The sequence below is a fragment of the Solanum verrucosum genome, unplaced genomic scaffold, assembly GCF_900185275.1.
Source record: "Solanum verrucosum unplaced genomic scaffold, falcon-dt-bn FXZP01000094.1, whole genome shotgun sequence".
In the NCBI taxonomy this organism is placed as follows: domain Eukaryota; kingdom Viridiplantae; phylum Streptophyta; class Magnoliopsida; order Solanales; family Solanaceae; genus Solanum; species Solanum verrucosum.
Genome location: NW_026019970.1, coordinates 3,264,089 through 3,336,177, shown reverse-complemented (window position 1 = coordinate 3,336,177; position 72,089 = coordinate 3,264,089). Strand labels below are relative to the sequence as shown.

The window sequence follows — 72,089 nt, the reverse complement described above, 5'->3', positions numbered from 1 at the left end:
ATTTTTTCACCTCCAAGTGCAGTCTAATGAAGATATTCATGATGTATCTTCTCAAAAAATATGACAATTTTGAATCAAAATTGAAAGGATCTTCGATAAACTGGGAGAAGAATTTTAAATCTCAATTTTTTTTGATAATTTTGAATCAAAACTGAAAGGATCTTCGATGAACTGAGAGAAGAATTTTGAATCTCAATTTTTTTTGACAATTCTGAATAAAAATCGAGAGAATCTTCAAATAATTGTATAGAGATAAAGCAAAACTTGTCTCTGTAATGTTTCAAATTTCCAGATTTTTCTCAACTCATCGATCTCCAAGCTGCAATGGGTGATTCAATTCACCTCACTTTCTCATATTATTGAATGTCTCAACAAAATAGAGATATTCATGATGTATCAACTTAATTTTTCAATGATTTTGAATTGAAATTGAAAAGATTTTTGAAAATTTTGGAGAAGAAATTTGAAATTTTTGATGTTGCTATGCTTAGGGAGAGATTGATTAGCAGTAAAAACAACGTAATTGCATAATTTATGAATTTGATATTTAATTTACGTTTCTATTCCTTTTTAATCGCAATAGAAAAAAAATTGTTCCCTTTTTTAGCGCAACAGAAGGATTCTTCTTGTATCAAATTAATGTATCCGGATGGTGACTTAGGTATACCGAAGGTACAAATTTTAAGAGATTATTGTAATTAGAAAAAGAGTAGGGATATACTGTAATTACTCTTTACACTATGTGATTTATGTAAGTTATACATTTAACCCAAATGCACATGGATTTAATTCAAATTTCTTATAAATTTTACTCCAATAAAATTTAGGTGTCTACATAAATAGGAAAAATAAAAATAGATGGTAATTTGGACTTTACATTTAATCTACTAAAATTACAAATTATGACTTTATTTACCCAAATACTAAAAGATTCCACGTTCGATTTTCATGTTCTGTTGATCTGTTCCCTCTTCCAATCTCCGTGTATTCTTGTTCATGGTAATAATTAACTCGAGGATTGTTTTTTACATTTTAAAATAAATGTAATAATTTAATTTATTTTTAGTAATTGATTTAAGATATAAGGTAGTTTATTGTCTCATTCAAAATATAAAAAGGTTTTTTTTCCAAATCCAAAATGTTAAAGGGGTTAAAATGTGTTTTTTTTTATAATAAATTTAATTGAATGATTTTAAAGAGAAAAATCCTGAGTTGAATAATCTTATACATACAAAACAATAATAAATGATTTTACTACATTGCTTTTATAATTAAATGACTTTTTGAAATATTTACTCCGTATCTTAAGCTACTTTAATCTGAGTGTATTATGAGGGAGAATAGGACGAAATTTTATGACTTGACAGTAATAGAAAGTTTAATTAATCTGGTCCTAAACTAAACACATGATTAGTTCGTGATCCCTAATTCATTGAACCAAATAATTAATGGACCATACTCATAATCAAAAGATATATAGTAATGTACATGTATTAAAAATCCTTTTGAATTGCAATATGCACTTTTCTTATTGCCTTAATAGCAAAGGACCCCTTATTTAGATAAGGACCCCTTCTATCACATATACGACCAGTCCAAATGTCCAATGAATATCAGGATAATCGTCAAAAATATTCTTAAACTATTTAAATATAATTATAATTAATTATTGTATATAACTTTAAGATATTCCAACTTTCAGTTAAGGGTATAATAATTTTGAAAGAAAATAGTAAAATAAATATTTGATTGAAAATTCAATGCTGATAATTATGTTTTATCAAAGAATATTATAAGTTAAAATAGCAAAGATACATAATCTCCGATATAATTTTTTACTCAGAATTTTATAATTAAAAGCACTTATCATGAATTTTAAATGGAGTGCAAACTTGTGGTTTATTATGGCAATAAATAATTAGTGGAATATACAGTACTACCTCCGTCCACTTTTATTTGTCATGTTACATTTTTCGAAAGTCAATTTGACTAATTTTTAAAGTTAAATTAGATTTATTTATTCGATATTTTAAACAAAAAACTTAGATATTCAAAAACTACATAAAATGTACTATAAATTGCATTTTCTTGCATATCAGTATGATGAAAAAATACATGGTAAAATGTTAGTCAAAATTCTTATAGTTTGACTCTGAAAAGGGAAACCATGATAATTAAAAGTGGACGGAAGAAGTATCACCGTAAAGCAAAGTGTAACAACAAGAAACGACTTTTGGTGAAAATAATAAGTGGAAAAGTCGCCACCCCTAAACTTTTCCCGAATTTTAAATATGTTTGGGTATAAAATTTCAAGATTTAACTCGAAGTTAAAGTTTTGAATTTTTATGAATTTGAAATATAACAAAATTTATTCACTGAAAATTACTTACAAAAAAATTTTCTTTTTAAGAATGACAACTTCAATTTGTATTTATGATTAAACATCACTTGAATTTCAGTATCATTTTTCACTTTAAAAATAAAAATATCTGTTTACAAATTTCACAATAGACATGATCAAAGCTCACTTAAAACTTACGTGGAGACACTTAAAAGACACCACGTCACCACCGATCGTATTATGTCCATAGGGAGGGAAAGGCAAATTTTGTACAAATTTGTAGATACCTAAATATAATCGTCACAATAATGTTACACGGATTAACGATTAACTTCATTAATCACGAAATGCTCAACTTTTGTGGAGACCAAAGTCCAAAGTGATTGCCAAAGAAAGCTGCCAAAAAATATCATTCCACATGGTCTGTCCTACCATGAAATTTGAATACAACATCTTTAACCAGCCATTCATAAGTACAATATTTCATTTAACAATGGAATGATTGAATTAGTTGAGCAGAGATCTCCTATCTAAGAATTTAAGGTTCAAAACTTTATATATGTTTTTTTGATCAAGCTTATCGCATGAAATTTGTTTAGGACATACTTGTCTGTTTGGTTAGCTAGTTGGCTATTATATCAGGACTAGATTTTCTTGGTTTGTTGTAAAAAAAAAAAAAAGTACTTCCTCCATCTCGTTTCATGTGGCACCCTTTAATTTCTTTTTTAGTTCGTCCCAAAAAGAATGTCACCTTACAATAATTAGAAACCATTTAACTTTAAAATTTTCCTTTTATTCTTAATGAAATGATTTAAAACCAAATAAATAATAACAATTATTTTAAACCACAATTTTCAAAAGTCTTCCTTCTTTTCTTAAACACCATGCCAAGTCAAACACTCCTACATTAAAATGGGACAATGTTTCATCAAATTGTCCGTTGGATATGTAACCAAACTTTGAACATTAACATTTTTTCACACTTAGGTAAGGAAGAAGGCAAACACTCCTTGCTTTCTTTTCCCTAACGGATTATATATATAGTACTACATGACATGACACATCCGTTCACCACTCTCAAATTGCGAGCATAAGCCCCGGAAGTGAGCGTTTCACGAGGTCTCGAGGGTGGCTCTGCCACAGTGTGGTGGAGCGCAGCCAACCCATAGGCCTCAACTCCGTCACAGTAAGCCAAGTATTGAAATACTCCCTAAATTGAGTAATAACACCATCTTTAAATGTCCAAACGTGTACCCAATAAGCTTTTGCACCTTCCCATCCTTCAACGATAACACGATCATCGATAGCATCTACACTTCTTGGCTCAAACTTGAAAGAATTATTATTATTAGATAGTTCTCCAGTAAGAAGTTTCATCATATAGTGACAATTTTGTGGTCCATGAAACCACCATTCTAAGTCATCAACAATAATACCGGTAACTTTTTTATTAGTGTCACCACATGTACATGCTAATGCCTTATAAAGAGTTTTCACTATGGCCTTATTATTGTTTTCTCTTTCTGAATTCATGTTTGGTTTGGAATCTATGTAAATGGAAGGAGCCAAGGAAATAGGAAGGGAAAAGATATATGTATTCACAAACTTTGGGAACTCAAAAAGTTTAGTGGAGATATACTATAGTTTGGCTAAAGGAAGATCCTTATATAGAAGAATTATTTGAGTATATTTAGTGTCCATAGCAAGGTTGGTGGTCACTCACTTTCAAATTAATGACAATAGGGACATGAACATACCAAATAAATTCATTTAATCATGCAATTGGACTATAGGAAAAGGTTCGGTGGCATTATATGGTTTTGATCTCCAAGTTGTTTATCAACTAATTAAATTATATGTTGAATATTATTACTGATGAATCAAAATTTCCAAATTAATCAGTCGTTTCAAATAGAAAAAGAAAACACATTTTATATACATGTGAAAATGCAAAATTCTAAAACAAGTAGACTACATATTTTGCAAAGTTTAACTTATATACACGTACTAAATTATTTGAAAGATATTTACAAGTAAAACTTCATCAAAGTAAGATTTGTAATTTTAAAAGTAAGACAATTTATCTATTATAACAGGTAAATATAGCTTTTATTATTAAAAAACTTACACCATTGAGCATCGACGAATATTAATTGGTTAATGAGTTGAACTTCCATGCATACATACACTTGCTAGGAAAAATAATACAATAAGATAATATAAAAGAGAACAATAGGTGATTGTAACGATTCGATCAGTCATTACTAAAATGCATCTCCTGCGGAGTTCCGAAGTTATGGAAATACGGTGCAAGAATTTGAATTAAATTTGAGCACCCGATGATTTTGGCTCAATTTGATTTTTCCCATATGGTCAAAAATCAAATTGTATTTACACATTTCTCGCATTTTCAAAAGAAAAAAAATAGACGAAGGTTGCTCCAAAAACCCTCTAAAGACATCTAAGGCAAGGGAGCAATGAGGGTGAAGGATTACAGTGCAAGGAAGGTGAAAACCTAAGAAATTTTGTGCTCATTCATCATGGTATGCTCTCACGCAGTTAGAAGTTCATGGGTAAGGTTCATTAGTTGATGCTTGACGTCCAGGTTGGCTAGCTTTCCTTCAACTAAAAGTCAGATCCATTTTTTCCACATTATATCTTATAGATGTTCGGAGTTTCATGTGTAGGCCTTCGGACACGGAGTCTGTAGGATTATAGGTTGTTATTCATTGTTGTTAAGGTGGGAGATGAGAAAATGACTAGGGGGTGGTGTTCTAGTTCTTGTTTAGCCTTGAGTTTCCTTATTAAGATAGTTTGTGTTGTCCATTAATAGGTATAGGTATGCATGTTATTGCCTGTAGTATTACTTAGCCTGTGTATGCACAATGGGGAAACCGTAGGAAAGGATATGTGTAACGACTGTATTCCATCGTTATAGAAAAGCCATCGGAGAAAAATTTTGGGCCGAAAAACTTTTTCGTAGTAACTTGGAATTTCTCAACCTAGTCCAGATTTGGATGAAGTCGGAGTCAGTGAGGTCTAGATAAATCTGGTAACAATTGGGAGATCTAATTATGAATTCGATCATATGAATAGATAGCTAAGGCATTAAGAAACCCGTACGACTTTACGGAATTTAATACGGGCGAGTAGAACTCCTGAAATTGATCATAGCATGAGAGGGTAGTTTCTGAGTGTCATGGGATGAAGGTATGTTGTTAAATGGGGGTTTAGAAATTCTTTATTTAGCTCTCTGATCAGTGCAAGCTGCTATAGCGAGATTTTGTGCCGCCAGGGCGGGGCTGTTGTAGCGGGGTGAGTAACGTTGTGGCGGGACAGATGCGACTTAAATCAGAAATAAACCCCAAAATCATTTCATTTTGCAATTTTCGACTTTGAGAGATAGGAGACGACCCCATGCGAGTTCTTGACCATTTTTCACCATTCTTAAGACTAAAGGTAAGGTTTTAACTCCCCGAATCCATTTTTCGATTCGTAGAACGTAAACTAATGGGTATTATCGATTGGGGAAGGGTTTTGGAATTGTTTGGATAGTGGGAAAAGCCTTAATTTGGGTAATGAGAATCATGTGGTTGATCTAGGGTTGATAGTGTTGACTTTAACCCGTGTAATTAGACATTGTTTATTGATTTCCGTGTTATTATGATTCTTTGTAGACCAAGAACAAGCGGAAAGAATCCGAAAAGGGAAGAATTATGTTTCTTAGGGAATTCGAGCTTGGTTCGAGGTAGGTGATGGCTGTGATTTCATGCTGTGTGATATATGTTTCATCTTGCTTCATTATGATGCATGTATGTATGCGAATGTTGCATTATTGATCACACAAATCGTAAATGAGGATAGTTGAATGGTTGAATGCCATGAATCATGACTTGCTTGTATGATTATGTGAATATGCTTGTGATTGTGATTGTGGCTTTTTGAATGGATTGAGCGTTGCGTTCCGACACACTAACTGGGATCGGTTGCCACGCACCGACATAAATATTGGAACAGGTGTCACGATCCGACACGCTAACTTGGAACGGGTACCACGTACCGGTACACTAACAATTTGGGTATGGATTCCATGAGAGCACCATTGACTTGACATAACTGTGTAATTTGAGAATTGTAAACTTGATCGTTATTCGTACATGATATTGATATTGTATATGTTCGGTGTATGCATGTTATTATTATGTTGTAATGACTTATATATGTTGTACTTATTGGGATAGCTGTGTGATCCTTCCAATACACTATGGTTGTGTACTGATACTGCACTTGCTATTTCTTTGTTGAGTACAGGGCATCTTCAAGCGGCTATTGACAGACCTCGCTTAGAAGATCAGTAATCGTCATCGAATTCAAGGGTGAGCCAGTTTTTTCGGGTAGCCATGAGTTCTCCTTCGTTTATGCCCCCATTTCGGACTTAGACTAGTGCAATATGATTTCTTATGTTTAATTGGGTTGTACCCATATTCTTAGACTTGTTGAACTTTAGATGTTTTGGTACATTGACTTTCAGGTTTTAGGTGTTATTCCGCATTGTTTTGGTTGTTAGACTTTTTTTGGGAGTTTATGGGAACTCCCTATTTCTTTTCCTTAGCATTTAAACCTTCTCTCGTATCTTTAAATGTCTTAGTTTTTGGTTAAGTTGTTTAGCTTGGGTTGTAGTAATGGTTCTTCTACAGGAGCGTTAGTGTAAGTGCCACTCACGACGGTTTAGGTCGTGACAAAGTTGGTATCAGAGCCTAGGTTCGTTGATCTCGATGTACTAAAACGAGTCTAGTAAAGTCTTTGTGGAACAGTACGGAGACGTCTGTACTTTTCTTCGAGAGGCTATAAGACTTTAGGAAATCTCTCTATTTTCTCTTGTCTCCTTTCGTGCTACAACTTGATTCTAATTGGTATCTAGCTATCCGAATCGATATCTAATCTCTTTCACTCTTCTGTCCGCAGATGGTTAACACTAGGTTCAACGACGTCAGGCCCGTAGTTCCTGTCAACGCTCCAGCTGAGGCATCTACAACAAAAGATCGCGGTTGAGGTAAGGGTAGAGAAAGAGCAAGGGGTAGAGGTCGAGAAAGTGAGACACCTAATAGGGATGGATCACCGGTTGGAGATGCTCCCAGAAATGAGGCCACTACTGCGCACCATGAAGAGGTAGATGAGAATGTAGAGGTTGAGAATGAGGAGAGTGTTGGACAAGAGAAAGAGGTACAGGCTGAGACTACAAGTATTCCTCCCTTAGACCCAGTGTTAGCTCAACAAATCATGTTGTTCTTGAAAGGATTGGTTGGTCCTGGAGTGCTTCCATCTGTTCAAGCAACTCAAGCTCCCGCAATCCCCTATTGCTATCACTGTCCCCAAGGTGGGTGGAACTGTAGGTAATGATGTTTTTTCCGTCCTTTCTTGGGTCATGTTATGACTAATAATGAGCATGAGATGTTGACTAAGTTCATAAAGTTGAAACCGCCTGTGTTTCATGGTTCTGAGAGTGAGGACACATATGAGTTCATTTTAGATTGCTATGAGAGGCTTCATAAGTTGGGAATTGTCCATCAGCATGGAACTGAGTTTGTGACTTTTTAGCTTCAAGGTGAGGCTAAGCAGTGGTGGAAAACTTATGTGGAATGCAAATCTTCAGTTTTACCCCCACTTACTTGGACCCAGTTTCATGCTCTGTTCTTGGAGAAATATGTGCCCCGAACTTTGAGAGATCGTAAGAAGGATGAGTTCATGGCTTTGGAGCAAGGTGGTATGTATGTGGCTGCTTATGAGGCCAAGTTCCATGTTTTGTCTAGATATGCTACACAATTGGTGAGAGAGGATCCACTTATTTGTTAAGGGACTAAATTCTGAGTTGCAGGTATTGTCTGTTCATATGACCTCTGCAGAAAAAAGGTTCAATGAGGTAACAAATTTTGTGAAAAGAGTGGAGGGAGTAAGGCGAGCGGTCAGGCTAAGGCATTGGCTAAGAAAGCCAAGAATTCACGCAACTTTCAGGTTCTTACTCCAGAGGTTCGGGAACGGGGACTCTTGCAGCCCGATCAATTCAGTTCGTTATGCCCGCTTCTATAGGTAATTACTCCGGAACTCCACATCAGAATTTGATTCAGGATAGCCAGGGAGCCGCACCTTCGGTAGGAAGCAGACTATCTTTTGATCGTACTTGTTACAATTGTGGAGAACCTGGGCATATGATGAGAGATTGTCCCCACCCGCGCATATTGGATTTCGTGTAGCAGCAGTCTAGAACAGTGGTACCCATGGGAAATGGTAATAATGGTCGAGGGCATCCACAAGGTGGGCGAGGAGGAAATCAGCGACACCGCGAAGGTAGGGGAAATGGTAACGCAGGCAGAGGTGCAGTGCATCCAGGCAAGGAAGTCGCCCGTCAAGATGACATGGCTCAGTGTTATGCCTTTCTGGGAAAGATTGAGGCGGAGGCGTTTGACGCAGTGATCACATGTACTATTCTTGTCTGTGACCGGATGGCTAATGTTTTATTTAATCCGGGTTGTACTTATTCTTATGTGTCCGTGCAATTTGCCTCAGAATTTGCTATGATTTGTGATATACTTGATGCCTCCATCCATGTTTCTACCCCAGTTGGAGAGTCTGTCATAGTCACCCATGTCTATCGTGCTTGTCCTATTTTGTTTATGAGTTTTCAAACTTGGGCTGATTTGGTGATTTTGGATATGACTGACTTTGATATAATCTTAGGCATGACTTGGTTGTCTCCCTATTATTTTGTGCTTAATTGTAATACTAAGTATGTGACTCTAGAAATTTCGGGAAGCTAAGGGAAAAGTTAAAGTAGGAAGGGGTGTACAAGTCTAAGCAAGCTAAGATCATATCCTCCATTCGAGCTAGGAAACTGGTAGGGCAGGATTGTTTGGCTTATTTGGATCATATTCGGGATGTGGAGGTTGAGTCTCCATCTATTGAGTCTATCCCTGTGGTGTCAGAATTTAGAGAAGTGTTTCCTACTGATTTGCCTGGTATGCCTCCGGATAGAGATATAGATTTCTGCATTGATTCAGAACCTGGTACTCGTCCCATTTCCATCCCTCAGCATAATTAAGAGAGCTTAAGTCTCAAATCCAAGAACTTCTCGATAAATGATTTATTCGTCCTAGCGCTTCCCCATAGGGTGCTCCAGTTTTGTTTGTTAAGAAAAAAAATGGTAGTATGAGGATGTGTATAGATTACCGGCAATTGAATAGTGTCACCATTCAAAACAACCCATTGCCTCGAATATATGATATTTTTGACCAATTGCAAGGTGCATCAATTTTCTCTAAGATTGATCTAAGGTCTGGTTACCATTAGTTAAAGATTAGGCCTGAAGATGTGCCCAAGACGGCATTTAGAACCCACTATGGGCACTATGAATTTCTAGTTATTTCGTTTGGGTTAAAAAATGTGCCTACTACTTTTATGAGTTTGATGAATGGTGTGTTCAAACCATTTCTTGATTCGTTCGTTTGTTATAGTCTTTATTGACGATAGTTTGTTTTATTAGAAAAGTGAGGAAGAGCATATCGACCATCTTCGTATTGTTCTGGGTATTCTTGAGAAACAAAGGTTGTATGCGAAATTTTCTGAGTGTGAATTTTGGTTGACTTCGGTTTCCTTTTTGGTGCATGTGGTTTCAAAAGAAGAGGTAATGGTAGATCCCCAAAAGATTGAGGTGGTTAAGAATTGGGTTTGGCTTAGCTTTGTGACTGAAGTTAGGAGTTTTGTGGGGCTCGCTAGCTACTAACGTCGGTTTGTGAAGAACTTTGCTTATATAGCCATGCACTTGACAAATTTGACCAAAAAGGAGATACCATTTGAGTGGACTAAAAAATGCGAGGAAAGCTTTCAAAAGGTCAAGACTCTCTTGACCACATCGCCTATTCTAGCACTACCGGTGGAAGGTAAAGAATTTATAGTCTATTTTGATGCTTCACCATTCTGGTTTGGGCACTATATTGATGAAGGATAAGAATGTCATAGCTTATGCATCACGACAGTTGAAGGTGCTTGAGAGGAATTATCCAACACATGATTTGAAGTTGACAGCGATAGTGTTTGCTCTTTAGATCGGGTGACATTATCTTTATGGTGTCAAGTGTGAGGTATTTACTTATCATCACAGTCTACAACATGTATTCACTTAAAAGGATTTGAATTTGAGACAGAGAAGGTGAATGGAGTTACTTAAGGATTATGATGTCACCATTCAATACCATCCATGCAAGGCTAATAAAGTGGCAGACGCTTTAAGTCAAAAAGCAGTAAGTATGGATAGTTTAACTTGCTTGAGTGTAACTAAGCGACCTTTGGCTAAGGAAATTCAGACCTTGGAGTGTAAATTCATGCAGTTGGGCATCTCAGAAAAATGTGGGGTGTTAGCTAGGATTGATGTTAGGGCCACGTTCATTGAGGAGATCAAGGCCAAACAATTTGAGAAAGAAAATTTGAATGAGCTTAGAAACAAGACTGTGATTGGTAAGGCACAAGAGACCACTCTTGATACGGAAGTTGTGCTCAGTTTTAAAGGAAGGATTTGTGTTCCTAGAATAGATGACTTGATTAAGAAATTGTTGACAGAATCTCATGGTTCGCGATATTCCATTCATCCGGGTGTGACCAAGATGTACCAAGATTTGAAGTGAATTTATTGGTGGCCAGCATGAAGAAAGACATAGCGGAGTTTGTGGCTAAGTGTCAAAATTACCAACAAGTAAAGTATGAACATCAAAGGCCTGCAGGGTTGCTTAAGAGAATGTCAATTCTGGAATGGAAGTGGAAAAGGATAGCCATGGATTGTGTGGTTGGTCTTCCCAAGACTTTGGGAAAGTTTGATTCTATTTGGGTAGTGGTTGACAGATTGACTAAGTCAGCCCATTTTATTCCGATCAGAATAGATTATAATGTTGAATAGTTGGCTAAGGTTTATGTGAAAGAGATAGTGAGATTGCATGGGGTGCCCCTTTCTATCACCTCAGACTGTGGTACGCAATTCACATCCAAGTTCTAGAGGAAATTACATGAGAAATTGGGCAGACAACTCACTTTTAATACAACTTTCCATCCAAAGACGAACGGGCAGTCAGAGAGGACTATTCAAGTGTTAGAAGACATGTTGAGGCAATATGTGATTGATTTTGGAGGGCATTGGGATAAGTTCCTACCGTTGTGTGAGTTCTCCTATAATAATAGTTATCACTCCAACATATATATGACACCATTTGAGACACTTTATGGGAAGGGATGTAGATCACTCATATGATGGTTCGAGGCTGGAGATGTGAAACCTTTGGGGGTTAATTTAGTGAAGGATGTTCAAGATAGGGTGAGGAGCATCCAACCTAAGCTTTTAGCGGCCCAGAGTAGACAAAAGAGGTATGCAGACCATAAGGTAAGAGACATGGCATTTCAGACTGGTGAGAATGTTCTTCTAAAAGTATCACCAATGAAAGGGGTGATGAGATTTGGCAAGAAGGTCGCTTAGTCTCCGATACATTGGGTCATTTGAGGTTCTTGAATTTGTAGGGCCAGTGGCGTATAGGTTAGTGTTGCCTTTAAACTTATCGGCAGTTCATCCAGTATTTCATGTGTCCATATTGAAGAGATATCATGGTGACGGGGATTACATCATAAAATGGGACTCAGTTGTGTTAGAAAAAGACCTTTAGTATGAGGAAGAAACGATTGCAATTATTGATCGTGATGTCAGAAAGCTGAGGACCAAAGAGATTAAGTCCATGAAATTTCAATGGAAGCATCGTCCAGTTGAGGAAGCTACTTGGGAAACCAAGAAAGACATGCGAGACAACTATCCCCACTTGTTCGTCGACTCAAGTACTACTTCATTCTTCTTTAGCCTATTTTCCAAAGTTCATCACTCGAGGATGAGTGATGGGTAAATTGGTATCTATTGTAACGATCGGCTTTCGTTGTTATAGAAAAGCCATCGGGGAAAATTTTTGGACCGGAAAACTTTTTCGTAGTAACTTGTAATTTCACAACCTAGTCCAGATTTGGACAAAATCGGAGTCATTGAGGTCTAGAGAAATTTGGTAACAATTGGAAGATCTAATAATAAATTTGATCATATGAATATATAGCTAAGACGTTAAGGAACCCATATGACTTTACGAAATTGAATTCGGGCGAGTAGAACTCCCAAAATTGATCTTAGCATGAGAGAGTAGTTTCTAAGTGTAATGAGATGAAGGTGTGTTGTGAAATGGGGGCTTGAAAATTCTTTATTTAGCTCTATGTTCTGTGCATGCCACTACAACGGGATTTTGTGCCACCAGGGTGGGTCGCTATAGCGGGGTGAGTATCGTTGTGGCGGGACAGACGCGACTTAAGTCAAAAATAAACCACAAAATTATTTTATTCTACACCTTTCGACTTTGAGAGCTAGGAGATGACCCCATGCGAGTTCTTGACCGTTTTTCACCATTCTTAAGGCTAAAGGTAAGGTTTTAACTCCCTGAATCCATTTTTCGATCCGTAGAACGTAAACTAATGGGTAATTATCGATTGGGAAAAGGTTTTGGAACTGTTTGGATGGTGGAAAGGCCCTAATTTGGGTAATAGGAATCATGGGGTTTATCTAGGGTTGATAGTGTTGACTTTAATCTGGGTAATTAGACATCGTTTATTGATTTCCATGTTATTATGATTGTTTGTAGACCAAAAACAAGCGGAAAGAATTCGGAAAGGGAAGAATCAAGTTTCTTAGGGAATTCAAGTTTGGTTCGAAGTAGGTGATAGTTGTGATTTCATGTTGTGTGATATATGTTTGTTCTTTCTTCATTATGATGCATGTATGTATGCGAATGTTGCATTATTGATCACACAAATCGTAAATGAGGATAGTTGAATGATTGAATGTCATGAATCATGACTTGCTTGTATGATTATGAGAATATGCTTGTGATTGTGATTATGGATTGTTGAACGGATACGGTGTTGCGTTTCGAGACACTAACTGGGATCGGTTACCACATACCAGCATAAATATTGGAACGGGTGTCACGATCCGACACGCTAACTTGGAACGGGTGCCACATACTGGTACACTAACAATTTGGGTGTAGGTTCCATGAGAGGACCATTGACTTGACATAACTGTGTAATTTGAGAAATGTGAACTTGATCGTTATTCGTACATGATATTGATATTGTATATATTTGGTGTATGCATGTTATTATTATGTTGCAATGGCTTATGTATGTTGCACTTATTGGGATAGCCACGTGATCCTACCAGTACATTGTGGTTGTGTACTAATAATGCACTTGCTCTTTCTTTGTTGAGTATATGACATCTTCAAGCAGCTATTGACAAACCTCGTTTAGAAGATCAGTGATCGTCATCGAATTCAAGGGTGAGCCAATTTTTCCGGGCTGCCATGAGTTCTCTTTCGTTTATGTCCCCATTTCGGACATAGACTAGTGCATTAGGATTTCTTATGTTTAATTGGGTTGTACCTATATTCTTAGACTTGTTGAACTTTAGATGTTTTGGTACATTGACTTTCAGGTTCTAGGTGTTATTCCGCATTGTTTTAGTTATTAGACTTTTGTTTGGAGTTTATGGGAACTCCCTATTTCTTTTCCTTAGCATTTAAACCTACTTCCGTATCTTTAAATGACTTAGTTTTTGGTTAAGTTGTTTAGCTTGGGTTGTAGTAATGGTTCTCCCACCGAAGGGTTAGTGTGGGTTCCACTCACGACGGTCTGGGTCGTGACAGTATGTAATGACAACATGTTAATAATGTCATGCAATAAATCGGTTATGTGACATGTGGTTTCAGGTGTTATTGTTCTGATGTTTGTGATTGTGCATGATTGTTTGTGTTTGATGGTTTGCTTGGGTACAACGCCTAGTACAGAATATCCTTGTGGTTAGCTCGAATACCATGCCTAGTATATACTAACGGTTGAATCAGATACCACACCTGGTACGAGGATATCCATATATGGTTGGCTCGAATACCACACTGGTACACTAACTAAGGATATCTAAGATACCACATCGGTACATTATAGATTGAGTTTGGATTCTAATGAGAGGACCAAATATGTGTTTATGGTTCCATGAGTGAACTGGGTTTACTTCTTCTTAGTATGATTATTGTTATTGGATCCTTGAGTGGTCCAGGTTACTTGAAAGGTGAGTTGATCTCATATATGACTTGTAGATGATTATGTGGGACATGTTTCATGTTACTGTTAAGCCAGGGTAAGGAATGAGAGTCCGGACTTATATGATTCTTGTAATTATAAAGGTATGTTATTGATTTATTAAAATGGTGGTTTTTAAGTTAGACACATATGACCGTGGGGTGGGGGGTTCTGGTGTATGGTTTAAGTGTTGGGACTGATTATGATTTTCTAGTGTTTTCAAAACTTATATGATAATGAGTATGAATGTCAAGAGGGATGAGTTGGTCTAATGCGCCAGTTTCATGTATTGTTCCAAATGGGCCACGAGAACAAGCAACACAAGAGAATTCGTGAAGAATTCTTTTAATTCTTCAACGTATAACTACATGAATATTCTTAGTTACTTTTGCATCACATTTGAACCGAAATGACCAATCATGCCAATTAATATATTTTTTGTAAACTTCTAATTTGTCATTACATATGATTTTATCACCATGCCCATATTTAGGTACTACTATATAGTTTATGATGTCATCCATATTGTGAACATCTTCTTCAAGGAGAAAAACGATCATGATAATTAAAACATTATAACCAACACTTGTTTTGTGCTTTTATCCTTTACTAATCCATGATAAGATATACCACAATATTTATGATGTACTAAAAGTACTTAACCAAGGATGTTAATATTAAGATTTCTTTTTGCCTCTCAAACATGTTATAGAGGTGAGTTATGATATTTATCCAACCATACATAAGTATGTTATCCATAATTTTTATCACATATTAACACATTCATTTCAAGAATGGATGATCATTAAAATGTTTATCACAAATCTCATTCTTTTCACAAAATGGACTACAATCAATTGTATGTACTTCATAAATTTTTCATTATAAGCCAAATGTGTTAAACTTTATCATATTTGCATGACACTTCAACATTACTTTAAAAGTCAAGTGCACTATCACTTTATATTTCTTTATTTTGATGGAGGATTTATAAAACTTATCAAAGTAGGTTGCACGATAACTGGGTGCCCAATACCTTTCAAATCAAGTTGATGATAATTATTACTTTCACCTTTTGAAGGATCATTTTGAGAATCCATAACTTTCTTCCTTTTATAATTATCACAATGATGACTATAGTAATTTTGTCCATCAACACCCATATTCATACCCTTAACTACTTGTCTTCTTTCAGACTTATTATTCACTGCTACCATATTTATACAAGGGATCGAATGGAGCATCATATTTCTTCTTTCAAGACTTATTATTTATTGCTACCACATTCATACAAGGGAATGGAAGCGAATTTCATGGCTTTTTGCTTAAGGTTCATCATTTTGCCTTAGTCACCATTATATCATCACTATGGTGCATTATGACTATAACCCAATATCTTAGCCATAAGAAGGCATGTTAACCCATAATTCGGTGGGACTTGAACCCAACATCTTATTATCATGGTGCACCAGAACTCTTGCCCTATGTCTTATCGTGTTGGTGCAATGAGACTTTAACCCACCACTACTAAAAAATTGCCAAAAAGAGATTGAAAAAAGCGACAGACTGCGTCATTTTTTTGGCCAAAAGCGACGCAGTCAATCTCGTCGCTTTTTGGCTCAACGCTTTTCCAAAAGCGACGAACTGCGTCGCTTTTTTTTTAATTTTTTTTTTTTGAAGAATGCGACGCCGTCCGTCGCTTTAATTAATTTTTAATTTTTTTAGAATCTTGAAAAGCGACGGACAATAAGACGTCATCCGTCACTTTTTTGGAAATAAATATTTGAAAAATCCAGAAAAACGACGAACTAAAGGACCCTGTCCATCGCTTTTCTGGGTTTTTAAAAAAATAAAATTAAAAAAAACGACGGACTTAAGGACCCTGTCCGTCGCTTTTCTGGATTTTAAAAAAAATTAAATCCAGAAAAGCGACGGACAAAATCACCCTGTCTGTCGCTTTTTCTGCAATTTTTTTGACAACAGAAACTATCAGTTTCTGCTGCCCACTTGCAAAAGCAATTCAATTCAGTTCAGCTCTAATCAAACACAAAACATTATAAAGAAGCTACACAAAATATAAAACAACAAACTTAAATTAACATTCAAAAATTGTGATTTAAAGACTTATAAAGTCTTACAAAATTCGTTTCAAAATTACAAACAGTTCATAAAGACTATATTTTATCAAGATTTCTAAAGTTCAACCTAATAATTAGTTCATAAATTCTATAAATCAAAATTTCTAAAGTTCACAACGTAAAGTTTAAAATCCTACAATAATTCAAGATTTCTAAAGTTCACAACTTAAAGTTCTAAAATCCCACAATAATTCAAGATTTCTAAAGTTCACAACCTAAAGTTCTAAAATTCTAAAATAATTCAAGATTTCTAAAGCTCACAACCTAAAGTTCTAAAATCCCACAATAATTCAAGTTCTCTAAAGTTCACAACTTAAAGTTCTAAAATGCTACAAAAATTTAAGTTTTCTAAAATCCATAACTTAAAGTTCTAAAATTCTATAATAATTCAAGATTTCTAACGTTTCACAACCTAAAGTTCTAAAATCCTACAAATATTCAAGTTCTCTAAAGTTTACAATTTAAAGTTCTAAAATCCTACAATAATTCAAGATTTCTAACATTCACAATAAGTTCTAAAATCCTACAATAATTCAAGATTTCTAAAGTTCACAACCTAAAGTTCTAAAATCCTACAATAATTCAAGATTGTTAATGTTTACAATCTTATAAAGTTCTAAATACAATAATTCAAGATTTCTAAAGTTCACAACCTAAAGTTTAAAATCCTACAATAATTCAAGATTTCTAAAGTTCACAACCTAAAGTTTAAAATCCTACAATAATTCAAGATTTCTAAAGTTCACAACTTAAAGTTCTAAAATCCCACAATAATTCAAGATTTCTAAAGTTCACAACCTAAATTTCTAAAATTCTACAATAATTCAGGATTTCTAAAGTTCACAACCTAAAGTTTAAAATCCTACAATAATTCAAGACTTCTAAAGTTCACAACTTAAAGTTCTAAAATCCCACAATAATTCAAGATTTCTAAAGTTCACAACCTAAAGTTCTAAAATTCTACAATAATTCAAGATTTATAAAGTTCACAACCTAATTAAAGTTCTAAAATCCTACAAAAATTCAAGTTCATATCTAATTTCTAAAATTTCTAAGTTCAAGAATTTCCAAGTTCAAGAATTTCTAAGTTCAAGAATATAATTCAAGAAACCCAATTTTCAACAACAATATAATACATATAAGCACAAATACAATGAAAGATTGAAAAATTCAACTAATCTCTAATTTCTAGCTAGCTTCTAATTATTTGTTAGTTCTAACTTCTAATACTTAATTTACAATCATATTTAAAAATTACCAATTTTTCTAACTTCAACTTTCAAACTTAGTAAATTCAAAACTTCTAAGTTGGAAAATTCAACTAATCTAATTTCAACTTTCATATACTATCCAATATTTTTTTAACTTCAAAGTAATCTAACTTTCATATATAATTGAATGTTTTTCTAACTTCAACCGTCAAACATACTAAGGAAAAGAGGCAGTGGGGACGACCAGTGGCGGAGTCAGGATTTTCAATAAGGGGGTTCAAAATTCGAAGGAGTAAACATACGACCTAGTCTAAGGGGGTTCGACATCTATTATATGCATCTAAAAACTAATTTTAACCATGTATATATAGTAATACTTTCCGCCGAAGGGGGTTCGGATGAACCCCCTAAAGACATACTGGCTTTTCCCCTGGGGACGACGGGTTGCGGCGTCGATGGGGCAAGGCAGCGACGGGAGTAATGCTCAATGAGAGAAGGGCGACGGCGGCGTGGGGCAGCGGCGGCGGCGCAATAGTTTGGTTTTAGAGAGAAGGGAGAGAAGAGAGAAGAGAGAGAAAGAGAGATGGGAAAATGGGGGGAAAACCCGCTTTTTGGTTCAATATAATTTAAAAAAAGCGACAGATAGAACTTTTGACTACAAAGTGACAGACTAAGAGACACTGTCCGTCGCTTTTTAAAAATGTTTGACTAGATATTTTGACCAAAAAGCCACGGACTAAGAGATGCCGTCAGTCGCTTTTTTAAAACACTAATTAATAAAATAAAATAAATTAAAAACGACGGACAATGTGGTTACTTTAAATTATAAATAATTATTTTTATTAAAAAGCGACGGACGACGTCTCTATATATATTAAATAAATAATTATTGACACCCAATTTTGACCAACCTATAATCATTTTCTTGATTTTTATTCGATTAAATATGTATTTTAATACTTGTTTCTTGTAAAGTTTTATATTTAGTTTTACCCAATTAACTACATACTTTAGTATATATAATTTACAAAATTATTATTATTATCCCCTCATTATATATGTGCATTGGTTTATTTAATTTTTAGTTATATATACTTGAATGATTTTTTTCAATGTTATTATTCATTTTATCGTAAATGTTGGTAATTTATTTTTTATAATAATATAACTATTGATTTAATAATATTTCTTTTACTTAGTAATTTGATAGTTACCCACTTATATAATTTTGGTAGAATTTTGTTCAAACTCAATTATCCATATTTGGTACATATTTTAAAATTTTAAATTTTAGTTAAAACTTTTCATACCCATAGAATCCTCCTACAAATCATAAAATTTTCTCTTTTATGGGAAGAATATTATTTCCTCACCCAAAATACTTCCTTTAGATTATCCTTTTTCTTTTTTACTTCCCTTCTTCCAACGTATCTTTTTTTTTTCCCCATAAAAGCTAGCCTAGTATCAACCAAGAGGGGGATGGATATAGATCGTCTATGTTAGGCCATACTTGAAAGAAAAGGAAGAAAACTTCAACATTTTTTTAACCATACTATCTCTACCAAAACCATGAAAATCCATGTATCACCGGTTCCCTCAAACCACCAAAAGCCTTCATTTGGGAGGAAGAAGTTTGTCAGAATGCTTAGTTGTTTGTTCCATTCAAAGTCTCCGGCAAGAGCTCCGATCAAGAGATTTCTAGTCGCTTGAGCTCCATTAAGAAAAGATCAATACTTCATATACTATGCTTTAATCATTTTTTTTTGTCAATATCATGTTGTTATCAATTTTGTTTATTTTCATGCTATTTGTTGTTTGCTCGTTTATTATTCTAATGAATAATTGACGATAATGAATATCTTATTATTTACAATGTGTGTTTAGTTTGGATTACGATATTATTATAAATACATCATGTTTTAAATTTAGTTTATCATTAAAGAATCTAGTGCTACGTATCATTAATTCTTATGAGGACTTTTTGTAGTTTCGTAATCACCGATTCTAATCATATTTACTCAACTCTGTAGGATAGATCTCGACAATAGTGTGAATTACATTGCAACTGATTTTTAATGAAAATATTCTTCTAAGTGCAAGAATTTATTTAAGTTACATTACAGTAACTCATGTCTATTGTTACCACGTAGTTTATTCATTCTTAGTAGAAATGAGGTTGTAAATTATGTTATATTTTATTATATGTGATGTAGGTGAGGATGAATTAATTAATTTCTTTTTCACCGTATTTAGCTCATTTTTCAATTTGGTTCTAAGTATCATTTCTCATCGTGTGTGTAGTGGACCATCCTTTTAAGGACTTGATATGATTTCTTCTTAGTAGTCCTTTTAAGTATAGTAAATTGTTAGGGAGATATGTGTTAATTCATTAATTACTCTCAAGCTTAAACTCACTGCTTGCATCAATTGCTCACCTATTAAATGGTTGTATTTGCTTTGGTGTTTGTAAGTACGTTCGGATAGGGTTTAGACTATATTAAGTCAAGGTCAATTAATTTAATCATAAGAAGAGGGGGATGGAATGCAAATTTATGTCAAATCATGTGGTCCGAGAAAAGAGCTGAAAAGTTCCCCTTTTTTACATGTGCTTACTTTAATTAAGAGTTTTTTTTAGTACTCTTATCAATTTATATTATTTTGTTTGCTTAGTTAAACTTTAAGAACATACCTACTCTCACCTCTTTAAATATTATTACATGTACATCCTAATGGAGTGACATCGGTCGAAGTGAAATCACAACGAGTGGGGAATTCAATGCGTGAAGACGAGTTCAAGTTGAATCATCGCCCCGAAAGGGGGCATCAGGTACGCCTTGGGAGATGATGAAACAAGACAGGCTATAGCTGACTTCTCGTATGAAGCACATTGTCACTTTATAAGGATAAAGCCAATTGTTACTCCTTTCTTATTTTCATTTTATATGTCACCCTTTTAAAAATCTCAAAGACTTGACAACTTTTATAATTTTGTTAAATTATCAACAAAGTTTCACTAAATTCAAAAATCAAGTATAAACAGTTTTAAGTTTTACATGACTTTTAAAAATATCAAAATATTTTATTTAGTACTCCTGAATAATCTCTTTAAGAACTCTTTCGTCTTGTCTTAAGACGTTTAAGAAGGTTGATCATTAAAAATAGAATAGAGGGAGTAACATTGCATTGGGCCCATTTTTAGCCTTGTTATGTTATCTAATTCTGTCTCTCTCTCAACTTTAACTTTATGTATTATTGCTTTATTTAAATTTCTATGTTGCACAACACATTTTAAGCAGTTAGCTTGGAAACAACAAGGTTAGTTTCTCGATTCATTATCTTCTAATTTTCAACTCTGTTTCTCCTTTTATTAATGTCACTTTAAGTATTCTATTGGAAGCAATCAGGTTAGTCTCTTTCCTCTTTTATTGTCAATATTACAAGTGCTTATTTTCTTGTTTGGCGGCATGAAAGCATATTTTATTAAAATGAATTCATGAATTTGGTGGCTTTACTAGTTTGTATGTATCATTGATTGTAATCCTTATCTATAGTCGCATGCTAAATAAATTCATCCTGTTTTATAATGTTATGTGTTTGGGGATAGCTAGAATTACGATATCTTTAGAATATAATGAGTTTTGCCCCCGTGATAAATTTATAGATTAGTTTAACCTATTTTTAGCATGTTAATAAGTATAATTTCTCTTATATGGTTATTTGACTATTTCAAACCTCTTTAATTAAATTTATGATTTGGTCACTTATTGTATCACTTAGTCTTTCTTTAACTTAGTAAAACGTAGAGACCTTAATTGCTACTTGTAATCCCCACATAAATTGCATGAGATACGGCCCGGACCCATATTTGTGGACCTCGAGGGATGCCTAACACCTTTCCCCTCGAGGTAATTTGAACCCTTACCTTGATCTCTGGTTTGTTGACTTTAGTTAGATTTAATTAGGTTAGATAGGTGCCCTAACGCGCCTTAATTCTTCGTTAGGTGACGACTCTTCAATTCATCCAAAGCCCAAAAGAGTTGTTAGGTCGTGCATCCGAAACCAAAACCCGTTTTTGCGAAAAAATGGGGCCCTCCAATAATTATTAATTATATATATATTTAGCGCAAAAATCCGCGAAAAAAAGCGACGGACTAAGAGATGCCGTCCGTCGCTTTTTGTAAAATAATTTTAAAAATAATTATTTTTATTAAAAAGCGACGAACAGTGTGACAAATGGCGTTGCTTTTTGGAGCGACACAGTCCGTCGCTTTTCTGTCCGTCGTTTTTTTTGGCAGTTTTTTAATAGTGCACGTCTTATCCTCATATTAATATTTATCACATGCAACCTCATTCACTCCAAGGAGTGAAACATAGTTTTGCATAGACATTACTAGGCATAAAATAATCTCATAATAATTTTTTTTTCATAAATGTTATTTCATGAGCATATTTAAGACTATAAAAATATAAACTATTTTTGTCATACTTTCTTACAATTGATTTCAAATCTATCCAGATTAATATTGATGCGTTTTTCAATGTTGAAGAAGAATAGAATGTAATATTTTAAATATCAAAAAAATTGAAAACGTTACTTTTCGCTTACCTGATGAGGGCTTTCAAAGCCTACACTTTTTCTCCTTTTCTTTTTTTTTGTGCGAATGTGATCTACAATTATTTCACATTATTAGAAACCTTATAAATAATAATTTTCTACGAACAGTAGAACAAGATTTCAACAATCAAATATTTGAATATAATTACGTTTAGTGGTCACAATATTCAACCATATTTAATAATACCTTAAGCATATATTACTTAATTAAGAAGTTATAAGTATTAACACATGTAAATTTTACGAGCCTTTATCAGAGGCAGCCAGAATTTTCAATTAGGGGGTTCAAAATCTGACAAAATAGACACATGAAGTAGCCGAAGAGGGTTCGACATCTACTATATATACCTAAAAAATTATTTTAACCATGTATATATTATATAATTTTCCGTCGAAGGGGGTTCGGATGAACCCAAGGTGGCTCCGCCACTGGCCTTTATGGTCTTTAGCTCAAGTAGAAATTTTACTCTGTTAATCCAACATTTATATAACGCTTATAGGCCGGTGATTAAAACCAATAATGATATAAGTATAATCTCAAATATTTGCTTGTCTTTGTAAATTGACATTTATGTAATTATTTATATCTTCTTCAAATTAAATCTCAAACCATTAACGTAATGATATTAACACTTTAAACGTTATAACAGTTAATAGGAAAATACCTTGAATGTTTCAAATAAATATTTGGAAGTATCATAACTTATTCAATGTTTTATTTTCTCTATTATTGTTACGTTGAAATATATATTATATGTTGATTTTATAATTGCATATTTTATTATAACAACATAAACAATGCCTAATACTAAATTCTTGTACATATCAAAAGCATATGAGATCTCATTTGTTATAAGATTAATTCATAAAATAAGCGATAGCACCAAGTCATTAGACAACAACTTACAACTTTTAAGACTATCACTTTATTTAGTTTAGGCAACAACTATTTTCTTAGTGTTTGTTTATAAATTAATCTCAATTAAAGGAGACTTTATATGAGATCTAGTATATAAGAAATAAATATCATAAAATCATATACTTATGGATCATAATAAATTTATAAACCCTTCTATATTATTATGTAGAGATATTGATTATCTGACAATTAAAAGAGTATAGCTGATCTAATTAATTAGTTGCTGTGAAAGTAAGTCAATACCTTAAAGGGGCATATAATAGATAAAGTGAGAGACATATTTGAGCAAACTCGTGTTCATAATGTATTATAGAATAATTTAAAACAATATATATAGATAAAAGATATGAGAGAGCTAGAATATTTTCGTATTTCTTTCTTTTGTATTTTTCGATTGTCTTTTACAAAACAATCATCGTTTATTTCTAGTATAAAATATCTTCATAAGTTATAAAAGTTAAATGACATCCATTCATAACTAGATACGTTAATGCATTTATAACAAACATATAAAAAAGGGTTCTTTATTTGTTAGCTCAAATGAAAACAGAATGATGACCAAAATTTGAGAAAATGAAATCTTAAGTAGTTGGTAAAATAGACAAAACTACAGATTTATTCTGGGTGAAATTAATTAATTAAGAAGTTCTAGGACAAACGATGAGCTTGTATAGTTTGTAACAAGGACTAAGTAAAACTCAAAAAATATTTTCAAATAATGCGCATGGTAAAATGGAAGCTAGTGTCTGTCCTTTACTTCAATTTTGACTAATAATTTAAATAAACATAACTTATTATATTTGTAAAATCATTTTTTCCTCTAGGATTCTCACACTCCAATTTACTATTAACACTTTTATATATGTCTAACAAGTGAAAGCCAGCAAATTATCCCATTTTCTAGTTTCAATCTTTCCTCCTCTATGTAGTCTCGTGGTATATATATATAATACATTTTCATTTTGTATTATTGTGTTTGACAAGACATAGTGTTAGATGAGAATGAGCAAAGTTAGTTCTGCCGGGTGACACAAGTAGTCCTCCCTCCATCTTTAAATAGTAATTTTGGATTCGAACCCTAAAAATAGAGATTCTTTGATAAGGAATGTTTTACCCCAAAATGAGATCTCCAAGTACAAATTCAAACTAGTAGAAATTTAATGTGAGTTCCAAATATCGAAAGAGAAACTAAAAAAAAATAATATAAAACTTGTGACTTTAAATATGTCACAATATTTTTATGATTCAAAAGGTCATCATTTAGGATAAAGTTAAATTACTTCCTTAAAAAGGAAAAGTCAAGGCCAACAATATTATTAAGAAACAGAATACTATTATATCACTATTAGCAAATTCTGTTTATTCTCTGCCAACATAAAACAAGAGAATTTGTTACAAGAATGAGGGGGATATAGCTTGGTAATATTCAATAAATTTTGGAAGGATTAATAATGGCTAATGAGGTTTAATTTATCCTTTACTCTTTTATACTCCCTCCGTTGCTATTTATATGTCACCATTTTTAATTTCACCTTCATTAAGAAATTAAGTAAGCTTACTATTCTATCCTTATTTAATCTTTTTTGAAATCAACTTTTGAATCAATGAATATGAATTAATTTATGTTGATTAATTAATTTGACCAATAAACATGAATTATTCACTTAGTTTTTCTATGTTGATCAAATGTATATTTTCAAGGCTAATAACTCACAAGGGTAAAATAAAAAGAATATTGTAATTTATGCATTGATTTTGTAAAATGACAAGTATTATAGACAAACAATTTATAGTAATGGTGATATATAAAAAGGAACAAAGGGAGTAATTATTTGTTTTGCGCCGTGAATTCACTAATTTTGATGCTCAACATCGAGTTGATATTTGTGGTGTTTAATTAGTGATGTTGATACTCGATTAATCCATTACATCTTTTCTTCTTTTAATTTATATAAGTTGTTAAAAATAAATAAATTTTTTTGTGCGTTTCTCTTTTTATTTCCTTTTTTGTTCGTGAATTTATTTTTATTTGTTAGTCGATGAGAATATTTGTTTCAGTCTTTGATTTTTTGACCTTGTACGTGTATTGAGAAAGAAAGACTAGAACAATTAATTATGTTGTTGGTGGAAAATAATTTAATTATATTATTATTATATTTTTAAAGCCTAACAAATCTTTTTTTTTAAGTTTGTTTTTTTTTTTTTAAAATGACCCCTTTCTTGTTTTGGCAACACTTTAGTTTCAATTTTGCACGTGACATGTTTAAGACCACAAGATTTAAAAATATTTTGATATATTTGACATACTTTAATCTAGAACCACAAAATTGAAAAATCTTCTTTATTTTCTTAAACTTCGTATCAAATCAAACTAGACCATTCTTTTTTATATTACGGGAGTAACTTGTTAATTTTTCTATTTTATCCTTGCAAATAAATGAAACTAAGAATATTAAAGTACAAATCGCTAAAAATGATAGAATAGGATATAAGGGTGCAAATATCAAATTACTCGAAATATCTTGATGTCCTTCTATCAGAAATATATCATTGCAATATTGGTGCACTTTTCGTCCTCCTTTAAAACTTTTGCCTATTTTTTAACATTAATTATGTTCATAATTTTATGTAAGGAATGTCCATCATCTTTTTATATATTTAGTAGAAATAATAACTTTATGTGAGAGAAGGTGAGAAGAAGAACACCTTGTTCTGTTCAGTATATTAAAATTTAAAATTCTAGCTCAAAATATTAAAATTTTAGCAAATATTAAATTACGAAACTATAGTTACTAAAAGTTTTAACACATCAATTTAAATTTTGGGAACAAACGAGGTACCTATGACACTAAACATTCTTCAAATAAGTGTAGTAACCTAAGAATTTTAATTAGGAATATTACTCATTGGGGCTAAACATACACAGCATGGCAAGACGTTAAAATGTCACAACCGTGCTAGTTGTCAAAATATGTCATTTTCACAAATCCATCAAACTCATTTGATATATATATGCCAGTCTAGCATATTGTTGACTCATGATTTTGGACTTATTCTTACCGATTTAATTTTATCGCAAAGGCGATTCTAACTAAAAACGTGAATTTATCTTTAAATAAGTGGAAAAAAAAATTGTTTTTATAGATTCCTTACAAAAAAATTTTAGTTTTATGATTTTTTATAAAATATTTCCATTTTTACACCTAAGAAAAAATTTCTATTTTAAAACATAAAAAAACTAAATAAAATGTTTTTTTTTTTAATTTCATAAGTGATCAAGAAATCTTTTACTCTTTCGAGTCATGAACCACAACGATGCATGATTGTGGATGCATGGATTTTAATTTAATGAAAGTAACTTTCATTAAATTTCTATCACATCGATTTTAATTATGTTGAGCTGCCAGTTGGATCCAAGCAAGTGCACTCGTGTGCACTGTTAAGGACATTCTTATGAATTTAGCCCACATATCAATTTCTTCCTATAAAAGAGGGCGTTTCCATATTTAGTACTAATATTTTCAATTTTAATATTTTGTGTCAAGTTTGAGATTATAAGATTTAAAAATTATAACATATCTTTAATTTAATATTATAAGATTCAATAGTCTTTTTAAAAAAAAAAAAATTTGTGTTCAGTCAAGCAAAAAAACTTAAAAATTGAAACGGTGGGAGTACTACAAAGATTTTGAATTGAATGAGATGTGCAATGAACTAAAGCCTCCCTCATTCTTGAATGGGACTGCACAGCACAAAATGATGGTCAACACTGATGACCCATCACTATTTCATGGGTCATTTTTAATGATTTTTGTGTAAGAGTATTTTAAGGTCCACCTTAAAATGGGAAGTGCATTAATTATGTTAATGCATGTATGTATTCATATTTTCCTTAGTTGTTTGCAATCCACCAAAAAAGTTATATGTGGATAATCTACCTATTTATTTGGTCTATAAACTTTTATTATGTTACATTTTTATAACCAATCAAATTGTCCTTGTACATTCATGTCTAGGAAGAACTTGTTCACCTGATTGAATATACAGAAGAAATCAAATGGTGAACCAAATTCACTTTGTGTAACATCACAACTCCACGCATCTTCTCCTATTTCACAACATATAATCAACTTAATCACACCTTATATATAATTACACTAATTTTTCATACCAAAATGAGCAAATTTCTTCAATACTATATGCTCTTAATAACTTATATACACTGAGACCGTAAAAAATAATTACACTATAAGGTCACCAAAAAATATTTACTGGTAACCATCATTAAAGGATGATAAAAAAAAATTGATTGGTAAAAGATTTTTTTTAATTTTTTTTTTTCTTAAAAATATGGCCCTGTGGGTCAGTTTTATTCATTCAAATCTATAAAGAACAAAAACAAAGTTTGGTTAGCGCACAAATGGGTCTGGACTAAATAAAGTTAGAGCTAAAGAAAAAATAAAACAAAAATTAGAAAATGAAAGTAAATCAAAATCTAATCTTTCTGATAAAGTAAAATTGGCTAGTTCTTAATATTTAATTAAGAAATTCAATTGTTGGTCATTAAAGAATACAAAAGAAAGAATTTCAAATTTACATCATATCGGACCTGTTATAATGTTGAATACGAAGCCTTCTATTTTCTATTTTGATTTGTAGAAAACTCATGATGAAATTTCATAATCTTTTGACATATGAGATACGCCAATAATCTAATATTCATAGTAATTTTCCATGATCATCATGATTTTAGTGAAACTCATTATCCACAAATTAAATTTAAAAGAAAATTGTAACATATTAGTAATAATGAGACTAAGAAATTGATGGACACCATTCATATATTATTGATTGGTTGGTATTGTGAAATATATGGGACATGCTCTCTTAAATGCAGTCACTCTCTACCTTATAAATTAAAAAGAACTATTCATGACCCAAAAAAATTGAAATTTCATCTAACATGCATGTTGTGAACGAGAAAGGTCTAGTCTTTCATCATCTATAAATAACCATAGAAAGCCTAAACAAAATCTTAGTTAAGTCCCTTTCAATATTTCCTAACAAATCTAATCAATTATTAAAAGAATATGGGCTCAACAATAAAGATAAAACTTATGGTTAGGTAAAAAATGCCAAATTATGATTCAATGAAATCTAATGCACTTTGTGACACACGTATATGTATCTCATAATTGAGGGTTGTTATCAAAGATGATTTTAATGCATATTTTTTGGAGTTTCTAACAAATTTTGCTAATGATTGAGAGGATCAAAATACAAGGCCATGGTCCATTGTGAACAACTATATCACACTTGGGGTAAGGCATATATATCAATGAAATTATCTGCGCAAAATCAATAATTTTATATATTTTCATTCTTCATATATATGTAATATATATTACTTATTTTAATGAGGTAATATGTAATATTTATATTAAGGTTAGTGGCAGAGATGGCAGTATAAATCTTTTTCTTCATCCGGGACATGGTATGTTCTTCCAATTATTTTCAATATGAAAAAAAAAATAAAAATTCATCTTTTTAAGTACAAACTATTCATATGTATATAGTAAAACAAAACATTCAAGATGTATATGTGGTGAAATAATTGAAATAAGAGATTATATTTTGAAAAGACAACCTACTGTAATAAGTTGAATATTATTTGCACATATTCTATTACGTTAGAAGCTAATTACTTTTTTTTTTTTTTCTCAAATCTCATAAATAATGGAATGGTGATACATATGAAAGTCTTTATTGTTTTATTTAGGAAATATACTTAGACTGGTTTTAGAGTCGTCACTTAATTTTAAAGTAAAACTAAGAAAACTATCGTTTTCAAAAGACTAAAACAAAAATCTAATGAAAACTTAAAAGGGGTTCGGGGTTCTTATTAGTGTTCTAGGAAGGGTTTTAAAGCATCTAGAACACCCGCTAATGTGGTTATCCGGCAATTAATTATTTGGCTAAAAAAATTAACTTAATTTGAATCGAGCAATTTTTATAGTTAGAACCGTTTTAAAAAGGGAAAAAAAGGGAGAAATATTAAACGATGACTGATTTAGTTAAATTGTTAAATCAAAATGGACGTCTTTCGGGGATTTGAATTTTTTGACCTTAAGATTAGTGGCAATATTAACAAACACAATAAAATAAAGAGGGAAAGAGACTTGGGCCCAAGTTTGGTTTTTCTGTCCGCCTGGACCAATACTTGGGCCCATTTTCGTTTTGGACTTTTGGCCCATCTGAGTCACCTGCACCCGTCCTAGTCTAACATAAAATAGAATATTATTTGGGCCTTAGGCCCAATTTTTCACCTGTCCTAAATTCTAGCAAGACAATAGATAAATGGGCTTAGGCCCAAAAGTAACAAAATACAATTTTGTAATTAAGAGTGGGCCTTTGGCCCAATCTTTTCAATTCTCCGATCTGCTTGAATATTTTATTTTTCGTCTTTGGGATCTGTTCGTCGATTTTAATAGGCTGACCGACTCTATGAAAATAGAATTGGGCCTCCATGGCCCAAAGAAAAATGCAAGGGTAGAGTCCGCGAGGACCCAGGCAGATTTCACATGCAATAGAATGGCAAGAAGTTAGCATACAAAATAGTAAAACAAACAAGTATAACTTAAATAAGACGTAATTCGATTGAAATGAAAGCCACTTGAAAAATCAAAACTGAGAATACTACCATTTCAACTACTGGACCCAAAAGTAACAGGTGATTTTGAGAGAGACACAACTAAATCAACCTAACAGATGACAAAATGGACAAAACAGTACTAGGACACTTAATGGTAACGAGCAGACGCTTATGAGCAACAAAATCTAAAAGGGGAAAACAAGAACAAATTAATGCTTAGCCAATAATCAACAGTGATTCAAAATGTCCATAGAAAAATCATATTCCATAATCAACAAGTTACACACCTCATACTATAAAAATAAAATAAAATAAAAATATGCTGATATAGCCTAATGAGGGTAACTTATCATGCTTGAAGGTCACAAATTTTAAAGATAGCAGCAGGCCAAATCATTTTAGGAGAAATTGTCGTTATATTCAAACAACTAAACATGGTGAGGGTATTGTTAAGTAGTAAAAACAAAACTATGCTAAAACAAAATGTCATGCCCAAGATGTTGATACTTTCAGATCAGACAGAGGCAAAAGATTACCACTAAAACATAGAAAGGATGGACTTGAGTAAAATAATGCATTGCAACAATAGCCTCAAGACAGCCTGTCGAATTCAAAAATAAAATCGGATAGGCAGTAAACTGCTCGAACAGAACCAAAGATAGGTTCAACTTGCTAAATAAATAAATAAAAATAAAATCAAATTAATGACTCTAAAGACCAACCTAAGCTATCATGAAGACCTCACTGATGTTTAAGAACAAAGAGACACAACAGTTAAACCAGGGTGAATACATAGTTCAAAATGACATATAGGTTAATACTCTAGATAGAAAAGAAAACGATGACCCGATTTGAAACTTGGGATGAGACAGAGCATGAATATAACGAAAGTCAACCAGAGATTCTAACAGTAAAGGCAACGAATATTCATATTCAAATCAACAGAGATAGGCTCATTGCATAACGATTAGAATTGAAATAAAACATAGGTGAATGAGGAACTATTACCTTTCTCCAGGCAACTGAACTGAAGACAAATGGGCAGAGACAACGAACTTTTTCTGACACCACCAAAATGCGATTCCAAGAACTTGGATGAACAGGCAAAATCATATGGTATCAAAGACTGAGTGAAATCGAGGTTTCTCGTCTCTTTGTGCCTTCGAAAACTATGGTTTGAGTATGTTTTTCCCCTTTTAATGTTGGCTAATTTTTAATATTTGTTTTCTGCCTGAGTATACCTCTCTCAAAACTCTATTTCTCAACTTTTCTTTCTAGCTTTTTTCTAACTCAAAATTTCCGCCCCTTTCACAGTGGAGAGGATGAGATATTTATAGGGGGAGAAACTAGGGTTCAAAAATGGGGGGAAAGGAATGAAAATTCGGATGATACAAAGCCCATTTTTATTTCAAAAATCAAAATCTTTCACCCTTTAAGGAAGACAACCTCTTTCCTGCGATTTCAGCCTATTCTGAAAGAGGAAAGGGTGAATCGACGCTTGGGATTGATCAATAGTCCTTGGGGCTTTAACGTGGACTCATCTCGAGTTGACAAGGACGATTCCGCGTCCCCCTTTGCTGATGCGATCGGGATTTAAAAAGGGACAGGAGGAAGAAGACAATAAGAGGCAGTGTACCGCCTTCTGCGCGCTTTTTCGTGTATCGCCGTGTATAGAATAATTAGCTTAATTATAACTTATGAGCTTTTTAATCTTAACGAGATAGAATAATTAGCTTAATTATAAATTAATCGATTTTCACATAAACTAATTAATTCAAAATCAAAATCCATAATTCAAACTAAAACTAAATTAATAAAACATTTATTTTAGCAAAGCAAAAATCTTTGATATGATTTTCAAACACTTATAAAATATACTCATTACGTATATAATTATATGAAATATATTTATTATTCAAAGTACCATAAAAATCGACTGGAATTATTTAACTAACCTTGAAACTATTTGGATTTTATAAAGCTAATTATTCTAGAAATGTTTAGAAATTAAGAAGCTCGAAAATTAATTATTATCGGGGAGAGTCAAAATTGAGTGTCAACAATTGTCCCTTATTTTACTTGGATTGATGCAAGAAATTCGAGAAAAATGAAATTGACAGATCCAATTTTGATCGACCATATCTCCATCTTTGGAAAGGGATTTGGTACGGACTTTAAGAATTATGGCCGAATCCCAAAAAATGGATTTCCTACATATCTCAGGCTATATGAGAATTCGGGCCACTTGTAGTTCGATACGCTTGATTTTCACATACGATTTTGAAAGAATTCAAAAGCCATCATGATACCGAATTATGAAGGCATCAGAATGCTCGGGAATAAGATTTAAGAGCGAATGTTGGAATACAGCCGAGTTTCAACATTGATCCCGCCTACATATCCCTTAACTTAAGGAATCAGGTTGCTTATAGTTCGACTCAATCGGTTGAAAAGGAAATCTCTTATGCTAAGATATCATTCGGTTCGAGAAGAGTGACAGAAATAAATTGAGTATGAAAAGGAGGCTTGTAACCTCTTAACCATGAATGTGGCGCGCTCCACACCCATAATTAAGAACTTACACGGACATAATTTCCAAATCTCTTGGTGCATTGTCACTCAGATTGGAAAGCTGCTTTCGGTAGAAACCAAAAATTTTCGGATGCGAAACTGGAACTGATAAACCCAAAGATAAACCCACATGCCTTCTGATAGGGGTGTGGTTTGATTGTGGTGGAAGTCGATCCTCTGCTCGCGTTCTAAGAGTATGGCACTCCTCTTTGAACTATATCCCAGTTCGCTGCTAAGAAAAAGTTCCACGTTGTGCTGCATCCTTTTTGATGTCGTCCTCACATGTAGTTTGTTTTGAGAATTCATCCTCTCGGATGCTCTCGACAAAGATTGAGATAAAACTCATTAGCATAAAAATGCAATTCAAATGGAGATATAGTGTCTTTTATCGTGTCGACACTTAATTTCTCTCTTTGAACATTGACGTCAACTTTATCGAATTTGACGTAAAGTAAATAAAGCTTGTACATTATATTTGTAATATAATCTTCAATTCACTCTTCTTTTGACGTCGAAGCAATAAAGTAGGTTGATGTAATATGTTGATAGTTTCTCTTGACGTCGTTGTTGACGGTTCTCTTAAAATATTCTTGCAAATGACAATGATGCAATCGATGTTGATTTCTCACGATGCATGGTTTCCTTCCTTGCGATGCGTGAATCTTTTTTCCTGCGATGCATGACCTCTTTCTCTTGCGATGCATGACTCTTTCTCTTGCAATGAATGACTTCTTTCTCTTGCAGTGCCTGATTTTTTTCTTCTTGCAATGCATGACTTCTTTCTCTTGCAATGCATGACATTCTTTCTCTTGCGATGCATGATTTATCTTCTTGCAATGCATGACTTCTTTCTCTTGCGATGCATGATTTATTTCTCTTACAATGCATAAATCTCTTTCCCGCGATGCATGATTGTTTTCCCGCAATGCATGAATCTATTCTGCAATGCATGAATTCTTTCTCTTGCAATACATTAATCTCTTTCCTACGATGTATGATCTTTTCCCCGCGACACATGAATCTCTTCCCGCGATGCATGATTTCCTTCTCTTGCTATGCATGACTTCTTTCTCTTGCTATGCATGATTTCCTTTGATAATGCCTCTCTGATACTGAACGAAGATAATGTTTCACCGAGCAACATAGGTGATCTCCCGTGTATCTTTTGGATGGCGGTATCGTCTCAATCGATAATATAAATAATGACCCTCGGGATAGTGGTATTATCTCATTTGACAATATGATATAAATGACTCTCCGGGTAAGAATATTATCATATCTGATAATATAATGTAGATAAATGTCTTTCATGTATCTTTAGTTGCTGGAAAATAATAATATTGCTCTTTTCGCGATTTTCATTTGTTCCATCTCTGAACATTGTTGCAATGTTCATTATGATCCTCGCTTTGTTGAGAATTTGAATGAAATAATGCTACGCATATTCTCAATTCTTTGGTATAAGAAGCACAAAACCTTTCTGGCATCCACAGAAAAATTATTAGTTTAAAGTGAACTGATCTGTGTCGATTCCTTGGGTTATCTGCTCCTTATCTGGTTATCTCCGGCTGATTTCTCCGATCTCCCGCTTCTTAATAGATAAGACAAAATATTTTTATGCAAAAATAATTGAAACATGAGGGAAACGTTTTTAAGAAAAATAGATTTTTAAAAGTAACGTTTGGAAAAGGTCACTGCCAAGTGTCATGTAGCGTCAACCTTGATGAACGCCATTTGGATTTGATGTCTCGACGTTTATCTGATTACTTGTTGGGAAGTATTCAAAGTTGCTCTAAACTGCCGATAAATCCTATTGAAATTTTTGAGGTCATCCTAAAAAATTTCTGTCCCAGTTAACTGTTTTGGCTTATCTTTAACCGTTGGTGATCAAGTCACGGAATTTTTGAGATCCTCTCAAAAATTCTGTCCCAATCGCAAATTTCAAAGTATCTTCTGTCTTGACTTGTTGGAGTAAATCTTCTTCTTGAGAATTTTGGAGTCCCTCTCAAAATTCTGTCCCAGTTTTTATTATAAGGAAAAATAGAAATCTTACGGGAGACATGACCGAGCCCTTGTGGCGCCTACATATCCTGTTGAGGCAGGAATCAGGTCAAACGTAGTTCCCCCTCTCAAGGATTAACAAATTAGGAAATTTACAAAGAAACCGATTGAGGCCGACATAGGCCACCTAGTATCTCATTCTTGAGAATTCAGGTCAAACGTAGTTCAAATACAAAGAAATATTAAAAGGGGATAAAAGAGTGACCGAGGCCGACATAAGCCGCCTACGTATCTCATTCTTGAGAATTCAGGTCAGACGTAGTTTATTACAAGAGGGATTAAATTCTAAACAAAGCGATTACAAGCAAATAAATGATTACAAAGGAACGACAGAAATACAAACTGAAACTTCACAGATTATAATATCTCTTGACAACATTTGAGTTGATCGGTTTCGGCCATTCGGTGCCATCCATCTCTGACAGAACCAAGACACCTCTAGATAACACTTTGCGAACCATGTAGAGTCCTTGCCAATTTGGTGCGAATTTCTCTTTGTACTCATGCTGATGAGGGAAAATACGTCTGAAAACCAACTGGCCGATTTCAAATATCCTGGCTCTTACTTTCTTGTGGAAAGCACGAATCATTCTTTGTCGATACAGTTGTCCATGACAAACATCAACCATTCTCTTCTCATCAATCAATGTTAATTGATCAATCCGCTTGCGAACCCATTCAGCATCATTCAATTCATCTTCTTGGATGATTCTCAATAAAGGTATTTCAACTTCTGCAGGTATAACTGCTTCTGTTCCATATACTAGCAAATATGGAGTAGCTCCAACTGATGTTCTGACAGTCGTTCGGTAACCCAACAAAGCATATGACAACATCTCATGCCAACCTTGATAATTATCAATCATTTTCCTCAAAATCTTCTTGATGTTCTTGTTGGCGGCTTCTACAACTCCATTCATTTGGGGAAGATAGGCGGTTGAGTTTCAGTGAGTAATCTTGAATTATTCACATATCTCTCTCATCAGATGACTGTTGAGATTCGCTCCATTATCAGTAATGATGGATTCTGGTACCCCAAACCTACATATCAAATTGTTGCGAACAAAATCAAGTGCAACTTTCTTAGCTACCGACTTATAAGAAGCTGCTTTCACCCACTTGGTGAAGTAGTCAGTGGCAACCAAAATGAATCTGTGTCCGTTTGGAGGCATCTGGCTTTATTGGACCAATGACATCCATGCCCCAAGCTACAAACAGCCATGGCAATGCATGGCTTGCTTGTTGATTGTGATTGGTGTACTTGTTATATGTAACAGAACTACTTGTCATTGAGATTGACTTATTTGATTTGTTGATTGTTGAATTGTGAAGATTGAACTATGAATATTGGGCATGTGAGTCGTGTATTGTAGAATTGCTAGGTTGGGTTGATTTTTTTGTAGGTTGTAATTTGAGAAGGTTTGGTTTAATCGTAAGGGGTATTCATTTTCTAACTAGTTGTTTTGTTTAGTAGATTTTTTGTTGGTACCGTGTTGTTGGTACTCACCCCATACTTCTACATGTGTGTAGGTTCTGAGCCTAGACTCGTGTGATTTTTTTTTTCTTCTCCTGACAGTTGAGGCTCGTAAAGGATTTAAGAGGTAGTTGCTTGTCATCCCGGTGGACTTTTTTTTGTTTTTTCTTTAAATTTTGTTCTACTTGAAAAACAAAGACTGAGACTTGTATTTATCTTTGAATTCTGTATTTTTTTTAGTGGCTTGTACACGTGACAACCATGTTTTGGGGTATTGTTTAGAATGAAAAAGTGTTTCAATTTTGTCTTGTTCTTGCTTTACTGTTTTCTGCATTTTCTTTCTTTTCGTTAGGTTGAGGCTAACTTATCTTGATGGAAATAGACAATTACCATCACGTCCGGTTTTTGGTCATGATAGGAAATAAATGCTAGTTGAGTGTCACCAATATCACCAAACAAACCATCAAAATAATCTTGATCTTTTGCAAACAAAGCAACTGCTTTTATCCTATATTATTCCTCTTCAATAACATCAATAACAGATGTACGCATTAAAAGAAAACTAGAACCAACATCAGAATCTTGTTCAACACTTGTCTCACCTTTTAAATTTTTGGATGTCTCACCATCAATACATTCATCAGCCTTCAATGATTGAATATCTTCATGAACTTCCAATATAGGAGACTTAGAAGACTTAAATGGAAATTCTACAACATCGTTACCCCAATCTGTAGCAACATTATCCCCAAAGTTATCATATTCCATCCTTTTTCCTCCTTTGCAAAAATGTGAAAAAAAATAGAAACTAAAAATGCATAATGATAAAATATAGATTGCATATCATCACACCCCGAGCCTATATCCTGGGCGTGGCTGACACTCGAGAACCATTGCTGGTCCTCATGAGAATCCTTGGCCTGACTCAATACTCAGCGGAAGACATACTCAACAATATAGGAACTCAATTGCAAGGATTTAACTCAATTGTCTCAAATACAAAACTCAAAATATTTAGAAAAAACATTCAACTGGCAAAAAGAGGCAACTCGGGTCTTGAACATTAACAATTGAAAATGAAACAGACTTTTCAAACCACTACTATCTATGAAGCCTCTAATAACTATGAGGGAAGTCGCGACAAGACCCACGACCTCCTAACAATACCGAAGTAGATATGGAATCCTCTGAAGCAAAGAGGCTTACCAAAGTAATTCTGGAACTGCAAGTGGTATCAATGGGGCCCCTATTGATGACGCTGGTTACTTGTATCTGCATCATGAAAGATGCAGGACAAATGGCGTCAGTATATGGAATGTACGAGCACGCAAGGGAACTCTAAAGCACAAATATAAGGTTGAACTAATAAGAAGGAAGAACATACTCACCTCATCTTCACTCAACTCAACTCAACTCAAGGATATTCAAAGATACTCAAACTCAGAAATACTCAACTCAGCTCAATATAAAAGCAACAATAAAGATGTATTATAAAGAAAACTTTTCAAACAGTAGATAATAACTCAATGTATTTAAAAATACAATAAGAACTCTTTTACTCTTATTTGGGAGATTCTCTAACCGACAACCATCACTATGAGCTATGTGATGTTACAGCGTCTCGCCCACGCTGTCAAAACTGTGCTATACCTTTCCGGAGTATAAGACATCCTCAACTAAATGGATCCACTAAGATATGCTTAAAAAGCAATAAGAAATCATCTAAAAAGTATGACCTTTACCACGTTGGGATACACGGTTTATGAGAACTTTGAGTTGTCTGAACTCGTCCCCATATCGGTACTCAATACTACTCCCAATAATATAACTCATGCTCATATGTTTTAAAACATTTCCTCATCCTCATTCTTTGAGATTATTACTCAAAAGGTTCTCTTAAAAGAGATTATGCTCGAAAACTCCTCATGAACTCATCTGGAAATCAAGGTTTCCTCTCATGTTAAATGTAAAAGTATATACTCTTGGGAATACTTAGTTCCCTTATAATCATTTTGAAAAAAGAAACTCGACTCTCCTCACCCTCATACTCAAGTACTCAAGTCTTAAATAAAGTTTTAAAAGATTGTAAAAGACTTCTCAAAAATGACTCAAAAACTTCCTCAATCTTTACTTGAATTTGGAATGTGAATTCAAGAATTATGATTTGGATATATAGGATCTCTCAAGGATTAATGATGTGAGGCCAAAATACATATTTTTAATCATTATTTGCCTTACATTTATTATTTATATTTGTCCTTTTTGAGCATGGATTTTATGAATTGTTCTTAATAGTGTATTTTATTTGTAGGGTTAAATTAATGGAAAAATAAAGAAGTTTGGAGCTAAAAAGAATTAAAGATGAAAGATTGAAGAAGGAAATCAATCAGGCAGTTTAATAGATTAACTTTAATATAATAATAATATTTTTTTATATATGACAAAGTTTTGCAAAATGCGAATTTTGAAGGAATTAGACATGTGCCATGTGGTAACTATCCAAGGCGAGACGATGAAGTGTTGGAGTCGGCTACTGTTCACATGGAATTCAACTCCTTTTAGGTTTTGAGTTCCTAATTTGTTTTTGACTCAATTATTTTATTCAGGGTTTTCTACATCTATAAATAGGCCATAAAAATAATTATTAACAGAGGAGGATGAATGTAGAAATTAGCTTTTGATTTAGGGTTTCTTCTTTTCTTCTCTTTTATTTTATTTTACATATTTTCTTTGAATGATGGGTTGTAATTGCTCTATGTCTATGTGGAGTTAAACTTCTCGTTCTTGGATTATATTTACTTACAATATGATTGTTTAGTGATTTTGGTTCGGCATGATTTGTTTATCATATTAGTTGTTCTTATATTCTTGTGATTGCTATTTTGATGCTTCATCACCATTGAAATAAACATATTGTCCGAATTGAACTTGGGAGAGGAATAGGAGGATAGAACGTGGAATATAAGGATCATGATTTTCTCTAAATAATTAGGGTTAATTTGTATCTAGGATAGGGATATACCTAGAAACCGTGTTTGGTCACTATACATGAAGAAATCAAAATGCTAGATACTTAATTCATCCTATCCCCACTCAATGATGTAGTTAGGGTGTTATTTATCGTAGGTGATTAGCCGTCGGGAGACCATGATCATACATTTAACCCTGTGAATCAATAACTAGATAATCAAATAAGTTGATGAAATTGATGCTAAACATGATTGTTAGTTAAATTATAATCCTAGATCGATTCATTCATTGATTGTGTAAACATCTATCTTTTCTTAGTTAATTACTTTTTAGTTATTTTAACTTTATTTTTAGTTTAGTTAATATATTCATCCTTTGAAATCCTCCCCTTACATAAATATTTAGAATTAATAAAATTTAGTAAGAATAATTAATTGACAAGTCCTTTGGGTTCGATAATCTGGTTCTTTTAAGAGCCACTATATTACTTGTGCGACCGCGTACACTTGCGTGTGCAATTGGAAGCAACAATTAATGAAGATTTAAGTGTGGATCTCAAGTAGAGAACATGGGTAAGATTCGAGGGAACGCACACGGAAAGAAGGATGGAAGGGTAGGAGACCTGGCGACCCTAGCGCACTGAGTGGCGGGGCCGCCAGCCCCAAAACTTCAGAAGCCTCTCTCTGGCACAATACAAGCATGGGGTGTCAGCCCCTTTAGCGCCTTGGTGGTGCACCCCCCCAGGTTATGCCCAGAAAACTCGAAGAATTTTCTTTTTTGATTTTTTATCGTAATTCACCTAGAACCGATTGATTTCTTCCAAACTTTCTTAGATTTGTAAACCCAACATAAGTAAAACCTACTCAAATCTCCTCAAGAACAACCCTCAAACACAAAACCCTCGCCTCAAGAACTCATCAAATCCCTATTTACAAAGAATGAAGAACGAATCCCTAAGAAATTCATCAAGAACCTCAATACACGGATTTTCATTGACGAAATTTAATCAAGAAACTCATGATTGGCGTGAGGGTAAATGAACCCATCACTATGAAAGCTTACATACCTCGTAAGGATCAAATCCTTGGTGAAATTCCTCATAGATCGCAAGAATCTTGAACGCTTGAAGCTTTTCTCCCCTTGAACTTTGCCCTAACCTTCCAAACATTTTAGGCTTTAGCCTAAATTAATTTAATCAGATTTGACCCCTAATTTGGGTGTAAAAATGTGTGGACTAAGTGGGGTAAGGAAAATATCAAAATACCCCTCCATAATTCTGATGAATTTCCTTAACCCGACAGGGTGAACTCAAACGGACATATCTCCCTCATCCGAACTCAGAATTTAGCAAACTCGGTGGCGTTGGAAAGATGATTCAAAGATATTTCATTTTATATGTCATGAGACATTTAACTCATCATGTGCTGAAAGGTATGGTCATTTGAAGTTGACCCAAAACTCACAATTGAAGTCTAACTTGCACAAATCTCAATTTAGTTCTTTCCAATTTAGTTCTTTCTAAAATTAGCTCTTTCTAAGACTGAGGTGTTACAATATCTCCCCCTTGGAAACATTAATCCTTGAATGGTATCACTCTAATTAGAACTAAGGGTGGCAACATCTAACACCTAGCTCAAACACCCAACATGCAATTTAACACAACAGGCATATCGATTTATAGAGTGTTTTACAAAAATCATTACATTGGTCTAGAATTTCTCCGAAAGTAAAGAGATGTGGGTATCTCTTCTTCATATCCTCTTGGCCTCCCAAGTAACTTCCTCAACAAACTAATTCCTCCATAAGACTTTGACTGATTTTACCTCCGTGGTTCTTAACTTGCGAACCTGGCGATCAAGTATATCAATGGGTATCTCCACATAAAATAAGTTGTCCTTAATACCAATATTTTCAGTAGGTATAATAAGTGAATAATTTCCCATACACTTCTTCAATATAGAAATGTGAAACATTGGATGGACTGTTGCTAACTCTAGCAGTAGTTCCAACTCATAAGCTACATTGTCAATTCTCTTGGATATCCTGTAAGGACCAATATACCGGGGACTAAGTTTCCCCTTCTTACCAAATCTCATAACACCCTTCATAGATGAAACTTTCAAGTAAACTCAATCATCCACCTCAAATTCCAAGTCTCTTCTCTTAACATCTGTATAGGATTTCTGACGACTTTGCGTTGCTTTCAACCTTTCTTGAATGATCTTCACTTTCTCCATAGCTTGATGAACCAAGTCTGGCCCTATCAACCCAGCTTCACCAACCTCAAACCATCCAATAAGAGATCTATATCTACTCCTATAAAGAGCCTCATAGGGAGACATTTGGATGCTAAAGTGATAATTGTTATTGTAAGCAACCTCAATGAGAGGTAAGTGATCATCCTTATTACCCTTGAAATCGATCACACACGCCCTCAACATATTTTCTAAAGTCTGAATCGTACGCTCTGCTTGACCATCAGTCTGAGGATGGAAAGCAATACTAAGGTTCACTTTCGAACCCAAACCTTTCTGGAAAGACTTCTAAAATTATGTGGTGAATTGCGCACCTCTATCTAAAATGATGGACACTGGAACTCCATTAAGTCTGACTATCTCTTGAATATACAACCTGGCATAATCTTTTTCCGAAAAGGTAGTCTTTACCAGTAAGAAATGGGCTGATTTAGTCATCATATCTACAATCTCCCAAATCGAATCATGCTGCCTGCGAGACCGCGGTAAACCAGCAATGAAATCCATATTGATCATCTCCCACTTCCATTCAAAAAGATCTATGTTCTAATCCATACCACTAGGCCTTTGGTGCTCTACCTTGACTTGTTGGCAATTCGGGTACTTAACAACAAACTCTGGAATACACCTCTTCATACTACTCCACCAATAGACTTCTCTCAAGTCACGGTACATCTTTGTGGAACCAGGATGGATAGAGTATCTGGAGCTATGAGATTTCTCTATGATCCTCTCTTGGAGTTCATCAACCTTTGGTACACACAATCTACCTTGATACCTCAACACACCATCTCCCCTTTGTTCAGAAGCCATCACTTTTTTCTTATGAACATTAATTGCCTTTAGTTCAAGCAAAACAAGGTCTTGGTCTTGTTTCTCTTTCACTTCGGACACTAGTGATGATTAGTCCCATTCATCACCACTACTCCCCATTCATTGGAATCCATTAATTGGAATCCCAATCGTGCAAGTATGTGCACGTCTTTGGCTAGCTCTTTCTTACCTTCCTCAACATGGGCAATATTACCCAAAGATAAACTTCTCAAAGCATCAACAACAACATTAGCCTTACCTAGGTGATATAGAATACTCATGTCATAATTTTTGAGTTCCAACCACCTCCTTTGTGTAAGATTAAGTTCTTTCTGACTGAACACATATTGAAGACTTGTGATCGGTGAACACATCTACGTGAACACCATAAAGATAGTGATGCCATATTTTCAAGGCAGACGATATATCATCCAACTCTAGATCATTCATTAGGTAATTTTTCTCGTGAATCTTAAGCTGTCTGGAGGCATAAGCTATAACCTTGTCATTCTGCATCAATACACAACCCAGTCTAACTCTGGACGCATCACAATAAACAACAAAGCCTTGTGTACCCTCTGGTTAGGTCAACACTGGGACAGTAGTCAACCACATTTTTAATTCTTGAAAGCTTTTCTCATAAGTTCTGACCATTAGAGCTTTGTTGTCTTCTGAGTCAACTTTGTCAACGGGGAAGAAATAGATGAGAACCCCTCGACAAACCTTCTATAATAACCAGCCAACCCCAAGAAACTCATAATATCAATAAGAGATGTGGGTCTATTCTAGTTCTGCACTTCCTCAATCTTCTAAGTGTCAACTCGAATCCCTTTACCAGAAACAATGTGTCCTAAGAACGCCACTGACTCAAGCTAGAACTCACACTTAGAAAATTTGGAATACAAGTCCCTATCTATGAGAGTATAGAGAACTACTCTAAGACGACTAGCATGATCTTTTTCATTTCTCGAATAAATTAGAATTTCATCAATGAACACGATAACAAACATATCAAGATAAGACCTAAACACTCTGTTCATAAGATCCATGAACGCTGCAAGAGCATTAGTCAAGCCAAAAAACATAACAAGAAACTCAAAATGACCATAACGGGTCCTAAATGCTGTCTTCTGGATGTCACTTTCCCTTACTCTCAACTGATGATAGCTAGATCTGAGGTCTATCTAAGAAAAATAAGTGGCACCCTAAAGCTGATCGAAAAGATTATCAATTATCGAAAGGGGATACTTATTCTTGATAGTAACCTTATTCGATTGGCGGTAAACAATACACATCCTAAAAGAACCATCTTTCTTCCTCGCAAATAAGACAGGAGCTCCCCAAGGTGAGACACTTGGTCTAATAAAACATTTATCAAGAAGGTCTTTCAATTACTCTTTAAACTCTTTCAACTCAGCGGGAGCCATTATATACATCAGAATAGAAATAGGTCAAGTATCAGGAAGGATATTTATACCAAAGTCTATTTCTCTCTCAGGAGGGACTCCGGGAAAATCATTTGTAAAGACCTCTGGAATCTTACTCACAACTGGAATTGACTGAATATGTGGTGTCTCAACACTAGAGTCAATAACTCAGACTAAGTGGTAGATGCACCCCTTGGAAACTAACTTTGTGACCTTTAGGTACGAAATAAAATAACCCTTAGGCACTGTTGAACTACTCCTCCACTCAATAACTGGCTCATTAGGAAACTGGAACTTAACTACTCGAGTTCTACAATCAACTAAGGCATAACAAGCATGAAGCCAGTCCATACCTAGAATAACATCAAAGTCCACCATATCTAACTCGACTAATTCAGCCATGGTGTCTTTGTGATTGAAAGAAATAGTACAGTCATGATAAACTTTCTCAGCTAGAATAGACTCACCAACATGTGTGGAAACACTAAATGTCTCAAGAAGTCGCTCAAGAAAGATATCAAATCTCATGGAGATATATAGAGTCACAAAATATAGACTCTCACCTGGATCAAGCAATGGATATACATTAAAAGTAAATACTTTGATCATACCAGTGACAATATCATGTGAATTCTCTTGCTCTTGGAGACTGGTGATAGTATACAGACGGTTTTCTCATCCTCCTGTCCCTGAAGTAGCTCCTCTAGGTGTAGCTTTGTCTGGCGGAGCCGCTGAAGAAGATTAGGCTCTATTGCCCCCATTACCATTTCCTTGCCTGTTTTTAGAGCACTATCTCATGAATTGACCTCTCTAACCACACTTGAAACAACCAGTGGAGCCATCACAACATGCTCATGGGTGGTTCTTACCTTACTTAGCACATGCAAGAGTCCAGTTGGCCCCTTATGCCACACTACTTTGAGATTGAGTAGGTCTAGATCTGAAGTTCTATGAATTCTGATTCTTGAACTCACATCTATTCTTTGGTACAGATGCACTAGCAGATGATGGAGCAGGTTTGGTTGGCTTTTATTAAAAAGATTACCAGTTCGCATTACCCTTCTGCTGCCCGGACTCAATACCTGTTGACTTAGCCTTCTTGTTTCAGAACTCTTCTCTATCTCTCAACTTATCTTCATCAACTTGTTGCACATAGATAATAAGCATTATATATCCATGTCCCCTATCAACATCACAGCCTTACCCTCTTTGTATGACAGACGAGACAACCCAGACACAAAGAGACTCATTCTGCCCCTCATATCAGCAACCATCTCCAAAGCATAATGGGAAAGTTGAGTAAACTTGAGGCTGTACTCATGCACGCTCATGGATTCCTGCTTCAAGTTCAAAAGTGCTCTTACCTTCGCTTCTCTCAGTTCGCGGGCCCCATGAAAGCCTCATTGAACACAGCCCAACTCACAATTGGTGCCCCTTCAGCTCTACTCTTCATCCATTGGTCATACCAGACTTTAGCAACACCCTTTAGTTGGTATGCATCTAGTTCCACATGCTCATCATTTGCAACATGCATCACCTCAAACACTTTATGCAACTCTACCACAAAGTTTTTCGGATCCTTAGTGACACTTGAACCGGTGACGTCTGGAGAATTCATCCTCAAGAACTCAATGATCCTAGATATATCAGCCATACCCTGTCGAACCGCTCTTTGTTGACCAACTTTATTGGCCACAACTTGACTCAACATCCGGATAGTATCCCGAAACTCAGCATTAGTGACCTCTCATCGGGGTTACACTTCTGGTGCATTGGGGACCCCTTGATTATGGGTATCAATATTTCTCCTAGTAGGACGACCTCGAACAGCTCTTCGTGGAGCATGATCTGAAAAGATACACACAAGCACAAATTAGAAAGAAACTTTAATATAGTTGAACTCTATCACACGAAAATAGTATGAAAGAAGTAAGATAGTTCCTAAATATCGTAGCCTTCTAATTATAGATGCAACGCGCTTCACACCGATAACTAAGACTCTACAGACATGACTTTATAGACACCCTAGGACTCTTGAACTCTGTGCTTTCATACCAAGTTTGTCACCCCCAAGCACCCCAAGCCTATCCCCTGGACGTGGTTGACACTCGAGAACCATTGCTGGTCCCTAAGCGAACCCTTGGCCTGGCTCAATAATCATCGGAAGACTTACTCAACAATATAGGAACTCAATTGCAAAGATTTAACTCAATTGTCTCAAATACAAAACTTAGAATATTTAGAAAAAACATTCAACTGGCTAAAAGAGGCAACTTAGGTCTTGGACATTAACAATTGAAAATGAAACAGACTTCTCAAACGACTATTGTCTATGAAGCGTCTAGTAACTATGAGGGAAGTCAGGACAAGATCCACGAGCTCCTAAAAATACTGGAAGTAGATATGGAACCCTCTGAAGCAAGAAGGCTCACCAAAGCAACTCTAGAACTGCAAGTGGTATCAACGGGGCACTTGTTGATGACCCTGGTTACTTGTATCTGCATCATGAAAGATATGGGACAAATGACGTCAGTACATGGAATGTACGAGCATACAAGGGGAATTCTAAAGCACAAATATAAGCTTGAACTGATAAAAAAGAAGAACACACCCATCTCATCTCCACTCAACTCAACTCAAGGATACTCAAACTCAGAAATACTCAACTCAGCTCAATATAAAAGCAACAATAAAGATGCATTATAAAAAAACTTTTAAGACAATAGATAATAACTCAATGTATTTAAAAATACAATAATAACTCTTTACTCTTATTTGGGAAATTCTCTAACCGACAACCATCACTATGAGCTATGTGATGGTATAACATCTCGCCCACGCTGCCAGAACTATCATATACCTTGCCGGAGTATAGGACATCCTCAACAAGTGGATCCACTAAGCTATGCTTAAAAAGCAATAAGGAATCATCTAAAAAGTATGACCCTTTATCCATGTTGGCATACATGGTTTATGAGGACTTTGAGTTGTATGAGCTCGTCCCCATATCGGTGCTCAACACTACTTCCAATAATATAACTCATGCTCATATTTTTAAGAACATTTCCTCATCCTCATACTTTGAGATTATTACTCAAAAGATTCTCTAAAAAGAGATTATGCTCAAAAACTCCCGATGAACTCATTTGGAAATCAAGGTTTCCTCTCGTGTTAAATGTAAAAGTATATACTCTTGGGAATACTTAGTTCCCTTATATACTCGTCGAAATACTTAGTTCCCTCATAATCATACAAAAACACAAAATAGGATCCAAAACACAGAATATGATACTAATATAGTATATCACTAAAACTTGGAAACTATATTACATCCAACTTGTTCTTTAAAGAATTAAAAGCTTCAAGAATCTCTTTAAACTTCTCATCAACATGTGCTTTCAACCCATCAATGTCTTTCTTCAAATAAACATTAGTAGGTGATTTCTCATCATCAACATCAAGTTTTGCTGCTTGTGTTCAAAAAAATTGATTACTCAAATACTCACTTTGATCAGCATCAGGACTACTACTAAAAACAAAACCAGTCAAGTCAAGTAAAAAGTTTTCATTCTTAGTTGGTAAAATGTTATTCACTTATAAATTTGAAAGGAATAAACAGATTACAAAAAAGATGGGTGAAACGATGAGTTATAATTGATAAATAAGAAAATACAGATACCTCATCCGATGCTAAGACAAATATGCGTAAACAAACAAAATCATGTGACAACTGTTTGAGCATTGTCCAATTCAAAATTCTAGGCACTTCAGATAGTGTATGTTCAACAAATAGACAATTCAAAGCAGGACAACACACATAAAACCAAATTCGCAAAGCTAAAGGAAATCCATAGATTCTATAATATATAGGTTTTGTCTTAAACTCTTTGAAAGGCGCTTCAACAGTCGTGTTGAATACATCAATTACCCAAGCATATAAATTATAGTCATTACTCTCAACCAAATCAAAGTATGACATTTCAAGTATTCTAGCCTTAAGCGTGGAGAATAAAAATGTGTTCACAAAAATCAGAACAGTCAAATTCACTACATCAACATCAGACTTGAACTTCCCAGCACAAAAGAGATGATCAAGATCCAACTATGTCACCGCTGACCGGACAATGTAACTTTTCACCAACCAATTTTCATTTAATTGAATTTGAATTATTGTAGTACCATTATATATGTCACGCCCCGAGCCTACACCCTGGGCGGGACTGGCACTCGAGAACCATTGTTGGCCCTGGTTTAACTCAACTTACTCAGCGGAAGACTTAAACACAAGAAATAGTCTCAAATAAGGAACTTAGGAAATAACTCAGAATGTCTTAAAAGAAACATTCAAACTAGCCAAGATGGCAACACAAGTCTTATAGCAAAACATCTGAAATACAAGACTAAAGGACTCATATCTAACTGTCTATGAAGCCTCTAATTACTAAGAGGGATGTCGAGACAAAACCCCCTATCATCCTTACAACTGAAATGAACAAAACAATAAAACAAGACATAACCAAAGGGATCCTTCGGAAGGCAAGGAGGCTCACCAACTGACTCTGAGTGCTCAACTGGATCAACGAAGCACTAAGTGCTGATCCTGATTACCTGTGTCTGCATCATAAAATGATAACGGCCAAATGGCATCAGTACATTGAATGTACGAGTATGTGAGGGAAAAACGAAACATGATATAAGCTTGAAAGGAATCTGAAAGAACACATACCTTGGCTTTACTCAACTCATGAATACTCAACTCAAATCCAAAGTAAAAACAACAATAACAATGCGGTTTATATAAAGCATTTAAAATAGTAGGTGACAACTCAATGTATTAAAGAAATACAATAACAACTCAATTACATATAAAGTAATATAATATTGTGGGAGTTATTTTAACCGACAACCACCACTATAAGCCTAATTGATGATACAACATCTCGCCCACGCTGCCAGAACTGTCATATACTTTGTTGTCATATAGAACGCCTCAACTAAGTGGATCCACTAGTCTATGATGAAAAGCACTAAGGAATCATCTAAAACGTATGATCATTTCTACCCATGATGGCTACATGGTTTATGGAGACTTGAGTTATTATGAACTTGCGTCCCCATATCGGTGCTCAATACTACTCCCAAAATATACTCAGCTCATATTTTTTTAAAACAAAAATCTTTCTAGGATTTGAGATAATTACTCAAAAACTAGCTCAAAAGCTCTCTTGGAAATCGGTGTTTCCTCTCTTTCTCAAATGTGAAAACATTTTAACTCTTTGGGAATACTTAGTTCCTATAGAATCTTTGAAGAAATGAACTTTAATCTTACTCTTTACTCAACTCAAAGCTTAAGCCTTAAAACAAAGTTAAGAAGTTTGTAAAATACTTTTGGAAAACTCTATGAACTTCTCTTGACTTGACTCTTGACTTTCCTTGAATTGAATTATGGATTCAAGGTTCATGATCCCATGTTTATGATTGGTTCCATGATGTTTAGACGTATCTTAGAGTGTAGAAATAAACTAGAAAACATGGGTACGTTGCTAGGGAACTAGTACAGAAAAAAGTGGGAAAACGTGGGAGAACTGGCGCCCCTGGTGCTCTGAGAGACGTGGGGCGCCAGGAGGAAAACTTCAGAGGGTTGGGTTGGGGCGCTCTGGCTGGCGCAGTGCCCAAAGCCCAAATTTCAAAGCCCAGGAGGGGCGCTTTGGCTGGCGCCGCGCCCAAAGCCCAAATTTCCGACTTTTCTTTTTCGTTTTTCAACTCTCAACCCCCTAATTTCGATTAGTTTTATCCCAAACTCTTAGAATCGACTATATCATCAATATATGCAAGATTCTACTCGAAAAAACCACTAAATTGATGAATCGAACTCAAGAAACTTCAAAAACAAGAACTCATAAGATTTCAAACGAATTATCATCAAGAATTCATAATATTTGCTTTCAAAACAACATAACTTCACTAAATTGAATCATGATTGGCGCATGGGTGTAAAAACCCAACGCTATGTGATCTCACATACCTCGTAGGATTAAATCCTTGGCGAAATCCCCAACCAAAATTATACAATCTTGACGAATCTTGACTTTTCTTCTCCTTTCGCCTCTTTTCTCTTTTCTCCAAGCCCTTGGGTGAATTTCCAATTGTATCAATTGATCTAATTTTGATTAGACCCCAATTAATTACCAAAAAATGAAATTAAGTCATGGGTGGTGAAAAGACCACAATACCCTTCTAAAATCTGGATTAGACTTTCCTTATCTGAACAACCCAACTTCAAATGGGTATATCTCACTCATACAAACTCGAAATCGCACAAACTCAGCGGCGTTGTTAAGATAATTCAAAGATATTTTCTACGGTATTTGGAAGCACACCTAACTCATCTTGATCTATGAGTTATGATTGTTTGAAGTTGACCAAAAACTCTAACTTAGCATAACTTAACCAATTTTCCAAAGTTGTCCTTCTTTCCAAAAACAACTCTTTCTAATTCTAGTTCTTTCAAATAGCGAGGTGTTACAAGATAGCAGCCTAGTAACAAGAGTAAATTCAACAATTCCAAATTATAGTTGTACCCCATTAACAACAAAGTATAAAGAGTTAGTATCAATGTTATACATTTGTCGCATCATAATGTTGTGTAGAACACGTCCATGATATACAATTGGCGGCAAATCTAAAACACCCCAAAACTTTTTTTCTAAACATAGAAAGTTGTTTTTTGTTAACTTTGAAGTTATGTTCGCAATGACAGAAACATTAAAACTATGGTCAATATTTGGTTTATAATCAACGTCCATATGAATAAAAAATTGGCCTTCTTATAAAAAAATAACAACATGCAAGTTACTAGACTAGGCAAATAAGAAATAACACAAAAAGTACAATTAAAAAAACATAAAATATAACAAGATACCAAAACAACATATGTGTTAGATATTTTAATTAATTAAGCTAGTTTCTGCTTTCCTAGTTTTAAGGGTATATGGTTGCTATTTCCAAGTTACTGAAAACGTGTGACTTAGTAGGTCAATTTTAATTTCTTTTATGACTTAGTGGTTGAGATAATGTAGGATGTGTATTGCCTTTATAAAGGTTGTTCATTGTTTCAATTTAGTGAGAAGTTTACTACCTCCCAAACTCTTTTGTGTTTATCCTGATTTCTTCCCAGTTTTCTAATAGTGGTATCAAGAGCCAGTGAGGTGAACGTGTTTTAATTGTGAGTGAGTGATGGCTTCAGAAAGTTTTGTTCAACCTGTTATTCCATGCTTTGATGGTCATTATGACCATTGGAGCATGTTGATGGAAAACTTTTTGAGGTCCAAAGAGTTTTGGGCAGTCGTTGATGGTGGATTCCAAGAACTTGTGGCTAGTGTTGTTCAAACAAATGCTCAACAGACAGAGCTTGAAGCACTGAAGTTGAGAGATTTGAAGGCGAATAATTATCTTTTCCAAGCCATTGATCGTTCAATATTGGAAACAATTCTTTGCACGTATACGTCAAAGTAAATTTGGGACTCCATGAAGAAAAAGTACCAGGGAAATGCAAGGGCAAAGTGAGCACAACTTCAAACTCTACGAGGTGAGTTTGAGACCTTGCGTATGATGCCGGGAGAGTCGGTGTCAGTGTACTTCTCATGCACTATGACAATTGCCAACAAAATGTGAATTCATAGAGAGAGGCTTGAAGACGTCACCATCGTTGAGAAGATCCTGCGGTCCATATTGCCGAAATTCAATTTTGTTATTTGCTGCATTGAAGAGTCCAAAGATTTGGATACTCTTTCACTTGATGAATTACAAAATTCTTTAATGGTTCATGAGTAGAAGATTGTTCAACAGGATGTAGAAGAGCTAGCATTACAAATAACCACAACCTCCAAAGATTCTAGGCACAGAAGGAGCAAGTGTAAGGGAAGAAACTCAGAGAAAATTGAAGAGGGAAATCGAAAAAAGAATGGTCAGCATGATCGTAATCAACAACACTCGTCCAATGGGAAAGAAAGGTTTGCAGATAAGTCTCATATCAAGTGTTATAAATGTCACAGGTATGGTCATTACCATTCTGAATGTCGTATAAATTTGAAAAAAATACGTGGGGAGAACTCTAATTTTGTAGAAGTAATTAAGGAGGAAGAGGTCTTTTTGTTAATGGTGAGCCAATCCTCAGAACAATACCACAAAATTTTATAGTATTTAGACACGAGCTGTAGAAACCATTTGTTTGGAGAAAAATCTGCATTTTCTGAACTAGATGAAACTTTTCGCACAACAGTCAAGTTTGGGGATGATTCCCGTATTGCTGTCAAAGGGAAAGGGAAGGTGAAACTCCAAACAAAGTCTTCATCTATGCAGATTATCTCTGATGTTTTCTTTGCACCAGACCTGAAAACAAATCTTATCAATGTGGGTCAACTTCAAGAGAACGGCTACGAAGTGTCTATCAATCATGGAATTTGCAGGATGTGAGATTCTAATCTTGGATTGATCGCTAAAGCTAAGATGACGGCAAATAAGCTTTTCCCACTTGATATGCATAATATTGGGTCTACCAATTTTTATTTTTCAACAAAGTTGAATAGTCAAGCATGGCTTTGGCACTACAGATATGGGCATTTGAAATTTGGAGGACTGAAAATGTTGCAGCAAAAGAAGATGGTTAGGGGTCTTCCTAATTTTGATATGCCTGTAGATATTTGTAAAGATTGTGTCATTGGAAAGCAATCTCGTGATAGCTTTCCAAAAGGAGAAGCATGGAGAGCTAAAAGGCAGCTAGAGTTGGTTCACTCAGATATTTGTGGACCAATAAACCCAATATCAGACGAAGGAAAACGTTACGTTATAACATTTATTAATGATTTTAGCCGAAAGACATGGGTTTATTTTCTGCAAGAAAAATTTAAAGCTTTTACCAGTTTCAAAAGCTTCAAAGCTCTTGTTGAGAAGGAGACATGATGTTCCATTAAGATTCTTCGTACTGATCGTGGAGGGGAGTATCTTTCACATGGATTTATAAGTTTTTGTGAGTTTCATGGGATACAACGACAAGTTACTACAGCTTATACTCCTTAACAAAATTGAGTATGTGAGTGGAAGAATCGAACAATCATAAACATTGTGCGAAGCCTTTTACAAAAGAGCCATGTTCCAAAGGATTTTTGGCCTGAAAGAGTTTGATGGAGTGTTTATGTGTTGAATAGAAGTCCTTCTCGTGCTATTCAGAATATGACACCATAAGAAGCTTGGAGTGGACAACAACTAGATGTTTAACACTTAAGAGTGTTTGGGTGTATTGCATTTGCTCATGTTCCGGATCAGAAAAGGACAAAGCTTGATGACAAAGCCAATAAGTATGTTTTCATGGGTGTTAGCAGGGAGTCAAAAGCTTACAAGCTGTACAATCCTATCAGCAAGATGGTGATTATCAATCGTGATGTGGTGTTTGATGAAGATAATTTCTAGTTGTGGGAAGAAAAGCCAAACAACCAACAACTTCCTTTGGATCTTGACGATGGAGATAAGGAGCAAGAGCAATCAATAGCCGATGAAGGTGTTTCTACCTTGGTAAATCAAGAAGGAACCAGCTTTCGACCTCAACGAAATCGAAGAAGGCCAACATGGATGGCAGATTATGAGGTGAGTGGAAATGTTCAATCAATAAATAAAGATTCATCTACATGTTTAGCTTTATTTTCTGGTTGTGATCCCGTAAGATTTGAGGATGCCTATAAAGATGTAAAGTGGCAGAAAGCAATGGATGTTGAGATTGCCGCAATTGAAAAGAACAATACTTGGGAGTTTACGGATCTTCCAAAAGGCCAAAGATCGATTGGAGTTAGATGGGTTTATAAAACCAAACTCAATAAGTCTGGTGAAGTTGATAAGTACAAGGCACGTTTGGTGGTGAAAGGATACAAGCAAGAGTATGGTGTGGATTACAAAGAGGTTTTTGCTCCGATAGTCAGACTTGATACCATCCAATTGGTGTTGGCATTGGTAGCTCAAAACAATTGGCCAATTTATCAACTTGATGTAAAACCAGCCTTTCTGCACGGAGAGCTACAAGAGCATGTATATGTTGATTAACCTCCTAGTTATGTGATGCATGAAAGTGAGCATAAATTTATAGATTGAAAAAGTCTTTATATGGGCTAAAACAAGCTCTCTAAGCTTGGTATAGTCGCATTGATCCATATTTTAATTTGGAAAATTTTAGAAAATGTCCATACGAGCATACACTTTATACAAAACTTGAGGATGGGAAACTTGTGATTGTATGTTTATATGTAGACGATTTGATTTATACTGGGAGTGATCCTGCATTTCTTAAAAAATTTAAGCTATCCATGATGACTGAGTTTGATATATCTGGTCTTGGCTTGATGCATTACTTTCTGGGCATTGAAGTAAAGCAATCAAGTAGTGAAATTTTTATTTCACAAAAGAAATATGTCCAGGAAACATTACAGAGATTTGAAATGCAGAGTTGCAATTCTGTCACAACACCAACAGAGTTGGGACTGAAGTTGGAAAAAAATCCTATAGGAAAGAAGATTGACAACACTCTTTTCAAACAACTCGTGGGATGTCTGATTTATCTAACAATCACCAAGTCTGACATAATGTATTATGTTGGTCTTGTTAGCAGGTACATGGAGCACCCAAAAGAGATTCGTTTGTTGGCTTCTAAAAGAATTCTCAGGTATTTGCAAGGTACCACTGACTATGATATTCTATACAAGAAAGAAGGCAAGTCAGAGTTAATTGGCTTTACAGATAGTGATTTTGCTAGAGATAAAGAAGACAAGAAAATCACTTCAGGCTATGTGTTTATGCTTGGATCTGGAATTGTTTCTTGGTGCTCCACAAAAGTAGAGTTTGTAGCTGCAACTGTGTGTGCTACCCAAGCAATTTGGTTGAAAAAGATATTGGTTGAGCTTCATGTTCGACAGCAAAAACCAATTCTGATTTACTGCGACAATGGCTCAGCGATTAAGATTTGAAAGAATTCAGTGTTGCATGGACAGAGCAAACACATAGATGTTGAGTTTCACTTCCTGATAGATCTCATGAAGGAGAAAGTTATTGATTATGTTTACTGTAGAAGTGAAGACCAAGCTGATGATATCTTCACTAAGTCCCTCAAGCTAGCAACATTCAGAAAGTTAAGGAAGCTACTCGGAGTTTGCACTTTAAGGGAGAGCCACGATGAATGATGTTATTAAGCTGAAGTCGTAGACTTATCAATTTAAGGGAGGGTTTGTTAGATATTTTAATTAATTAAGCTAGTTTCTGCTTTTCTAGTTTTAAGGGTATATGGTTGCTATTTCCAAGTTACTGGAAACGTGTGACTTAGTAGGTCAATTTTAATTTCTTTTATGGCTTAGTGGTTGGATAATGTAGGATGTGTATTGCCTTTATAAAGGCTGTTCATTGTTTCAGTTTAGTGAGAATTTTACTACCTCCCAAACTCTTCTGTGTTTATCTTGATTTCTTCCCAGTTTTCTAATAATATGATCCACAAAAATGATCAAACTAAAGTAATACGTGATATGAATATAACTAATAATACTCCACTGGTATCATCAAGTAACAAAAATATGAGAAACAATACCCTATGCAAAATAATCAATGATACCATAAAAAATCTTCATATACTGTTATGGCATGATACTAACAAAATATATGATACCAGTACTTATGCATGATACGAAGCATATCATATGGTGCTCTAATAGTATGATCAATTCGAACATACAATACACTATAAAATTAGTCAATGTAAGGAATACAAAGTCTAATACTTTAAAACACAAACAATGTACCGAAATAAACATTTTAGTAAATCATACAACTAAGCATAAAGCATATCAAGACATGAACAAATACTTGATACCCAAACAACATATGATACTTGAATAATACAAAAAAGTAATAAAATCAACAAACACTAAAATGTTCAAATACACAAATAATCAAGAAACAGAAAGAAGATAAACATATCATTACTCATGCATGATATAAAACATAACATATGATACTCTAATAGTATAATCAAATTGAACAAGCCCATGATACTAAACAATATAAGATATAGTAACAATAACAGTGTCAATATCTAACCAATCAAAAATTAAATTAATTTATCAAAAAATAAATATGATTTAAGCATGATACCTTCAAATGAGAATACTGATCAATTCCTTTATCAAATTAGAAGGATCGAAACGACTATCAATATTTTGTTTTTCATTAATTGTTCATCACAAACCACGAGTGCCTTCCCCTTCCTCTTCAAATCAACCGAATTTTGCCACCCACATTATTAGGTTTTTGATCAGGCTTGTCAACACATGCAACTAGATTGGGTTTAGTTCCAACATTAACATCTCCATGGTCGATTCCTTCGTTTAAGCCAATATTATCTTCTCTGTAGGCATCCAAATTAATCAAAAAACTTGGCCCACACATGCTAGAAACTCTCGACTTCTGGCCAACTACATTATAATTGTTACTACCATTGTCAACAAAACTTGCATAAATGAACGATGACCCCACCAATGATTAGTTGCTATGTTTTTACAACCCATTGGAAACAATTCGAAAAATCAAGCAAAAAAATGATTCAAAAGTAAGCGTATGGAAAACAAAAATGAATATAAATGGAATAGGAGAAGAACTACCAAACACAAATTTGAGTAATTTTGACTGACAATGACAAAATAGAATCACCAAAATGACAGAAGAAACTACAAATGACGGTAGTGCTGCTTGTAGTTAAAATCATTGTATGTTGCTCCACTTAGTTTAACATGAGTAGGAAGGTTTGGCTATAAATCGGGTGGGCTTGAATAAGAAAGTGGGCCGAACGGTTGGGTGATAAACCGGATCGGCTTGAATAAGTGGTCGAACAGTTAAGTGATAAACCGATTGGGCTTGAATAAGAAAGTGACCCGAAATGAAGGGGAGGGGGGTATGGGCTGTAATTATTTATGAGAGAATGTGTTTATCAGGAATTACTTTGGGTTTGGGTATGAACTTGTAATTATTTTAGGTTTTATGTCCCTTTTATGTAGTTTTTCTGAAATAAAATCCATGATTTTATTTTAAAAAATAATATAAATTGGTTCAATTCGATTCGATTAGGTTCGATCGGTTTTTCATATTATTTTGAAACCCCTGATGAAAACTAACATATACGACACTTACCTCATTACCCCACTTACTCACAAATTGGGGTAGCAAATGGTGGATTGGATCGAATTTGGATGGATTGACTTAAAATCGATTGGATCATAATCAACTCATATAAAATATGGGTAAATATGGATTTGGTCAAATATGATTTGAGTAAAATGGTTGTAACCCACTTTAATCTCCTAAAGCCAAAAAATATTAAATCAAAGCTAAATTGTTAATACCTCAACCCCTACCACACACCTCACCCCTATATTATTATTATTTTTTAAATAATATTTTCATGCAAAAAAAAAAAGAATTTTTTTTCTACCCTGTACCCCCACCACCTCCTCCCCCAACCCCAAAATAAATTTTTAATTTTTTTAATTTAATATGAGAAAAATGGATCCATTTCACGTATATGAGCTGAAATTGTCACCCCTACACAAAAATGCATGGGATAAAAATAAATATTCTGATTAGAATAAAATTAAGAGTCCAAAAGAAGTTAAACATTATTTTTAGAAAAAATGAAATGGATAGAGAAGAGTTATATTAAATGTGGTAACTTTTAAATTTTAAAAAGAATACGTTTAAAAAAGACTAATAATTGATTTTAATTAATACTTTCTTAATTTTTTTAATCTATAATTTTTATAATTTTGTTGTGTCAACAAATGATATTATCACCTCTCCTATTATATATAGAGATAGATTGAGTCGACACGCAAATACCAAAAAAAGAAGGAGAAGAAAAGGAAAAGTAAAATAATAAAAATTTAAGGAATAACCATTAAAAGATATAGTGTAGTGAATAGGATTGCTCTTCTCTAAATCAAAGGTCTCAGATTCATGTTTTGTATATAAGAATTTTTTTGGAAATGCACTTCCTCCGAATAGAGCCTTATACGACGCAAATTAAAAATAGCCTGAGTCTAATAACTATGAAAAAACAAAATTAAGGTATAGCAGCAGTGTGTCAAAGGAGGAAACAGGTGTTACTGCATGCTGCTGACCCATCTTTTCCTTCTCATTTACTATGCCACTTGTTCCTCTCTTGTTTCATTTCATTTATTCACTATACTCACCCCTCTGCTTATTAATATTATTATTACCTCCCTTCCCAAGAAACTGCACAGACTTGCAGAGCAACAAGAAAAATGGACTCAAAGAAAATGATTTCACCAAGAAAAAGGATTAGGAAATATCATACAAGAAAAGCTCCAATCATTAACTCATATACAGATATGGCTGAAGCTAGAAGAGAAATTGTCCATGCTTTACACCTTCATAGATCTTCATCATTTAATAACCCAAACAATTATGCCTTATTGGGTCAAAGAGGTAACAATACTCAAAATACCAATTACATTTATATTTATCCTTTATTTAGTAAGATTTTTCAACTTACTTACATTTTTTAGAAAGTAGCTAGTTTTAAAATAATCAAAAGAGTAATACAAAAAAGTACTTTTAAATATTTTTTCTCACTACTTTTGTCAAATGGTATATATGTTCTATTCCAATAATTCATGGATTAGAAATAGTAGTAGTAGGTGTGAAGTGGAATTTCCCCCCATCAAATTAAATGACAAAAATAAGTAGCAACTACACTGTTTGAGACATGAAATTTGATGCATGTTCTAAATAGCTTTCTTTCAACACTACAAATTCGACCTCATTTGTTACTCTCTCTCTCTGTCTTAATTTTAATTTAGTTGTCTAGTTTTGATTTTTCATAAATTTTAAGAAAGTAAAAAAAAATAATTAAATGTTTTTAAATCTAGTAGAACATTTTAGAATGTACTAATATGTTCTATAATCTTCTAATCTTGATCTTTAATTAGACATGTAGAAAGGTAAAATTAAATAAAAAGAAAGAGACATTTTTATTTCAAAAGTCAATTAAGAAACAAGTAGGACAAACAAAGTTAAACAGTCTTGATTCTTTTTTCTTCTTACTTTTTATTTGTTCTTTTTTACAGTAAATTCCCAGCAATATTATTACTCAATAGTGGAATCTATGCCTATCCCTAAACCAACATGGTCTACAACGGCTCCGGCAATACATACAGCACCACCACCGCCTCCGCCTCCGCCTCCACCGCCATCTTCTTCCGAGTTCGATTGGTGGCTAGGGTTTCTTAAGTCGTTGGATGTGAAGAAGAATACAAGTAGAAATGATAGTCATGAAGTAGACTTACAAAAATACTTCCCAGAAAACATTTTGATGGAAAATTCAAAGGTGATTAGTCAATTACAAGATGGATTAAAGAAGGATTCAACTAATAATCTTATAGATGAGTGGTTAATTATCCCTACACCTGATGATGATAATGTATTAATTGAGTTTTAATTAAGTTAAAACCTAGAGATACGTTAGTGGCTATTTCCTGATCAGTTTAGTAATTTTTGTATGTTTAATTCATTTATATATTTTATTTTACTAGGAGAAGAGGTTAGTGGCTGGCTGGCTATTTTATGTAATTCTTCCTTATTTTGTTGTCTAATCTACAATGCAATAATACAAACAATGTTCACCAAGTATAATACGTTAGATTAGTTATGAAAAAAATGTATGTATTAATTTATGAAGGGCTTAGTTATATGTATGGTATAGTTATTTACATATTGTTTATGTATATATTAGTTATTTTCTTTTCTATTCTATATAGAATTATACATATATTTACTAATAATTTATATACATGTATAGTACTTTATATAGGTTTTAAAATTGTAAATTAAATACTACATAAATTTTATACATAGTTCTAATCAATTATCAAATATGGTAGTATTATTTTTGCAAAATTGTATGTATTATTTTTATGCAAAACTATATGTATTATTTTTAAGTTAATCAGTTTGCAATATTTTTCCTATATCGGATGACTTTCCAGTGTTTTAATTTGGTTGGACATAAAATTTAAAAAGTAAATGGAATTTAAATTTTTGTATCAAATGTCAAAGTTAGATAGACCACTCTATATTTAACCTCAAATACGCGTATCAAAGAACACGTTCTGAAATACAAATAAAAAGAGACAAGCAAGATAGTAAAAAGGCGACTGAAATAGGAGAAAGGCAAGGAAGAGAGTGTATTTCAGATAAATCACATTAAATACAACCCTGAGGGGTAGCTCAGCTGGTAAAGGCCTGGGACAAAGTCCTTCAGGTCGGCGGTTCGAGCCCCAGCAGGGCCACTGGAGGCATTACAAACCGGCCGCGTCTCCAGGGCCCCGTGGAACTAACCGTGGTGGACCCGCCTTGAAACAGCGGGACCCGGTGGGTACAGCTAGTCGGGTTCGCAAAGCGACGCCCGGAAACCACGGTAAAAAAAAAAAAAAAAAAAAAAACATTAAATACATATATCTAGGATATCAATTACAGTCAAACTATATAGACAGAGAAGCGGGAAAAATAGGAAAGAGGTGAACGAAAGAATTAGTATATCCTAGATACATATGAATCATGTTTGTACTTTCACTATAACAAAAACAACTTTTAGCGGCAACAAATAGACACATTAATAAAGAGTTGTTAAATCCTTTACTGACATTAGTTAAGCTATTGCCGTTAATTAATTGCCGCTAAAGATTATTTTTAATAAAGTGTTTGTATATAGCGTATCTAAAAAAGTTACATTTAATTTGATATATATATATATATATATATATATATATATATATATATATATATATAAAAGTGTGTCAGATACATGTATCTAATAAAATAAATAAATATAATATAGAAGATAATTTTAAAAATTAAAATAAAGTCACTTAATTAAGTTCTAAAGTAATAAAGTTTATATCGTTGCTTTTTTGAAATTACGTAGAATATTGAAATTGACAAACATACTAAATAGTGAAAAAGACTCCTTTTGAGACAAGAATTGTCACGAAGAAAGTGATTTTTATCCTGAATCAAGAAAATACTTTTGTGATTGGAACATGCTCTAACGTATATCGAGTAATTCATAGATCATCTTTGCATTCATGTAATATGAAATAGGGACTATTTGTATCGATATTGTCGGGTCTGGTTATCCTTATTCAAGTTGGGTCTTTCTTTTAGTGGTTATTGGGTTTGTTAGGAAAGCCCAATATCTCAAGAGTCTTATTAATAAGCTTAGTTTAAGTGTTTTTTTTTTCTTCTGGTAAACTACATAAATCTCACTAGTTTAGGTCCTAATTATGAAGATTTCCGATAGTTTCAAATATTAGTCCTTTTACCATATTTCGTTCTTAGCAGGGGCGGAGCCAACATGTCTTTAGGGGGGTCATCTGACCCCCCTTCGGTGGAAAACATTACTATATATACATGGTTGAAATTATTTTTTAGATATATATAATAGATGTCGAACCCCCTTAGACTAGTTTGTATGTTTACTCCTTCGAATTTTGAACCCCCTTATTGAAAATACTGGCTCCGCCACTGGTTCTTAGGATACATGAGTCTGAATCTGCGAGATATATGTATCTGTCGAATTTTAAAATCAAGATACATATTTTATTTGTTTAAATTAATCGGTTGTAACTAATTTTCTTAATTAAAGGAGTGATTGAGGATTTTTGGACGATTAATTCTGAAAATTTAAATTAATTAAATCTCTTAATATAAGGCATAAATCAAGGAGTGTTTTTATGTTTAATTATTATTCTTTGAAATAATAAATTCATTAATATTATTAATAAAAGACAAAAACATGTATACTTGGTCATGTAGTTTGATTAATTTCATTTTATTACTCTTAAAATAATAAATTCATTAATTTGATGTATCTATTATCAATATATGATTTAATCACCAAACTAAACACTTAGATACATGAGTATCATACAAGTACATTCATATGTATCCTAGAAGTATCTAGTATTAATTTTATGTATTTACGTATATGTATCTAGTATTAATTTCATGTATCTATTTATATGATCTAATATTATTTCATGTATCTTTTATATGTATAATTTGATGTATCAAGTATCAATTTCATACTTTATATCCAAAAACATGTATCTCAGATACATAGTAAGCATATACATCTAATTATGTGTATCTAAATATGGAATGTTATTGAAACGCGTGAATTTAGAAACAAATCACGATTGTAGAGTATTTGTTGTATTTTTAATAAAAAAGTAAAAAATTGAAAATTCTTCCCTTTATTTTTAGTATCTAATTTTTTTTCTCATAGATACGTATAATCTTAACTCAGATAGATTAACTCTTAACTAGATACATGTACATCTAAAACCCTTCGTATCTCTCTCCTCTTCAGCATAGACCACCGCCACCTCCGTTGCACGTTTCCTCGCCATCATGAAATCGTCGTCTCTGATAAAAACTTCACCAAACTAGCAGGAAATCTTTTGTTCTTCGTAGCGCTCTTCTCCTAGGTACACCGAGGAATTGAAACTTGATGATGTTGTACATACTGTTGTACTGACCTTGAAGGAGAGGTAAACATCTTAACTTTTTTCACATATCCATTATTGTTGTAGTCACGAATTTCTCCTCTTGGTTTGGTGTGTTTTTATACATCCCTATTCTTTTCTTGAAAAAGGATGTAATTTTGATCCCCTCAATTTTGATTCATTGGTTAAAATGAGGATTAAGGGAAGAAGAAAAGTTTGATTTTTACCCTAGCTCATATTCTTTGATAGGAAGATATTTGTTTTTAATTAAAACACTAATTTTGGAGTTAAATGTAAAGATAATTAATTAATCCTAGTTTTAAGGGATATGGATATTGATTGTATCTTCATATAAAATATTAAAAGTGGTAATATATGTAACTGTTTAAAAATAGAGGTAAAATTAGTACATATGGTAGTGATATATGTCTAATAAAGTAGTTTATCCTTCTTACTTTTTTTTGGAGGTAAACAACATCAATTTCATTAGTTTAGGAATGATTTTTTTGTGTGATGAGTCTATAATATTATCAATTCTATCGTAATTTGTATCATGAATGTATGTATCTAGTGCATTTAGATATATGTATCTCAAATATATGTTAAATATATATATATATATATAATTAATAAGTGGAGTCCAGAGCCAAAAGGGCAACAAAAATTTTCGAAAATTCCAAAAGGGCAACAAAATTATTTATCAAATCAAAAAGGCAACAAATTTAAACACCGTCTAAATCAGGGTTTCCACCGCAAGGCGCGGATACCCATACGACCTGTAAGGCGCATGCAGCTTTTAGCTTTGTAAGGCACAGACGCCATGAGCCTTACTTTCGCCTTGTAAGGCTCATGGCGGTATGTGCTTTGCTGCATTTTCTTAAAAAAATAAATTTTGCTTTAATTTACTGCTTTTTCTAAAATAATTTTTTTTTCTTTGCTGCTTTTTCTAAAAAAAGATAATTTTGCTTTACTGCTTTTTCTTTAAAAAAATGCTTTAATAAAAAGTTTGCTTTAATAAAAAAATTTGCTGCTTTGTTGTAAAAATTATTCGTCTAGAATGTAAATTTACTTGCTTACATTCACTGGCCGAAGAGCTTGAGTGTTAGTAACTTCTACAATATCATGATGTAATGTCATGTTTCTGGAGATAACAATCAAGTTAAATGATTTCAAATTTGAAGGAGAAAGTTTGAATTTCAAATTTGATTTTTATGAGATATTTAAAGTTATTTGCTCATGAAATTTGAAGACATTTGAGAGCATTTACATTTCACCAATTATTCTTTTTTTTTAAAAAAATAATTTCTCCTTCATCTTCTTCCTTTCTTCATCCATTTTTTAACCCTATTTTTTTGTGTAAGCATGATTTGGAAAAAATGTTGATGGATACAGTGGTGTGGTGTTTGATGGTTCGTCAGGTCGGCGTCTTGCTGCTTGTCAACAGTGACGACAACTAAAGGGGTTTTGATTATGTGAAGTTGCTGCTCCAATGGTGTAGATGGTCTGGTTATTTCACTGTTGTTTGTTGATTGAAGCTCCGGCGTGAAGATCCGTTTGGAGTAGTGACGGAAGAGGGATGAGAGAAAGAAGAAAGACTATAAATAAAGAAAATATATAAATAAAAATACATATATTCATAAAAAATAATTAAAATAAAATTTTAATAATTTATTTTTGTTGCTCACTCTCTCAAAGAGAGTGAAATACGCCAACTTTGTCAGATCAGCAATTAGAGAGGCAATAATTTAAGTTTAAAAACAGTTTAGGGGGGGGGGGGGTGATAGGACCCCCATAAAGTTAAAGTGTGTAGTTGAGAATTCGACAATAAGTTGGGGGGGCTATTTGACCATTTTCTCTAATCTATGTATAATTAGTGCAAACACAACTAATACATGCATTACTAATGCACTCAATTTTAGCACTATTCTTATACACTAGAATACAATTTTAAGTATCCTAAGAAGCATTGTGATGGGGTGTCATATTGAACTTTGATGGTATTTGCAATCACGTCTAGTAATTGTTGAATTATTTTATTATTTTTTATTTTAAATATGATAAACATGAAATACCCATGGATAAGAGTACCTAAAGAATGAGCGGGAACAGTAAAGGTAATAAGGGAGTACAAACCTAGGTTGCACTATTATGCAGTGAGCTGGAAAAGACCTCATCGAGAAAGAATAAAATGCAACACTGACGGAGTGAGTAGAGGAAATTCTGAAGACAGCGCGAATAGTTTTTGTTTGAGGGATGATCAAGGGGATATCATATATGTGGAGGCGGGAAGACTAGGCCATAAAACTAACATGGAAGCGGAAACAATAGCTATTCTTAAAGCACTCAAATATTGCCAAGGTAATAATTACAACAATTTTGTTTTAGAGATTGATTCTCTAAGTATTACAAACATAGTGCGCAGAGAATGGAAGATCCCTTGGAAACAAATACAGGAAATACATGCAATAATTAGTTCAACAAACGCACAGATTCAACATGTTTTTAGAGAGGTTAACAAATTAGTAGATAAATTAGCAAATGAAGCATGTGAACATGATAATGCAATACAGATTCAAGCATTTCAACAACTATCAGTGGAAGGTAAGGGGATCGTGAGTTTGGATAAAGCAGAAATTCCATCTCTGAGAATTAAAACAAGGAAGGGGATCAGAAGGATTAACAGAGCTTCAAACATTCATGTTATGTACATAATGTTTTGCCATCATAAGGCATACATAACTGTGAATAAAACTAATCTACCTAGCCCTGACTATGTCAGCTTACACAAAATGCGATCAACAAAAAATGATGCCTTGCAAGTCGGGTATGGGAAGGTTGATCTGAGACCGAAAATGATAGCATATGTGAACCAGACTGTAAGCATCTGTCCGCTTCAGCTGGAAAGGAAAATATCATATTGGAGAAGGGAGAGGAAGAGCAAAATTGAGGTAAGGGAGTGCTTACATAGATTCCAGACAATAGCTCTCAAGACTTGGCATCTGAGAAATCGATGTGGACTCCATTGTATCCACTGGAATAACCACTGCAAAGGAATAATACATCAGAAAGTTGGGTTTGCAAAATGGAAATGCACAGGACAAACACTTACTTCTGCGAGTTGTGAATGAAGAAGGAAAAGGACGACAATAGGTACACATAAACATTTCACAACATAAGAAGAACAAAATTCTTGTTCCTCAAAGCTTCAGGAGAATATATGTTTGTAAGAGAGGCGGAGGTGATGAAGAGACAACAAATAGGAAACCCTACACATTAGGTGTCTTTTATAGAATTTCCATTTCCACTTGGATTGGATCCAATTTTCCATTTTCAGATTTTTGTTGTGGGCCGTTTTTCACGGGCATGTGTTTGTAAATTGTTGAATTATTAGAGTGGTCATTTAACCAAATATTTTTTGTGCATTGAGAGTCAACCAGTTTGGTGAAAAATTCAATATCAATTTTTTTATAAGATTAAATTGTGATTTAATTCTCCAAAATTGTAGAGATCTTAACTTACTCATAAGTTGAATGATATGAAGATTTTATAATCAATCAATAGACTACTCTTAAGCTGATGACTGTCATTTTATACTTGTTTTTTTTTTTTTTTGCCATCACCAAAGGGAAAAAATATTTAGATTCCTTCAAATGACTAATCTTGAACTTTAGTCAAGTAATTATTGTGTCAGCATAACTAAGATCAGCAGATGTGGCAACAATAAAATCCTTGCTTGAAATATTATTAATTTCTTTTAAGATCGTTGCAGAGTTGAATTGTAGTTTCTAATTTACAAGAAGAAGAGATGAAGAGAGAATCGATCCTACCAAACATGCCGCATTTGTTAGCAATAAATTTTGTAGTGTTGAATATTAACTACATTCGAGATAAATAATGAAACATAATAATTTTATTCATGATTTTTTTCAGTATAATTTGTTGTTCTCTTGATTCTTCTCTCCTACTCCCTCTGTCCCAATTTATGCAACTTACTTTCCTTTTTAGTCAGTCTAAAAAAGAATGACACAATTCCTTATTGGTAAATATTTAATGACATTATTCTTATTTTACCCTTCTTGAATCTCATTATTTCAAAAGTTGCACTCCTTTATTTTAAAGCAAGTCAATAAAAATGAGTAAATTACAGAGACTTTTCTCTTTTTCGACAATCGACATTATCAAACATTTTTTCACTACTTTGTTATACCCTTCTCTTTCTTTTCACAACTTTTTCATATCCTTTTTTTCTTTTAACTATTAATAGAATTGCGAAATTAAAAAACGTGAATGTAATTTTATTTTTATTTTTAAAAATTAAAGAATGTAAAACCAAAAGTTGTCCTTACTTAAAAAAAAACTTTGATTAATGTTTCTTGGTTTTTCTTTAGTTAATATTCACAATTAAAAAATGAAAATTTTCAAATATAAACTTCAAGAAGTAAAAGTTTCTTACATTTACCAAAATGACAATTTTACTTCAACATGTTGAATTTACAACGTCTCAGCAAAAATTTCAAACTATTTCAAAAGTAAATTACACTTGCAAGATTTTAACATAAACATCAAACTATTCACAATTTAAATTAAATTTGCAAAGTTCTAATATAAACATCAAAATGTACAAAAGCACAAGTTGTTTTGATAGTAGTAATTCAATCACTGTTGAAGTAGAGCTAAAGCTTGATTGACAGTATCAACATCACAACGAACTTGAAGCGGGAGATCTCCTTCTCTTTCTAGTCTTTCTTTATTCATATGAGGCACTTTGTAGTTATTGCCACCCTTATCTTTCATTACCTCATTCATACAACACTGCAAAGTTAAAAGTACATGATTGAGTCATTCTACTTTCATTTCATTGAAGGCTTTTTCAACAACCTCCACTAATTCAACAACATTTGAAGGAGAATTCTGATATTGAAGATATTGAATTGCTCTAAAAAATTCAAGGTCCAAATCATTAAGATCAGGACTATTAGGGAGTTGAAAGCATAACTTAGTATCAAATCCATCCCGTTGAGCAGCTTCCATGAATTCCAAATCATGAACATCAATATGTGGGCTTGCATTATCTTGTTGGATGAAATTTGGTGCACTTGACATTGAAGCTGGCCATTTGATAGAATGACTGGAAAATTTTATCTATCTAACAAGCTCTTGTGATATCTTTAGTCAAAGATAAAATTGGTTTAGTTTCGATAGTTCCCGTTGTTCGATTTCCACTATTCCGCTTGGCTGGTTCCTTAACTACAAATAGAAACATTCCTATTTTCCCGAAAACAACTCCACTCCATTAGTGTCAAATCTAGGACGTGCAATAGCTTCCGTAAACATGAATTTTGTGATAAATTTTTTACTTTTGCAAGAACAATATGGATTAGACTGACTCTTCTTCTTCGGGAAGAAGATAATACCTTTCAGATTTTTTCAATAAGTAAAATCATTTTTCATCGATATGGACATAATTAAACATATCTATAAACATGGGATTTGAGTGAAGTGTACCCTAATCAATCATTGAGAGGTAAAATCGAAGTCTCACATTGTTTTTTTCTTTGGTCAAGTGCGCTTTGATGCGTTGGTGTGTGGCTTAATTGCGCCTTCTTTCACACATAAAAAAATTATTGATTTTTCCATATTTATTGAAAAAAAAAAGATTGAATATTTGTTCGACGACATAGTAATATTTCTTTGAATTGGTTGATATCGACTTGTATGTTTTTTCTCCCAACTCTGCATGCAAGATTAGTAGAAACATTTAACGTATCACCATTAGCAACACATAATTTAGATTGTCTCCAAATACGATCAATGATAATTTTTTATGCGTTGAACAAAATACTAGATTGCTTTACAAAATCATATTTAAGTTTTGCTTGACGCTCCTTCAAATTCAATCATTTTTTGTGGTAATTGGGTCTTCTGAAAATTCAACACTCATTTTAATATACACTTTTTTTTATAAAAAAATCACTGATTCAATATTGAAAAAATATTAAAGGAAGAATTGAAAAATTAAAGATGAGGTATCTCTACTTATATGGAGTTCATTAGCTAAAATTTTAAAACTTAGAGAAAAAATGGTGCTTTAAAGTGAAAAATTCAAGTCTCAACCCACAATTTTTTTTTGATGTTGTCAATTTCTCGAAACTATAATTAAAATCAAGAAAAAGAACTACTTTTACCTGCAATGACAAAAACTCTATCATTTTGAAATCTATCTTCTTCATTGAGAAACTACGGGAGAGAGAATGGAGAATGCATTAGGAAGAAGGGAGAGAAATGAGTATATTTGACTCTTTTATTTTACATTAATGATTGATTTGACAATAACTTATGAGGAGAGAGAAAAAATATAACTTTCTCTATTTCATGTCAAAGTAGTATTTTTTTTTAGGGAAAAGGGTCAAAAATACCCCCCAACTTTGATTTATTGTTTGACTTTGCCCTCGCCGTTAAAACGAAATTAATTTTACCCCAACTCGTTACTAATTTCACCAAAGTTACCCCTCATTAGACGGAATCCCCCACTACAAGAAATTTAACTTCTAACGACCACTTTCTAGCGAAGGTACATAAATATGGTCGTTATAAGTTTCTTATAGCAACCAAATAAATATTTGCTCGTTAAAAGTTAATTTTTACTTCAACATTAACGAAGGGATAATAACCTGTTGTTAAAAACTCTAATATCGTGTCAAAATTAAATAATTAGAAATAAAAAAAGCCAGTTTCTTTTTCCCTCTAATTTCCCCACCCACGTCCCACCATATACCCCACCCCCATCCCTGTGTAAAAAAAAATGAAAGCTCTAATGTGAAATTATTTTCTCTAATTTGTTCTCTTTCCCCTCTCTCTATGTAAAATAAAATCCTTTCAGTTCTTTCGATTTATTGTACTCCTTTTCTCATTCAAGGTAAGTATATATTTATTCTTCTGCACTTTCTCACTTTATATTACATGTGTTAGGTAATTGGTGAGTCTAATTTGAAGAATTTAAGAAGTAGTTGATTTGTGTTGAGTTCATCTGTGAAAGTAATTGATCTTCGATTAGTGTTTTTAGGCGAGAATTTATAATTGTTTGAAGTTAAATTTGATGGATTTTTTATTTTTTGTAGGTAATTAACGAAAAGCAAGATGTCTTCGTACTTCAATTTCTGGATGTTGTACACAAGTAGGGCTTTTACCCTTTACATATTTTTTTGAAGAGGTAATATATGCTTATTTTTTTTCTTTTGAAAAGTTATGTAATTTTTCTTCAATTTTGTCTACTTAGCTGCTATTAAATGTGCGAGATACAAAAGTGGGCTGATATGTTTTATTTAATTTTCAATTTTTTGGGACTGGAGAAATAAAGTATTGTGAAATGGTGGGTTGAATGAATAACTCTTGAATATATGAGCTTAAAATAAAAAAACAAAATACAGTTCTTTACGAACTGGTATCTTACAATGGGTAGTAATAACAATATTGATACTTGAATTTTAAATATAATATTTTCACCATCTATTGTACAAGAGGAGATGCTCAAGTCCTTAAGTGTCAAATACAACTTAGTGCTGGAGATTTTATTTAGTGTTGCTTTCAACGACTGTTAAGTTATACCCGTGATTTTGTCTCATGGTGAGTTTCCTGAACTAGGCATGATGAAGCAAGGGAAGCCCAAGTAGCTATTGTTAAGTTGTAGTTGTTCATTAAGGGATTCTTGCCGTAAGAAGCCTAACAACCGTTTATGTATTATAATGCTGCTTTCAACGACTATTAAGTTATACCTGTGATTTTGAATCTGGAGAGCATGTACTTTACTAACTTAATAAAATCAAGATACTTGATAGTTCAACTCCCAAATACATTCTTTTTATTCATGAAAGTTGATGAATTCTTTTTCAAGATTGTTACACCTACACTAGTCAAAGATCATTCGACATACTAAATCATATTTTTTCGTGTGTTTAGTTCTTTGATAATATGACAACTTCTTAATATATATATATATATATATATATATACACACATTTGGCTTGTATATATATTGAGTGGCTTGTACATGTCTTGTATGAGATATTGCTTTCAATTTCGATTACAGAAAGTATAGACCCTTTATAAATTTCTTATCTATTGATGTCCTGATTATATTTTAGCAACAAATATGCTATATCTTTTTAAGAACTTATTCTCAAACCCTTTATTGATGATTCCACTTCCATTTGATAATGTCCATAATTATCACGTTTTCATCTTCACTAATTTGCTTTCCTTTTTATTTTTTATGTCAAGTGATTAGATCATCCACTCCTCAAAGTGTTTGTGAAAGTGTTATTGGATTAACAATTTTTAGAGGAGAGATCCCTGAATTTCTCAAGGTACTTTCTTATCAATTAAATGATTATGTATATCAAGTTATCAACTATGAGTTTAGACTTGAACTTTTCCCCCTGCCCCAGCTTGCTGAAGTGATTGTTTTTGTAATACCAAGAGTCATCAATAAATTTATTTCTTACATTAAGATCTCAAATTTCATAATTCAAATAAAGAAATGTCTTGCACCAAAGTATTCACAGTGACCAGTAGAATAATATATAATCATTGCAATGGAATTAAATTTAACAGTAGGATGATTTTTGTTTTTATGCTGTAGCCAGCTCCGGAAGTGAAAAAATCAATGTAGGTGTGCTTGAATTGATTTTTTTCTAACTTTATTTAAGTGAACGTCAAAAGACAAGGCTAATACTTGTAATTCTTTTCGAATATTTTTTACAAATTTGAGAACTAAGATGAGTATCTATTGATTAAGGCAAATCATGATGTTAATACTTTCATCATATACGGTATATAAAAATGCACATGAATTCAAGTGCATTTGATTATTCTGAATATGCATGGTAACTATATCCATATTCACAAATAACTGAAATTTTGTGATGTAGAAGTGAATATATAATCACTTTTTAAGTCAAATAAACATAAACAAATCACATTCAATTGAGTCTTTCACTCCTTTCCTCTTAGCCATTTAATGTTAAGTTATAAGTTTATATGGTAAAGTAACATGGAGGTTTATAAGACTATTTTCATTTTACCATCTGTTGCATTCATAATTATTCTAATTTTAATTTCTTATTGTTGGGAGAAGATCAAAAGCTGGCTACTGTTGTAAACATACTTATTAGCTTTAGTTTTATTTAAGACTAACAAAATTACCTATAAATTCAATACAATTTTCTTTTAAGTAAAATTGAAGTAATAAGGTATCATCTAGGTCTCCTCTTCTTTTTTAATGGTTTATTCTACCGAACTAATTTAAACTTTTTCTTCAGGCACATCAAGAATATGAAGCTTGCAGAGCCTATTCATGAGGAAAGTGCGAATCAAGATGAAGTACATGGGTCTTATCTACATATGATATAAATAGTTCAATTTTTTTTTCTCTTTTATAGGAATTCATAAAAATGATATTACACAATTTGGACTTGCATTTTTGCCCAGAAATTTGATGCTTTGATTTATTGTATTAACAATGATATTTTATATGAATTTAAATGATTTGGTTTATTTTTTGATGTGTTACTTTTGTTATTATATTAATCGGAATTTCACTTAAATGGAGGAAAATGTGATTGTTATAACTCTTCAATGAGAACTTTCACAAATATTTAAATGGGTATTATTAATTGAAAATGTGACCGTGAAAAAATAGCATACTATTAACGAAGGGAATATTTGTTGTTAAAAGCTATTTAATGACCCAATTAGTTGGTGTATGTAAAAGACTTTTAACGACGGGATGACAAATTAGCGAAGGGAAAATTTTGTCGCTAAAAATGATTTAT

The 72,089-nt window shown here is 33.5% G+C and overlaps 4 protein-coding genes across 4 annotated transcripts; 2 read left to right on the top strand and 2 right to left on the bottom strand.

Moving 5' to 3' along the window:
- Positions 1–3,412: 3,412 nt before the first annotated feature.
- Positions 3,413–3,904, bottom strand: LOC125817049 (wound-induced protein 1). Its single transcript, XM_049496637.1, has one exon. It carries the CDS (start codon positions 3,872–3,874, stop codon positions 3,419–3,421), a length of 456 nt encoding a protein of 151 aa, XP_049352594.1. The 5' UTR covers positions 3,875–3,904; the 3' UTR covers positions 3,413–3,418.
- A 31,158-nt stretch (positions 3,905–35,062) lies between these two features.
- On the bottom strand, positions 35,063–35,632 carry LOC125817165 (uncharacterized). The gene is made up of 2 exons (XM_049496722.1): positions 35,560–35,632; positions 35,063–35,412 (listed from the first exon to the last, which is right to left on the bottom strand). Exons 1-2 carry the CDS (start codon positions 35,630–35,632, stop codon positions 35,063–35,065), a joined length of 423 nt encoding a protein of 140 aa, XP_049352679.1.
- Positions 35,633–54,006: 18,374 nt separating this feature from the next.
- LOC125817164 (secreted RxLR effector protein 161-like) lies at positions 54,007–54,660 on the top strand. Its single transcript, XM_049496721.1, has one exon. It carries the CDS (start codon positions 54,007–54,009, stop codon positions 54,658–54,660), a length of 654 nt encoding a protein of 217 aa, XP_049352678.1.
- A 3,336-nt stretch (positions 54,661–57,996) lies between these two features.
- LOC125817039 (uncharacterized) lies at positions 57,997–59,192 on the top strand. The gene is made up of 2 exons (XM_049496628.1): positions 57,997–58,180; positions 58,822–59,192. The coding sequence occupies exons 1-2, from the start codon at positions 57,997–57,999 to the stop codon at positions 59,190–59,192; spliced, it is 555 nt and encodes a 184-aa protein (XP_049352585.1).
- Positions 59,193–72,089: the final 12,897 nt, after the last annotated feature.

Coding starts and splice junctions, on each gene's coding strand:
- LOC125817049 (XM_049496637.1), bottom strand. CDS start 3,874: ATGAATTCAGAAAGAGAAAACAATAATAAGGCCATAGTGAAAACTCTT.
- LOC125817039 (XM_049496628.1), top strand. CDS start 57,997: ATGGACTCAAAGAAAATGATTTCACCAAGAAAAAGGATTAGGAAATAT. Junction 58,181..58,821: donor TGCCTTATTGGGTCAAAGAG/GTAACAATACTC, acceptor TCTTTTTTACAG/TAAATTCCCAGCAATATTAT.
- LOC125817165 (XM_049496722.1), bottom strand. CDS start 35,632: ATGAATGGAGTTGTAGAAGCCGCCAACAAGAACATCAAGAAGATTTTG. Junction 35,413..35,559: donor AATGATTGATAATTATCAAG/GTTGGCATGAGA, acceptor GAATCATCCAAG/AAGATGAATTGAATGATGCT.
- LOC125817164 (XM_049496721.1), top strand. CDS start 54,007: ATGACTGAGTTTGATATATCTGGTCTTGGCTTGATGCATTACTTTCTG.